At 31.8% G+C, this 72,089-nt stretch overlaps 8 protein-coding genes across 8 annotated transcripts in view; 2 read left to right on the top strand and 6 right to left on the bottom strand.

The window, feature by feature from the left end:
* Positions 1 to 31,102: 31,102 nt before the first annotated feature.
* TRIADDRAFT_61265 (uncharacterized protein) lies at positions 31,103 to 33,163 on the bottom strand (the record flags this gene model as incomplete). The annotated part of the gene is made up of 1 exon (XM_002117178.1): positions 31,103 to 33,163. The coding sequence occupies one exon, from the start codon at positions 33,161 to 33,163 to the stop codon at positions 31,103 to 31,105; it is 2,061 nt and encodes a 686-aa protein (XP_002117214.1).
* A 5,076-nt stretch (positions 33,164 to 38,239) lies between these two features.
* TRIADDRAFT_61264 (uncharacterized protein) lies at positions 38,240 to 40,414 on the bottom strand (the record flags this gene model as incomplete). The annotated part of the gene is made up of 1 exon (XM_002117177.1): positions 38,240 to 40,414. The coding sequence occupies one exon, from the start codon at positions 40,412 to 40,414 to the stop codon at positions 38,240 to 38,242; it is 2,175 nt and encodes a 724-aa protein (XP_002117213.1).
* Positions 40,415 to 44,781: 4,367 nt separating this feature from the next.
* On the bottom strand, positions 44,782 to 46,903 carry TRIADDRAFT_61263 (uncharacterized protein; the record flags this gene model as incomplete). Its single annotated transcript, XM_002117176.1, has 2 exons — positions 44,782 to 45,824; positions 45,937 to 46,903. 2 exons carry the CDS (start codon positions 46,901 to 46,903, stop codon positions 44,782 to 44,784), a joined length of 2,010 nt encoding a protein of 669 aa, XP_002117212.1.
* Positions 46,904 to 52,920: 6,017 nt separating this feature from the next.
* TRIADDRAFT_61262 (uncharacterized protein) lies at positions 52,921 to 55,047 on the bottom strand (the record flags this gene model as incomplete). The annotated part of the gene is made up of 1 exon (XM_002117175.1): positions 52,921 to 55,047. One exon carries the CDS (start codon positions 55,045 to 55,047, stop codon positions 52,921 to 52,923), a length of 2,127 nt encoding a protein of 708 aa, XP_002117211.1.
* A 2,289-nt stretch (positions 55,048 to 57,336) lies between these two features.
* TRIADDRAFT_61261 (uncharacterized protein) lies at positions 57,337 to 59,400 on the bottom strand (the record flags this gene model as incomplete). The annotated part of the gene is made up of 1 exon (XM_002117174.1): positions 57,337 to 59,400. One exon carries the CDS (start codon positions 59,398 to 59,400, stop codon positions 57,337 to 57,339), a length of 2,064 nt encoding a protein of 687 aa, XP_002117210.1.
* Positions 59,401 to 60,264: 864 nt separating this feature from the next.
* TRIADDRAFT_32160 (uncharacterized protein) lies at positions 60,265 to 61,424 on the top strand (the record flags this gene model as incomplete). The annotated part of the gene is made up of 2 exons (XM_002117227.1): positions 60,265 to 60,712; positions 61,180 to 61,424. The coding sequence occupies 2 exons, from the start codon at positions 60,265 to 60,267 to the stop codon at positions 61,422 to 61,424; spliced, it is 693 nt and encodes a 230-aa protein (XP_002117263.1).
* Positions 61,425 to 64,914: 3,490 nt separating this feature from the next.
* On the top strand, positions 64,915 to 69,488 carry TRIADDRAFT_32203 (uncharacterized protein; the record flags this gene model as incomplete). The annotated part of the gene is made up of 13 exons (XM_002117226.1): positions 64,915 to 65,092; positions 65,940 to 66,181; positions 66,319 to 66,502; positions 66,607 to 66,793; positions 67,235 to 67,440; positions 67,700 to 67,782; positions 67,876 to 67,939; positions 68,032 to 68,099; positions 68,174 to 68,256; positions 68,352 to 68,442; positions 68,541 to 68,796; positions 69,001 to 69,082; positions 69,221 to 69,488. Coding segments are annotated over 13 exons (1,992 nt in total), but the record flags the coding sequence as incomplete, so codon positions are not given.
* Positions 69,489 to 70,753: 1,265 nt separating this feature from the next.
* TRIADDRAFT_5203 (uncharacterized protein) overlaps positions 70,754 to 72,089 on the bottom strand; it is a gene marked incomplete at both ends in the record, with an annotated part of 1,369 nt that continues 33 nt past the window's right edge. The window contains 2 exons of the mRNA XM_002117173.1: positions 70,754 to 70,983; positions 71,735 to 72,089. The exon at positions 71,735 to 72,089 is cut by the window's right edge and continues 33 nt beyond it. Coding sequence (XP_002117209.1) covers positions 70,754 to 70,983; positions 71,735 to 72,089 — 585 coding nt within the window. The remainder of the gene's footprint in view (positions 70,984 to 71,734) is intronic.

Raw genomic sequence — 72,089 nt, 5'->3', positions numbered from 1 at the left:
TAGAGATTTTAGGATGATTCAGGAGCAAAGAAAAGAGAGTTATTGTCATCCATTTACTCTAATAAGTTAATAGCCATCCAGTGAATAATTCTAATTAAATTGTAATGTGTTAATGCAATACAAATGGAGCGTGTTAGTTAAAGAACCTTATGAAGGATAAAATGAATACGCTCAGAAATACTATATGGTATTAGAGAATCAAGATAACGCAGTAGCCCAGTCTTTAGAGTATGAATCATTTATGACTCTATAAATTAATTAATCAAGGATATGATTTATCCATTTCTCTATAAAATGAAGAAAAATATCAATGGAGACTATCACATAATTGTGAATATGACTGTATTGTGAGTAATAAGGCCAATGTAGGCTATATTAGAGTTCCGACTGAAAGGAAGAGCTAAAACGAACCCATCATTTTTTCACCGGGTAGGATATCATTTATGAATTTATGAATCGCTTGGAAATCCATTCGTGATTGAATGTATGCTCATAGCAATTGAGTTGCTATAGGTACGAAAGGAATAGTTTAGTGCAAGCATCAAAGAGTAAAAATAGGTCTAGTAATCCTATCTATAATCAGAAGAATGAGCTAGCAAAGTAGCTCTATCATAATATATCAATCATTTATGAGAATATAAGTTAATTAAGAATATTTTTTGGCCATTTTGGATAAAATAAAGAGAAAAGTAAAGGGTAACTATAATTTAGAAATATTCTTTGTAAGTATAAAAGCCAATTTGTGCTATACTAGAGATTCGGTGGACAAATGCGATGAAGTTGTTATTTTCTTCTCGGGTAAAACACCATTTATAAATTCATAAACCCCCTGCAAGTTGTTACGAGCTAGGAATAGCCCTAACTTGCAACAAGGATGGAGAGAGAGATTTCTAGCCTTTACTATTGTTATTTGGAATACCAAACAATTTGTATTCCAAGGCAGATAGGGTTTAACACAGGGAGACCTTCAAGACTTACTAGAAAATCGCAATCTAATTTATTGTCGGCGAACTCGCCGTTTATATAGGTTTCGGACCTAAAACCGGTTTAGCTAAACAAGTCACCACGTCTATTCGAAATTAATCAAATTAATACTCCAAAGAGATTCTATCTGTACAAATTCGATACAGTCTAATTCTATTAAATTTACTGTAACAGTATTAGAATAATTAATACTTATTAATAGTTTAACAGATATATATAAAGCTATCCTACTAAGATATTTCCTTTAAACTTAGGAATTGTACTTTAAACCTTAAAGGTGATAGATATAATCCAGTCTAGCTGGTTGGCAATTACTATTTTAGCCTATGTAATCCTAAATTAAGGATATCAACTGTTAACCACTAAAATTACATTTAAGGAGACCGTAAAATATTTTTGAGATATAAATATATATAGAACGTAACATAGAAATAAAGTATACGTAACGAAAATACTTTCGTGATACAAGTGCTTTCAGAAATTAAAATATACTAATGGTAGTAAAGATGAGATGGAGCTGTTGCTATCCTATCATGAAAATATAAATTTTACTACATGTCCGCCAGTCATTTCGGCGAGCATTGGGAATAATTTCAAATCTCTTCTAGAGGTTCTATTTACTCCTATCCAATCCTCGTCTTATTTTTATACCTGCGCATACTAAAAGCATTGAATTTGCTCCATAGTTGTCATGAATTAATTTTATGATTTTAAAGTCTCAATAAATAAAATACTTCCGACTACTTTAGCAGAGATTCAAGATTTAAATGACATTGGGTGAAGAATGATGGTATTTAGAGATAGAGAATTTTTTTATTCTTCTTTCCTACGGCTTACCAATGAGAGGTATTTTATAGGATACATCGATTAAATAATTGATAGTACTGTGTGCAGATATAGCGCTCGGCTACTCTTTCAATAGATTTCTCGAATCCATCTAAGTAGAACTAATTAGTCAATCAAAATGACACTAAAAAATTGAAGAGGGAAATAGAGTAAAAGATACATTGGCTTTCCAGACAATAAACACAAATAACCCTTTTAAGGCTCTAAATAGTCGTGATCAGTTGATACATTGAAAATAATAATCTTGACTAAATGCATTCTATCTCCTTTTTTTCTGTAACTGGATTTATCAAAGTCCGGAACGTTCACCACAGGACAGCTATTAATGTTGTCATCACAACAAAGTATTCAAAGCAACGATAAATATTGGTCTAACTTTAATGCTGCCATTTTTAGTCCATTCTCATTGCAGAATGCATCGGTTGTTTAATCAACATGGAAAACTTCACTAACGGCGTCGAAATAACGCAAATAAAATTGTAGATTCGTCTAATTATCAGAAATATTGACGAAATACCGTATCATAAAGTTAGCAAATAAGATTATAGGATCATCTAATTTGTTGTAATAGGGATGAAATAGCGTAAAAGTTTAGTTATAGATTGGAAATAAGGCTATAGAATCGTCTAATTTGCTATAAAATGGATTAAATAGTATAAAGTTTAGTCAGGGGTTGTAAATTTGATTACAGAATTGCCTAAGTTACAGAAATAGGGATGAAATAGTGTAAAAGTTGTAGTCATAGTTCGGAAATCAGGTAATAAAATTGTCTAATTTGCCACGAAGTGGATAAAGTAGTGTAAAACTTTAGTCAAAGTTTGAAAATAGGGTTTAAGAGTCATCAAATTTGCCTTAAAATAGATATAATAGGGTGAAGGTTTAGTCAAAGTTTGTAAATAAGATTATAGAATCACCTAATTTTCTCAAATATGGATAAAACAATGTTAAAGTTTGATCAAAGATTGTAAATAAGATTATTCTAGTTTGCTCCGAAATGGATAAAATAGCACAAAAATTGGGTCAAAGTTTGGAAATAAGATTATAGAACCGTCTAATTTGCTGAAATATGGATGAAATAGTGTAAAAGTTTGGTCAAAGTTTGTAAACATGATTATTCTAATTGGCTACAAAATGTATAAAATAGAGTAAAAACTGAGCCAAAAATTGTAAATAAGATTATAGAGCCGCCTAATTCGTTGGAATATGGATGAAATAGTGTAAAAGTTTAGTCTGAGTCAGTAAATAAGATTATAGAATCATCTAATTTGTTACGATATTGATGAAATAAAGTAAAGGTTTAGTCAAAGGCTACTTTGGCAAAGCTTTAGATTATACTATACAGCCTATTGCCCATTTTTTCCTATCATAATTATAATAAATTAAGTATATTGCAGCAGCTGTTTTACTTTGATAAACCTTTCGATTACTTGATGCGGTCTGTTGCCCATTTCGTATATCGTAGTAAACTCACAATAAATTCATTATACTATAGTTGTTATGGTTCGATAAAACTTAGACTACTCGATTCGGTCCTTTTACTTACTGTTGATGTTGAGCTTTGGTCTAGTTACGGTCTAGTCGCCATGTTTATCAAAGTAAATGAAATATTATACTGTCAATATTTCAATTTCTAGCATAATTAATGAGTGGCAGTAAAATAGCGAGTAGAAGAAGAACAAGAAAACAATTCGTGTTGTCGTAATATGCTCAATCGACCTTACCAGTGTTTATGATTTCATTGTGTCAGAAAAAGAAAAATCACAGGATAGAGGATAGAGATTTTTATGAGGTTGGATGCTCAAGTGCCATTTCGATTGTCAAGGAACACTGATCTAATAAGAATTCTCGGTTAAACTACAGAAATCAGATCAATAAGTTACTGCGGTATCGATTAACTTTAAGCCGAGAAAGATGCTGTTGTTGTTACAAACAGCAATGTAATGTCAATTTATTTGTTAAGCAAAGCAAAACAATGATCAATGTCGGAAACTTTCACAGACTTATGACAAAATGAGGTGTTAATTGTAAAAGCTAATAAGAAATGGCAGTAAATGATTGATTTCAAATAAGTCAAGTTACCGACTCACAGGATATGGTGGTTAAAATAAGAGAATCATCGTTAAGAATTTTATACCGGAATATCTTTATTGCAAAGAATTATCAAAAAATATTGTCACGTTTAAAGTTCAAATCTTCAATAAAGCGGATGCCTAAGCTAGGAAGTTATTCCTACATTATGTATTCTCTAGAAGTAATTCTTTACTATACTAATTATTATGGTTGATTTCCTTTACGTCAGAAAATAATGTTAAGGTTAAGTACCATATAAAATAAGCCAAGAAGGATTTAAATCCTATGGTGGTGGTAATAACGGATCGAAGGATTGATGTTTCCTCTTGTCTTTGTTTACATTTATAAGTGATTCCGCTGTAAACGATTTTGTTCTTGATTTCATTTGCAATCGGATATTAAGTGTAAGAATAGTATAGTTTGTAAGGTTGGTGACCTTTCAGTCTTAGGATGATGGGTTTTGATGATTCAGTACGTGAAAGAATTCATTTGAGCAATTCTTCACGCGCGAATTGGACCTCAGTTCATTTCCTTTCGGATTAGAAAGTAATATCAAGACTTGATTTGATGATTTATTAGATGAAGGAATTCATTTTAGCTATTCTTTGCCTGCAAATGCGATCATGATTCATTTCCTTTCAGATCAGAAAAGGATATTAGGAAAAGTTTTGATGGCTCATTTTTTGATCATGAATCAAATCATTCTTTCCTGCAGATCAGAAAGCAATGTCAGGAAAGACTTTAATGAATCATTTTTCATTCACGAATTGAATCGTCATTCGTTTCCTCTAAATCAGAAAGTAATGTTAGGAAAGATTTTGATGATCCATTCTTCAGTCACGAATTGGATCATCATTCGTTTCCTGTTCATCAAAAAGTAATATCAAGAAAGACTTTATTGAATTACTCTTACTCAATTGAATCATCATTTCTTTCCTGTAGATCAGAAAGTAATATCAAGATAGGCTTTGAGGAATCATGATATGAAGGAATTCATTTAGCAATTTTTCGAGCGCAAATAGAACCATCAATAATTTCCTTCAGATCAGAAAGCAATATCAAGAAAGAGAGCTACAACTGCAGAAGAACTTATTCTTTGAATTCTTTACATGCCGGTGCTGTAGTAAATATAGAATCATTAATGTCCTTCCATTAGAGAATCATATTAGGGAATAGGATGTCCGTTCGTCAAATTTAGACTAGGTTAATTCATGGCACAAAAGAACTTATTTTATGCCAGAAATTTACCAACAATTTCTTTTGCCATCAGACATACGGTAAAAACTTGAAGTAATTATTTCCTATTGATATTCAAATCTTTGTAGTTCAAACAGTTGCTGCATATAAAAGCGATTAACTGTGTGAACAATCAGCAGTATCTAATTTCTAGTATTTGCAAAAAATGCCACTAATCTAAGTAAGACATTGATGATTCGCCTTTACTCTTTGGTGTGAAATATCTTGCAGCAGATTTCAAAATCACCATGACTGTTTTCTATATAAGGGCACAAATGGCTGCCATAGAGTGAAAGAAGTTCCGTTTAAGTTGAATAAAGATTTTCGCTTACAATTAAAGGCGAAGAGTGATTATTATATATAGGTAATATTCTAAATCTGAGGCTGCTTTAACATTATTTCGAGTCATGATAATTGGTTATCTTTAAAATCAAACTTGGCCATTATCCACAACATGAAAGAAATTTTCCAGGTGTACCTACAGCAATATTGTCAACATCTTTTATAATCCAATGTAAGCCTAGGCTGGATTTTATTACTGATGATGATAATTAATCATTTTCAATAGTTCAATTTATTATTATATTGCGTGATTTGAATTCCTTCAGAATGTTATATTATAATGGGTATCCGTGATGGACAAAGTAAGTCCATCTGGAAATGCTTACATGAGGCTCTCCCCTACATCTCAGGATATCTTGCAAACTAAGATGGCTGCAGATATGCATAGCAGCTTTAATACTGTACTCTGTGTGGGAAGCGTTCTAACATTTGTAATTAAATTAATTTCAATCAAGAGTATTTAACACTCAGAACCGGTATAAGATTATTAATTAGAAAAATAGCGTGCCACCTGGCATTATTTCCTTGTATAGGTAGCTCTACATTAAAATTTATGATACAAAGTGATACTGATGAAGTCAATTAATTGAGTAATGTCAGATTATACTCTTAGAACAGATACCAATAAAAAAACTAATATTATTTCAAGGAAGACGAGGGTATTGCATGAATGGAATAGCCAGATTTGTTTTACACATAATACCGATGATGACCAAGTTATTGCTCGATCCCTTTCCTTCGAAAAAGCCGTAGTTTATGTTACTTTACATATTGTAGCAAGAAATTGAAAGCTTTAATCATGAAGGATATGTAGGAGGTGGACACTCCAAGAAATGTTAAAGTAGACCTTTACAAGTTGGTACAATGATTGTGTAATTTAGGCGTAAATCCGAAATTATCATTTTAAATAGCTTAGTAGAAATTGAGGTTATCCCAAGATTAGATCCTCCATTCTCAATATGGATAACAAGCAAATGAAGAGACAACTTTCAAACACAAGATGAATTGAACTTTTTTAATCCGATTTAATCTCTGCTCTTGATCTTATTTAGTAATAGAAGCAGAAGGACGATATTACAAAAGTGCGACCTATGCTCAATGTAAACTTTTCACCAGCCTTACTCTCCATGTCGGTAGGGTTAACTAGATGGTGACTAGAAATAAATTTCTACCATTAGATTACGATACCAGCGGACATTTTCTTTCATGGCCCTCCACTCGCTACGAATGTGCAAGCTCCGTTTAGAATAAGAATACCAGCCGACATTTCCACGCCATTAAACTCACTGCGAAAGTAGTAACTCTGTTGACGTGTAGAATAGGAATTCCTACCGATTTCTCTCTGGTATTCTCTTCTCACCATAAAAGTGATCACTAGGAGTTGTACTTTTTTCTATGATATTTTGTCACGTTACTAAGAAAATGCTCACTCATATTTAGAATAAGGATATCGCTACCTATCGACTTTTCTCATGTACTTTCTGCTCGTTATGAAAGTGACGATGACTACCTTTAAAAATAACTTTATTACAGTCGATTTCTCTATATCAGAAGGGTCAATCTGATGACGAATAGAAATATATCTCCATCTTGAAATAAAAATACCAGCCAACTATCCTTATGAAACTTTCTAGTCAGTATAAAATAAAGAGATATGACAAGTAAAAATAAGATTATTTATTCAACATCAGTTTACTAATGTACGCTGTTCATTTCTTAGATGACCGGATGAAACTACTTTTTTCAGAATTAAACAGGAATTAGCCGATATCATTAATGATAGCAATTTATTTATTTGAACTCTTTATCCTTGCCAAATGATGTACTTGTTGTTCTAAATCATCATGATTGTTTCTGAAAGGAATGGGCAGACCTTAATTGCTCATGTCCATCTCAATTATATACTTCTATTTTTATACGCAATTGAAAGTACATTGTATCAGAATCGATATCAATCATTTAAAAATAGAAATAGTAAGTTTTGACTCTTAATTCATTTCCATATCTTGGTCTTTGTCTAAGAGTAAACTACTGCTATTATAGAATAACATGAAAAACTCAATGGAGAAACAACCAGACATTAATTTTACCAATGCTTAGTTGTGTCGAATTATTATTCTCTATTGCCCCAACATTAATATTGTTCTTGGCTAACATGAAGCTAACGGATGAGAAAGATTTGAAATGAGCCAATTTCGCTTGATAATATAAATTGCTTTGTAGACATGGAGGAAATTTGAATAGGCAAGATTAATTTTTCATTAATGAAGGAAGTTGTTACCTGACTGAAAACTAATTCTAATGCATTTGTTCCCTTAATTAATAGATAGCTTGTAAATCATTCTTTTAACATTTATATATGAAATTAGACAAGTACTATGTAGCAAGAATAGGAGAGATTTTTACGGAGATTCTGTTCTTATTTTCTTCTAGATTAATATTACGATATGAGATCGGAAATATGGATTATGAAAGTTGATCTCCTTTTCTTGTTAGAGTTAGAGTAGTTCTATTCTATCGCGTGGAGAATAGCATAAAGCAGCGCAGAAATAAGCTTGAGAGATTTCCTTCTTAGAATCAAGCCATTATTTCAATCGTCTCGTATTGTAATGTGAGAAATTAGAAAGACTATCCATGGATGATCCACATGAAAAGAAATTGATTTTTTTAAGTGTATAGAAACAAATTTAAGTAGTGCTGTGTCAGAGTTGATTGTATCTTCCATGCAAAAACAATATCAGAATATGCTGTGGGCGTACAGGTTGCATTATAAATAGTAGGGATAAATCAAGCAAATCAAGTTAAACTGTGTATTAATAAATATCATGGCTTATTCGAGCGAATAATTTATAAGTAATGATAGTCATCGATTAAGAAAAAAAATTTATCTTCAACCTGATAATTGAATTAAGTAGACATAAATTAATAAAATTAATAGCAAGATCACACTGAGAATAAAGCGGGGTCATTAACTAATCTGTGGAATAGTCTCTTTTACTAAAATTACTGAGAATGTTCTCTTTATAATTTATTTTTATGAAATGATGTCAAATTGATTTTTTTAAATTATACAGTCAAGAGATAGACAATCTTGAATAAGGAAGAACCAATCTGATTATAGAATGAAGCATATTATGGCTAATAAGAGTATAATCTGTAGCAAGATAGTACTAGAAATAATGGACTCATCGATATACATGATTGTTTCGTTTATTGAAGTAATGGAGAATATTCCTTTCATAGTTCGTTTTTGAACAAATGCTTGTAAAATCAATTTCTTTGTTATGAAGTATAGAAAGTCACGAATGAAGAATTTGTCATCCATCTGGTAATAGAATTAAGCAGTCGTGACTAATATGATTTATAGCAAGATATGGCTCGGAAGAAATAAATTATTCGATATGCATGATTCCTTCGTTGACTAAAATAATTGAAAGTATTTCCATTTATAGTTTATTTTTAACAAATGGGTATAAAATTAATTTCTATGGAGTAAAGGGACAAATAATCATCGACTAAAATAAATGAGAATATTCCTTTAATAATTCATTTTTAAAGAATGGGTGTAAAATTAATTTCCTTGTTAAAAAGTGGAAAAGTAGATAGTCATGACTGAAAAAGAACTAGGACAAAAAATAGACTATAATGTGGTTGAGGTGAACGATTAGATATACGCGACTCTTTCGTTGCTAAAGTATTTGAGAATATTCCTTTTATAATTCGTTCTAATGAAATAAGGTAAAGTAGATCCTTGCTATTGAGTCAAGGAATAGATTAACAATTATTCAAAGACGATCCCTAAGTGGTAAAAAGGGATTTACAGTCCTAACGATTGTAATCTCAGGTATTCTAAAACGATGATCCTAGCGATCATTTTAGGCACATTTTATTTGACTGCACGAAAAGGAAGGCAGAGGGTCGGAAACGAGATTGGATTGTCTCGTGGCCATCATTAAAATAACAATCGCAATTTTCAAACATGTTGTCTCTATGATTCAAATGTTATAAAATGCCGTTCTATTCTATTTCACTGTTTAGATAATATGTTATAATCTAATTATGTTCTTGTTTCCTGACTGTAATTACTGATGTTAGTAGAGAAGATATTGCAAGTACTCTAGGCTAATGTAATGTAATCAAACTCATGTCTATCTACTAATTGGAAAGGACAATTTGAAATTAAAAATCTTGCGATAAAAATAGGACTGAATCTTGATCCAATTCTACCAGCAGCCACAATCAGATCGTAATCTTGTCGAAAGGATAACAAGGTTGCAAGGAGATCGAATCAATTTTGAATAATAGGACTCTTTTTATACTGTATTGAGGAGAGAAAGTTACTAATACTACTCAACGAATTTACCGTACTGCTTGAATGCAAAGGAAATTGAATCGAGAGGGAGAGTAGATTAATGTATTATTAATATGGAATGATCCTGTCTAAATGATGACTACATTAGGTGGCGTAGACTTTTATAATAAAAATTAATCATGCATTCATTGAGCCTAGAAAGTTACTGTGGTACATGATGAGCCCATCGTGAGATCCTATCTTTTTAGAATACAGCGATCGTGTTATTACCATGAAATCAAAAATATTGAACCATCTTGTAGCCCTGATTGCTTTTAAACTGTAGTCTATTCCATTAAAGACGGAAATAATTAACTAATAGAGCCTGATTAGTAATGAGATAGTATCTTCAAAAGACGAAATATTGAAAAGAATTCCGTCAAATTCTACTCTTTACTCCATTCTAGACCATAATCTTTTTACGCAATCAATCAAAGTGAGTAACAATCCTTCAACGTAGTTGATAACAGATGAGATTCGGTAAGTGATAACGGAAATGCCGAAAGAATCCATTTCTAATCTACCTCTATCTAGACCATCATCATTCTATCCGTATTTATATAACTCAAGCTTCTTCTGCCATCTCGAACACGATAGCAAAAAAACCCTGCAGTCCTGATGCAATCACAAATTGTATTTCATTATTTAAGCTATTTATGGTCGTTAAATAAATGGATAAGAAAAAGTTGCAAAGAATCAATAAATGGATCACTTCAACCACCTCAATGTATGTCTAATGGTGCTTGACAAGTTTGGAATGCATGATGGTTTGTTGCTGTGTTTTTTATTTAGTTTATACAAGATTGAAATCGTTGTAATATCTCATTATTGACCCTACAGTTATAGCATGATACGATGATCTCTCAGTGTCGTTACTATTTTTTCAATGATGGAATATAGAGAATTGCTACTTAAAAGTGAAAAGATTTATTTGGAGCATTTACCTTGTAGCTAGTTCTTCACCTTGATAAAATTTAAGATTAACGATGGTAGAAAGGATGATGTGGCAAAAATTTTTCCAATTGATTCACCTTGCCAACATCTAAAACTTGACAAAAAGAGTGAGATACTATCGAGTATAGCCAATAAAATAAGCTCCACTGGTTTAATGGCAAATAGGATTGCATAAATTTTCAGTACCAGGTATGATAACAAATATCCTAATGAAATAGGATCAAAAGATTCCTGGTTGGAGACGGAAGAATGGCTTAAATAGACTAGGATAACAAGAACTTTAGCCTCTTCAAATTGATTCACTCATTGTTTTAGAGAATTGAAAAGACATGAGAAAATAATTTAATGGTGTTGATTTTATTTGTTTGTTGATTGTTCTAGCTCTAATTTAGCTACAATAGAAATCGATTATTTCTTCTTTGTACAGAACATGACTACAATTTGGCGATTATCATGCAAGTATCACCTGCGCTAGTCAAAAATAGAAAAGTTAAAATAAAAATTGGATTACTTTGTCATGTTCCACAAGCCTCTTTGCAATATGCTTATCACAGCAATCATCACCAGGATGGTAAAATTCTCCTTACATAGCTATTAACTGCCCACAGCAGGACTATAAAGTATTACTCATTTTACATTGATTATTTATTTAATGTCAATGTTTTAGTGCTTCCATGTCATCGATTTAATCAAACAAATTTTTCGGTGGAATATTGACATAGCAACTGAGTGGAGGAGGAGCTCTACAACTTTGTCAATACTTAAAACATCGGACAATTGGCGGTTGAAATAGTATAAGCGAAAAGATTTCCTGTAAAATGTTGTTCGAATGTAAATTGGTGTAATTAGCGAGTATATTGAATTTCTATCCAATTCTTTGTTATGAACTGACGTAGGTAAAAGCATTAAGTTCTACCCAGAATGATTATTTACGTGTAAACGGTAGTAAATTGTATCCAAGCAATTGCAATATCAAGAAACTTTTTTCTATGCGAGCCAGAAAAGGAATCCTTTTCTAGTGATACTTCTCGGTAACGTGGGAGCAATTTATTAAGAGCTATTTACAATCCACAAATTCCATTTATTTATGTATATATACAAAGTTATTCATGAAATAATAAAAAAAAAAGAAACAAAGAAGGATGGACATGAATGCCTGCTTTCTTGCCTATCAAAATTTTCATGAAAAATTGAAATTTGAATTAAGGAAATAATGTCTACCATGATTTACAATCGCTGAAATTGTACATGTCAGCTATTAATGACTTTAAAGTTGAACCATAAAATTTCAATGATAATGAAAGGTCTTATATTACTGGTTAATTACCAATCCACCTATTTCTATGGAAATTTTTGATTGAATTCATTTTATAATTATCATACAGTATCCATTTTATATGCATATTCTAGACTACGGTAACTACGGTAATTTATTACTAGCATTTTAAAGTATAACTACGCAATTTTCCTATAAATCAATATCTTATCCATTGATAAATTGAATACAACATAGATTCTGTATAATCCATCCATGGCGATAGATCTGGGACGAATAGATTCATTGTCAATTATTGCATCCGCCTTATATGTATTCTGTATTACTGTAACGAATGTAGCAGAATAAAAAGGTTGACCAAGGATTTGATTATCATGATGGAAAAAAATGAACTTTGCATTCCTTCTTACCAGTTTGTTATTACAATTGTATTTGTTAATTTGTAAATATCTCTCAATAATAAGAAATGAACAGATGCAATGCAAATAAAATTGGTTACTATGCTGTATATAATATACTGATCATTATAACGTAAGTAACACTCGGAAAATAAATCGACATCATTTAATGACCTGCTGTATGATTGCATACTGATGAGCTTTAATGTTGCTAGGGGCTGGATTATTTTATACTTATCCTTTGTTATCTATTTAGTAACGATGATGCTTAATTTGATAGTCATTAAGCAAAGTCTAATCTCGACTTTAATTACAAGCTATGCAACCAAGAAAATGTGGACTTCTATATCGACTAGGATTGACAACTTTTATATGCTCGATGTTTAGGTTAACGTAATTAAATTTACGTAACTTCTTCATTCAGCTATAAAATTACCCTGCCTGACACGATATCCTTTAATAACTTATTGATGCATATTATCCACTAGTATAAACAGCTACAAAATTAGTGATATCTACTAGTAACTAGTAAACCTTCCACATAAGTTATTTCTGTTTTTAATTATGGACATCAAACAACAAACGTAAATTGATGACTTCAAACTTGAAAGTTTACTGCCTGTCAATTTATCCTCTATTTACGCTGTTCTTCTAAAGTCAGATATTATCAAGTATTATAAGATTGTAAGAATCTATTTACAGCTGTAAACCTTTATATTCGATAGTTCAAGCATAACAGTTGTCTACCTGACAGAAATGTCAAGATATTGCTACTATCTTTTATACTCATTCAGTATTTTCACATTATCATGGATACGATAGTTATTTACTAATCAAGTTGACTTGCAACTAATAAAGACTCTATAAAGTTACTTCTTTGATTTATTCCCAGCGTAGATCGAACGAATGCCAGTAAAGTTACATAAATTTATTAGTTTCGGCATAAATTTTCTATCTGTCAATTCATCATCTTGATATTTTATTATATCAAAATCAGATCTTTAGAGTATTGAAAAATGACAAAAATTAATTTACAATTATAATCTTTGCACTCGATCGCTCATGCATAACAATTTTCCTGCTAATAAAATGTCAATCAATTGTTAATATGTCCTGCGATCGCTTTGTAATATTACATGATGATCAATATGTATTAATGACTAGCCAGTCTAGCACACTTTCTGAGCTCTGAAAATAACAACGATTAGGTATTCCAAACATAGATTTAGTATCAATAAAATTCGCAAAATCTTATCTATTCTGGTGCGGTAGTTTTAGGACTGATAAATTATGACTTAAACACTTATTTATCTGAAATAATTAGACTTGTTATTGTAAATTACGCTCCGATTATGGAAAGTTATTAATATAATCAATATATCATTAACTGTAGAACTAATTCATACTGAAAACTTAGCTAGGTGAACAAAACGTCTATATAAAATACATACATTCGTTCTATTATACGACGACGTACTTTTGTAAAGTATTATGATATCATGGATATTTATTTAGCTTTAGCAAATCTTGTAATCTTGTTCATCCAGACATAGAAATTTTCTAGTTGCTAAGATATCAATTTATTGTTGCTTGTTTATAATTATTGTTAGGTCATTATTTCAAATATTTCAATAGGACATTAACGCATTTCCGCATTCTAACTAATGGTTCAGTACTACAAACTTGATTCTTATTTAAGCACTATTGTAAGTATCAAGATATGCAGATTCTTCAACTATACTATTAAAATATCATGTACTCAATAGAAATTATTATTTCACGGGTGGAGAGTTAGTAATGTATCTGTTACATATCTATTATTAATGCTTATATATCATATCAAAAAAATTGGTACTAGTCTGATTGCTATATGTTTGTAGTGAAACCAGTGCTGGAGCACGAACAATTAATCATGTAAAACTACGCGAACATTGCATTTTTCTATAGCACATGTTAGTAATTTCGGTACTAATTAAGAATTCAACTTCACTTCTAAGCTCAAGGTACTACCATCATACTGGGTATTTCGACTATTACTAAAATTCCTACCTTAAAATAAACTTTAATGAAAGTAAATGTAAAATATGAATATCAATATATTTCTTGACTATAAAAAACATTTTTACTGTGAATTGCTCATGGGCGGAAAGTTTCTATATCCATTTTTTTAATTGATCATTTGATATTATGAAACTGATTCAATTTCTATTGTATGTTTATTGACAATTACAGACTTTGATCTTGATTTAAGCCCTACGGTAAAATAGTATAACAATGTGTCTATATATAATAAAATCATGTACTCAATAGAAATTGTTACTTCATAAATGCAAGGTAGGTAATTGTCACACACCACTAGTGACAAAGTAGTCTACACACGCCAATCCTTGCGGAGAACGCCACTTACTAACTTAAAGAGGCGAGATTAGCTATATCACCAAATAATTCAGTTCCAACGACCGAATACTATGGTATAATTATAGCGTCACAGATGATGTAGACGAGATAGTCAGAGATTTACTATGATGTATTACTGAAGGAATCTTGGCACCCAAGATTATAGTCTTTACAATTAAATATCAATTGATAAAATAGTTGACTATCCAACCGACTAACTTACTAAAAAGGAATCTTCAGTGCATTATCATATTAATCAAAGATTAAACAAATTATATGAAGAAATGACAATTAATAAAACGTCAATCCACACAAACAATATTTAATATTACTCAATAATTAGGACGAGCTTACGCATCGTAACAGTAATGTATCTATTTTAATTTTAATATCGCTTCGATACTTTATAATCAAAAGTAAGATAGCGTTGCTAGATATGAGTGACTAGTGTGTCATGGGTTGCATTTAGGCGTTAAAACAGCCATGTGTTGTTAGTGAACAATTTTAGAGGCGATAGCTGTAACTTTAACTTACCATTGTAATGTAATGTTATTACCACCATATATACTAAATCTAACATTAACTTCTGTTTATATGGTTTGATTTCGAATTTTAATCAGGCCTTAATTTGAGACTCTTTGCCTGTTAATATTCATCAAAACTAATATTCTATCTTGCCATCTTAATGAAATATTACAACCAGCATCTATCCCACATCAAATATTAACTTCTGATTATAATGGCAAATTAATTAATTATAAATAAGCTGATTTTGTAAATGACCAGATTCTTCACTATTGGGAATTGCAAAAATAGACTATTTTGTGCAATTTTGATAGTTTCTCTAGTCCAGTAATATTGAGGTGATATCCTTGGTGCATAGTAATGCAGTATAGTATTTACAGCAAAAAAATTGAATTCGATTTATTAATGATAGTTAAATTTTTCCACAGTACAGTATCAAGTTCAAATATTCGATAGTTTATAATTTTATCACATTACTATTGAATTTGTTCAAGTCATTCGTTGAAAAAAATTCAAGCTTAAAAATACGTGATCAAGTTATTAGTGTAACAGTACAAAATAGTGTCAATGATTAACCAAGTAATCCATTTTTGTGCAGTATATCTGCCCTAATAATTACTAATTAACATCATAATTCAATAACCAACGCTTATTAACGTAATTTGGTCAGTATTAGAATTTATTCAAGAAATTTATGCACCAAAATTGAGATACATTCAAGCGTAACCCTAACAATACTAAATCAATAGAGGAATAAACTAAAAGACTGCAAATTATCGATCTAGTCATTCATGTTATATCTCACGCAAATTTCTTATAACCAAGCGAAACATGCAATAGAATGAATTCGATTCATTTATACTTTACTGCACTGTTTTGTAAATTCTCATTCCTATAGTTAATTACATTATGCACTTTCACCTTAGAAACAAAACATAAGAAGCTTTTAGCAATAGTCAAATAGGTCAGGAATGACGAGAAATTACCCTTCAAAGGTTGCCACGACGAAGCAAAATACCAAAGAGATCATGAGGTAGTTTTAATCTGATTCTCTTACCTTTCTAAAAGGTACCATTATATACAGCATTGACAGCAAGATAAAAAACTATCTATTCTCTTTAAAGAATCTAAATATCTATTGAATTAGCAAAATTAAAACTACTACGTCTCTTAGTTTATAGGTTATTGTCACCTTAACAGATGGTTTTGAATGTTATTGTATTAAAAAGAAAATCTTTCCAACTTGTTTAGCTAATCCTAAGGTAACATCTGCATCATTGCTTTCCATATTATTCTTGATAATGAGCTTTCAATCATAGAATGGATCGAAAGTATTTCCCACTTAATTTCCTTTTCAGTGTAGATGGATCAGTTTTAGTTATGTCTAAGCCAGTTATAACCACTTTTGTCCAATCGCTTTCAAATTTAGGAGAAGTATAAATCTTTAAATTGATCTTGGTAAACATAAAAGTCTTGATTAATTAAAGGTTAAATTACATTGAAAACAAAGGAAGAGCACCATGGAATAAATCCAAAACGAATGAAAAATATCTATCATGAATTAAAGGATACCCTAGTCCAACTCTAGTCGTTCGTTAGAATCGATATTCTAACTATAATAGTATAAAATTTTAAAATTTCTATGGATAATGAAGGATGAAAGAAAGATATTCTAAAGTAACAAAGGGATATTATGATCATAACATCGCCATCCTGCATTAGACATGACCTTAATTGCTCAAGATATGATATTTGATTAGAAGCAATAAGATGATATTATTTAATGTACTTTATCCCATAATTTAATACACAAATATTACCAACATGGTCAATTAAATTTCATCTTGAATATCTAACTAAATTATTCTATCGTTTCTTTCAAAAAAAATTGTCTAAGTTACAAGTACCCAATATTAACGAAGACTATTTATCACGATAAAAATGTCTGCATTATTTTTTGTTGCTGTGTTTTCAATTTCATTTTACAATATCGAGGTTTATTTCATTCCTTAGGCAATTTTTTTTATAGGTTTCGTGACAGTCTTTGACAGGTATTTGTTAACTAGCTTTTGTCTTCATTATGATTTAAGTGTACTTTTTCAGACTAATGACTACAGTAAGCACAAAATCAAGAAGAAAACTGTTAATATCTTTTTAGTATGATTGAATAATACTGAGACACTATTATCACCTGGGAAGAATTTTAACGAAATAGAGTAAATAACCTGGCTAATCCTGGATGATGATAAAGTACTTTTGTCAATAGTAGATTCTAAATTCGCCATTTTTTATTGATATCATGGCGAGAAAGTACTCTGTCGTTCTAATTTTGCAGTCCTGTTTGAGGACAGCATAATCGTAAAGTGCCCTAGTTATCCTTACTGTCGATTTTAATTACGAAGTACTCTTGAACGATAGCATGGCGATAAAGTAATTTTGTCTATCGCAACTTCTGATTTCACAGCTTCATTTTAATGATGTAATAATAAGACGATAAAGAACTACCACCGATTATAACTTCATTGGACGAATTGAACGGAAGCATGGCTATAAAGTACATTTTTCTATTATAATTTTTGATTTTGCTGCTTTATTTATTTAACAACAATAGTACGTCTATAAAATATTACCGCAGATTATAACTTTAAAGATAGATTTAATGGTAGCATGGAGATAATGTACTCTTGCCTATCACCGTAATCTGATTTTACAGCTTATTTAATAATAGTATGGCGATATAATGTAGTGCTATCGTAGATTATAACTTTGTAGACGGATTTAACGATAGAATAATGTGATAAAATGTCTTATTTAAAAATAGTAAAGGCATGACGCCATAACTTGTAAGTTGTACATAATAAGCATTCTTCATATCAGATAAATTTCGATGTTGACTGTAAATCCTTAGATTAGTTTCAACGTAATACAACATTATTTTTAAATGTGGCATTGCGTACTATATTAAAATATGACAGGAACTAAAGATATTTTTTAAAGTTGTAAGAGTGAAAGTATTATAAATTTTGCATAATTTAGATCTGATGACATTTTTGCTAGTTGAATCTCAATTACCATGGTTTGGTGCAGACTATAGAAATATCCATTCAATCAATTTAAGAGTTGCAATCTGGTAACATTGAGGTCTATTTCTGTTTTATTTGCTCATATAGGTGCATAGGCATGATACATAGTTTTCCGCATAATATTGAAACAACACAAAAGAATGATCATTTCTAAGCTTAGAAAAATTATTCGTGGATTGCTGCATATCTATAGCACTCATGAGATTGATTATTATCGATATCATCGTAAATCATTTTATACAGATAACTTATTTATCTCAGTCAATCAAAATATGCCGTTTAGTTTTGCAACGGATAACCGGCCCATTAGTTGTAATAATAATTTACTTAAGATCCACTACTACTGGGTTACTGTTTAGTGGTTGCAATCGTTGACGTTGATCGCAGCGGACATGATTGATAACTTGTCAATAAATATGAGCATTCTTGGAGCCATTACTTTTTTTCTTTCGGCAAAGAATGATAGATTGATACATTGGATTGCTTTATTCCCCTCAAGATCTTCAATTTGCCGGTCTGCACCTGCTTGCAATAATAATTTTACCCAAGATGGGTTCGCCAAACGAGCTACAGCGTGTAATAGAATTTCTTGACTAAATGGTTCAAACCCATGACAACTATTGATAGTATTATCGTCTCTAAGAAGGTCTATTAGATTTTGTAGCAGTGCATAAATTATTTCATCATGTCGTTTCTGTAAAAGCTAATTAGTAAAGGAAAAGTTTTCGTGTTCTGAAACCATAATCATCGTCATCATTGCAATGATAACTTTGCCGATAGTTACATTGGGGCTAGCAACATTGGTAGATCTGAACATGCTTTTGCAAGTTTATAAGGTTGTGACATTTTAACAATAATATCAGCATCGAACTCTTTTACTTAATTGTAATAGATGTTGATGAAACTCTTTATAAGTATCCCAGTTTTCAAAAATTCCGTATTAAATAAAGTAAGGCATCTAAACCGTATATTATTAAGAAAAGATGTGTCCTTTCGAAGATAATTAAACACTTTCTATAATCAATTGTCGAGTACAATCATAATTATATCCATATGATTGCATGCATCTAAAACTAGATCTGCGTTATGATTAGTAATGACTTGCTTTCTAGCAAGTGCAATTACCGGTAGGAAATGTTGGATACCGTAGATCGAAATTTATGCATGGTTTTAATAGTATTGGAAAATCTGATATCAACAGATCAATAGTATGACTGTTTGGAAACGAGATTGCAACCAGACAAGCTACATGAAATACGTCTTCTTCAATTAATTCAGTTGAAATCAATTTTAGTACGTCTTTCTTGCTTTTAGTGGTAAAGGTACTTCCACTTTTAAATACTTCAGATACAATAGCTTTATAGAATGAGTAATCCTGTTTTTGCATAACTTTTAATACCTTTAATGTAGTGTTACTTAATGCAGTTGCTAAGACATGAGCTAAACCAACCACATGAAGTCCTTTCCTTAATCCATACAGCGAGCAAGTACAGTAATATCTTCCCGACCTAATATTATGCAATAAATTAAGGATGTCATATCATAATCGTCCTTAGAATCCAAATCGGCACGAAAAATTTCTACCGCCTTTAACAAATCTAGTGGATTCATCTAAAGTTTTGGAGATCGCAGCCCGATGAATTTGATATAAAGTCAAGAAAGCTAAAAATGCGTGCAATAAGCGAAGATTAGAACGGATGTATGTTAGCACCTTACAAATGATAGGATTTCGGTTTGACCAAGGTTCGTCTTCTCTTTTAAAGATATCAGAGCTAAAATTTGGCTACCGATATATAATGTGGATTTGACCGTTGATAGGGAATTTATAATTGAATAAGGTTCTTAATCATGGTATGATTATTTTCATATGCAGGAAAACATAATGGAAAGACGAAATTATAGTGATTTGGACCGAAGCGAAGTCGAGGCACAGAGTATGGTTCGGGCATAACAACTAAGAAGTGGGTGCCTCCAACACTAGCTCCTTTCAGGCATAGTCTATTAGTCCAAATTTTATAAGCATGTTTGGCTATTAAACTTAAGCAACATCATAAGCGTTCTTGTCGTTAGGACGATATGCATCATCATATGATGAAAATTTTATTGTTTTATATCCTTTTTCTATCAAGTATTTGCAGTAGGCAAGTACGTATGCAGTATTGGGCATACAGTAATAATTAACGTTCCATTTTTATTTATTGCATTACTGTAAACGGGCATTACAAAATCAATGGTATAATTTTGCCTTAATTTTGTAAGTTACATCAGGTAAATGGCTTTAGGAAATGCCGGATAGGTACCACTGTATACAATTTAGATGTTTTTTGTATTACTATAGAATGGTTTTGTAAATTTGCAGTTACTGTACGATCTACATAGTAAATATCTTTGTCAAACTAACTGAATATGATCTTTTTTAAGCTATGACTACTTCATTTAAAATATAAATTGGTTCATTAGTCATATACGCTACTAGTAATCGAAATTTGACATATAAAAATACCGTACTACACCAGTCACGTGAAATTTGATTAGAAAGCAAAGTACCAAGTATAATTTGTGCGATAAAACTTCGATCATAAGCAAATTTCTGCTAGTAACAGTGATAACATGAATTTTAAAGAATAAAATTGAATTTGGATGATTTTTGAGACGTATTCCTCTTAAGTGACACTAGTATTAAAATTACTGTGTCATCAAGGTCGACACATGGTTTAAAATTTTAAGCTAATAGCAGAAATTAGCTGATAAAGAAAGACAACGTATTGATAAGTACCGCTTGGAAATGTTTTATTTTAATTTATTCGTAACACTTAATGTTTAGGCCTAAAATGCACGATCAGCTTTAAATTAATGACAAATGCAAGGTAGGTTTGATAGTATTGAAAAATTACCCTCTAATCGTGTTATACGAGTATATGAGTAGTTAGTTTATACCATCGTTTCCTAAATTAATTGAAGTGAATCGATATGAAAAAAGAAGCTTGCTTAAAATTTGAAAGATATCAGAAACCGTTTTCAGTATCCAATTATTCGCTAATTCATCGTTTAATGTCTAGATGTAAGTTAAATTTTAGCACTATAACTATCAACTAATAGCTTACTGTAACATATACTTTTACAATCTGCTCTTATCGACCACTTTTACAGTTTTTACTTTTGGCTTGAAGTCATTAGATTTGATGTTTTTTCCTATATAAAGCAACAATGATAATTAATGTTAGCAATATAAAGCCTTTTTAATGATTATAGCAGCCTAGTATTGTCTTAGTGTAGTAGCAGCGAGGCTATTAAACTACCATAGTGAAAACGAAATAGGAACATTCTTCAGCTATCAAAGTTATAGCGTCTAGCTAGGATGCTTTACATTTGTAGCGCAATGTGATACTATCTTTTATATACTGATATAATTGTTACAACTTAATGCTTCTATAGGCCGTAAATGCTATGTTAACTAAACTAAAACTACACTAAATTTGCTGGTATTTAGGTTTAGATTAGACTTAGATGGATAAAATGCCTATTTATTGAGCGTAAACGCTACGTTCATAGCAAATCTTTGCCCTACTGATCTATATATATGTAATTCACTCAAATACTGTACAAATGCAATCTAAATATAACGCTAATATAGACTTACGCTCTATTAAGTTCAATTTAGATTTTGTTAAAAAAGTCCAATCGATTGCATAGATGTGTGAGTTTAAGAAAATTACATATAGTTAGTGATACATAAACGCATAAGTACGATCTTCAAATGTCTGTAAACTATTATATAAGATTATATGAGGCGTTAAATAAGTGATTGACATGTATAAACGCAGTTGTTATATTTTCAGTAATTTATATAGAAATATACAAATATTGGCAAATAATTTATCAATTATTTGTTATTCAGTCAAATACTCTACAAACATAATCTAAATAATATGTTAATTTAAACTTACGGTCTATTGAGTTCGATTTAGATTTGTCAAAAAAATTCATATCCATTAACATATATGTGAGTTTAAGAAAATTATTTACAGTTAGTAATACGTAAACTCACAAGTACGATAAAAGCGCACAACGATGATAATACAGTAGTTAGAGTAAGAGCATTTTCAGATTATGTAGTTTGTATAAAATAATCATATACTATTTCGTAAGCTCAGTTATGTAATCGAGTTACATGTTCTAACGCGGTTGTTATTATTTTTAGTAAGCTGTGTAGATATAGGCATTGACAAGCAAGCTATCGACTGTTTGTAATTTAGTCAAATACTGCACGAACTTAATCTAAATAAAGCGTTAATGTAGACTTACACGCTATATATTTTGATTTAGATTTGCCAGTTCATATCGATTGCATAGATATATGAGTTTAAGAAAATTGTTACAGTTAGTAATACATAAATGCACAAGTGCGGTATAGGCACACAACAATGATAATATATGCAGTAGTTAGAGTATGAGTATATACAGATTCTGTATTATGTATAAAGTAACCACATATTATTTCGTATACTCAGTTATGTAACCGAGTGATATATACTACCGCAGCTATTACTATTTTCAGTAAGTTTGTGTAAAATACAGACATTGAAAAGCAAACTATCGATTATTTGTAATTTAGTCAAACACTGCACAAACATAATCTAAATAGAGCGATAACGTAGACTTACATGCTATATATTTCGATTTAGATTTACCAAAGAGTTCACATCGATTGCATAGATACATGAATTTAAGAAAATTTTTATAGTTAGTAATCCATAAACACATAAGTACACAACGATGATGACAATAAATACGCATAACGTAAATACCGTAGTTAGAGTACAAATATATACAGATTCTGTATCATGTATAAAATAACCACATACTATTTAGTATGCTCAGTTATGTAGCCGAGTAACATGTACTAACATAGTTGTTATTATTTTCAGTAGGTTTGTGTAGACATACAGACATTGAAAAACAAGCTATCGATTATTTGTAATTTAGTCACATACTGCATAAATGTAATCTAAATAGAACGTAATATAGACTTACGCGCTATATATTTCGGTTTAGATTTGCCAAAGAGTTCATATCGATTGCATAGATACATAAGTTTAAAAATTACTTGCACTTAGTGATATATAAACGCACAAGTATATAACGATGATGACAATAAATACACATAATACAAAATATAGTAGTTCGAGTACGAGTATATATAGATTCTGGATTACGTATAAAATAACCATATACTACTTCTTATGCTCAGTTACGCTACCGATTGAAGTGATAAACGGAGTTATTATTTTCAGTAAGTTATATAGAAACATAAACATTGACAAGAAAGCCATCGGTTATTTGTAATTCGATACAATACTGTACAAACATAATCTAAACAAAATCCTAATGTAAACTTACGGTCTATTGAGTTCGATTTAGATTTACCAAAAGAGTCCATATCAGTTACATAGATGTGTGAATTTAAGAAAATTATAGATAATTAATAATACATGAACGCACAAGTACGATACAAATGCACAACGATGATGATAATCTATCAATCAATTATTTGTAATTCAGTCAAATATTGTACAAATGTAATCTAAATAATACGTTAATATATACGTAGACTTACTTTCTAATTGTTTCAATTTAGATTTATCAAAGAGTCCGTATTGATTGTATAGATATGTGGGTTTAAGAAAGTTACTTATAGTTAGTACTAAGTAAACGTAAAAGTGAGGTACAAGGACACATCGACGATAATGATAAATGCACGAAATATATATGCAGTAGTTAGAGAATGAATATATATACACATTCTGTATTATCTTTAAAATGACTGTAAAATAATTTGTAAGTTTGCATATGGAGCTATATAAGCGATTGACATATGTATAGGTAGCTCTTATTATTTCTAGTAAGTTATACAGAAATATAAATACGTTAGCTAGCAAGTTATCAATTTTTTGTAATTTAGTCAAATGCTTTACAAATATAATCTAAAGAAGCGGTCATATAAACTTACCCTCTAGTTAATTCGATTTGGATTTGTCAAAGAGTTCATATCGATTGCATAGATATATGAATTTAAGAAAATTATTTAGTGACACACAAACGCACAAGCACGGCACAAATGCGCAACGATGGTAATTGGAAACACACGTAATATAAATACAGTAGTACAGACTTTGGTAAGCAAGCTATTGATTATACTTATCTCTTATTCAGCCAAATACTGTAAAAATGTAATCTAAATAGTCTTTAATAACAAAACTTACCTGCTAGTTAGATTGTAGTTTTCCAACAGTTTCCAAATCGACTGTATAGATATGTGAGTTTAAGAAAATTATTTAGTAATATCTAAACATGCAAGTACAATACAAGTATACAACGACGATGATAATAAATACACGGAATATAAATATAGTAGTTAGAGTACGAGTATATGCAGATTATGTGTTATCTTCATATGACTGTAAACTATTTTGTAAGACTACATTTGAAGTTATATAGGCAATCGAAATTTGTTAACGTACTTATTATTTTCAGTATGCTATGTAGAAATATACAGACATTGGCAAATAATTTATCAGTTATTTGCCATTCAGTCTAATATTGTACAAATGTAATCTAAAATAATACGTTAATATAGACTTACGATCTAGTCCAATTTAGATTTGTCGGAAGCGTTTATATCCATTGATATATATGTGAGTTTAAGAAAATTATTTACAGTTAGTAATATATATAAACATACAAGTATGGCACAAGTACACGATGATAATAATAATAAATACACTTAATATACGAACATACGGTAGTTAGAGTACGAGTACATATAGATTTTGTGTTATTTTGAAATGACTGTAAAGTATTTTGCCAGTTCGTATTTGGAGTTATATAAGCGATTGACATATATAAACGCAATTGTTATTATTTTCAGCAAGTTATGTATAGGTTATATATAATTAACTTACTGAAAATTATACTAGTATCACTCGGCATATATTTGTAGATAATATAATTAAAGTCAGCTGATTAATATAATTTCTAAATTAGTAGTCATGCTGAATTTCGAATGTGTACGCACAGTTAATGGACATAGGGTGCTATAAACAGGCTATTGTCAGTACGCAGGTGTACACAAGCATCGATTGCTGTAATTTAAGTACTGTTAGGAATGTTATGAAATTTGACTTTTACTGTTAAAGTTTACAGCTACAAGGAGTGATACAACATAACACGTCCAAGGGGTAGATTAATCGCTTATTGCAAAGTAACTCGAAGTTTTCACTATAAGTATGGACACTTACGTCGGGTAGATCGGAATCAGCCTCGTTTTCATCATTCTCCTCATCAGCGGCATTCTTTTCATTTTCAGCAAACTCTAATACCTTCATTGCTTCTTCAATATCTTCATCTGAAATTTCATGAATGTTGCGTGCTGCCACAATGACAGCGAGGAACAAAAGGGCAATCAAAGAGATGTATGCTTTCATGGCTGGATCGTCACAAAAAGATAAAATTTTAAGATTTTCAGTTAATTTAAAGACAGTAATTTTGAACATTTTTTTTCAGTAATATCATTTTAATTCATGGTTATTATGTAACTAAATGGATGCCTTAGATTTAAAAATGATTTTTAATTTTCAAATATCGACATTTTATCGAATCACTAAAAACATTATCGTAACTTGTTTCAATAATTAAAGTAGCTTACGATGCTATAAAACTAAAATTTTTTATTAGCATATACCATTAATTTTCAAAGATAATAACATACATTCATCTTATTCATGAAGAACAAGAAGGCAACAGATAATTTATTCATCAACTACAATGATAGATTTAATTAGTTTACGATAACAATGCAGATTGACATTCACCTTTTGAGATGATTATAGTCAACTCATTCTGTACTCAGAAATCACATGATATTCATTTATAAATACAATCCTTAATTTGTAATTTATTCCTTCGATGAATAGAATTATAAACATGTAACTGTCTTTACCGAATAGTCAATACTGTCAATAAATTCAGAAGTCCATTAACATGATATATTGTCTAAAATTTTTTTAGTTACTTAAGGGAAGTGCAAGATAGTTTATTATGATTTTGGGGCGTTTTTAATTTATGTACAAGCCATACTAGACCTCGTTAATATAACTATAGAATTACATCATTGAAAAAAGTGGCCAAATACCGTATGATAAATTTTTTCACGTCGGATAGAATGAGTAGTGACTAAGTTACTTTTCGTTAGCGAGCAATATTAAAAATTTTGATAAGCCGTCTTGTATTAATAATTCACGTTTACTTTATTGGCATCAGGAAAGCTTGGTAAAATCGAATAAAGAGCTCAATTTATTGAGTAAAATTCCTGTATGTTTTATTGGACACTAAAGCTTGGCGCTACTGTAAATTAAAAGCACGTTACTTTTCGATAATGCCGTTTCTTACAGAATTCACGACAGAGTAAGCGTTCAAGTACTCTTCAGACTAGTGAGTTAAGGAACGCCTAGAGATAGAATTACTGAACAGGTAGTAAATTAAAGAACTCCAACGTAATGACACCTTGCTTGTAAAAACAGATTTAACACCACGCCTAATTTTCAATTAATTGAAGTAGTTTATATGCTTCACTTTCTGCTAATTTGGGGTGGTATTACTTCGGTGGTCTTATTACAGTAACAAGATTGATTAACTATTTGAGGAGAAGCGTTTCATTTTACGACTTAGGCCAGAATATAGCCCACTTTGTGGCTGTAATAGATTGCAACAAATATATTTAAGAACTAAAGATAGGAGCTTGGACTTCAGTTCACTTTGAGACAGGATAGCTTGCACAAGATTCTTGTTGCTATTAATACTCTACTATTCCAAAAATCTAGGAAAGTCTTCTCAAATTCTATCTCGAGACTATAAACTAAGAGGATTTTAATTTTTTAGACTGGATAGAATAGTTTGGGGGCATTTATTACTGTATAATTTTATAGATATTCATTTTAGTAAAGTTATAAATAATCTACTAAGTCATAATCGCATTACATAACGCTGTTATACATAAAAATTTAATGTAGCCGTAAATAGTTTTTATTTTACCTTCGAATTTTTTTTTGCAAGGATAAGGACACTTCAAACGTTACGATATGTTCGAATTTTAAGATATATTCGTGGAGGTCTATTCTCTTATATAGCATCTTAGAATATATAATACGTCAGCGAAAACTGCGCGACAATTCCCTAAAGATTTAATAATTTGTTATTCTCAATAATATGCTTCAAGGAAACTGCGGGAGCTTTGCTCCTATTTATCATCTTTGTGTTGTCATTATTTGGAAGGGATGTAAAGACCCTTAGGGATTTCAGTAAATAACAAAATGAACACTACAATTCATGTTAGAACTCCATATGCAAGGTCGATTTGAAAGATTTGTTACCACTGAAAGAAGTACTAAGCTTAAAATATTATAGGATTTGTATACAGTGTTATTGAGATTTGAACTTCTGTATAACTGAAGATATTAAACGGTACTTATAAATACTCTGCTTCGATCTTTTAAGGGATGAGTAAAGGTAATATCCTTACGAAAGGTCACACATCTTGAATTACATAGAAAGATTAGAAGAAAGGGAGTCTTTTACTTTGTATTTTAGAGTTCTACTATCATAAATCTTAGTTACTATTACACTAATACAGACAACATTAAGAACGTAAACTATCGTCTATATTCTAGCCTATGTTACCTTCTTCTGTGTGACAAATATAGCCTTAGGCAATTCCCTTACCTTAATCTCATATCGTCTTTTTATAACATTCTACTATAGATTCACTATCTGATTCTAATAAATGATGAATATGTATCTCATACAAGAGAATTAGATAGAACAGAATATTACTTTTGCTGCTATAAATTTATTTTGCAAGGATAAGAGCTTTTCAAACGTAGCGATATGTTCAAATTTTAAGATTTATTCGAGGAGGTCTACTCTGCAGTATAATATCTCAGAATATATAATACGCCAGTAAATACTGCGCAACAATTCTCTAAGGATTTAATAATTTGTGACCCCTAATTAAATGCCTTAATGGAACTATAAGAGCTGTGCTACTATTTAGGCAGCCATTCACTAAGGATTCAATAGTTTGTTATTTCCATTTGAACGCTTAAATGGAACTACAAGAGTTCTACTCCTACTTACGCAACAATTCCCTAAGGATACAATAATCCATTAGTCCCAATTATATGCCTGAATGGAATTGCGGGAGCTTTGCTCCTATTTATCATCTTTGCGTCGCCATTATTTGGAAGGAATGTAAGAATACTTAGGGATTTTAGTAAATAACAAGTGAATTCTATGACTCATATATAAAGTTTGCATGCAAAGTCGATTTGAAAGATTTGTTACCACTGAAAGAAGTACTAAGCTTAAAATATTATAGGATTTGTATACAGTGTTATACAAATTTGAACTACTGTATAATTGAAGATATTAAACGGTACTTATAAATACTCTGCCTCGATCTTTTAAGGGATGAGTAAAGGTAATATCCTTACGAAAGGTCACACATCTTGAATTACATAGAAAGATTAGAAGAAAGGGAGAGTCTTTTACTTAGTAGTTGAGAGTTCTACTATCATAAATCTTAGTTACTATTACACTAATACAGATAACATTAAGAACGTAAACTATCGTCTATATTCTAGCCTATGTTACCTTCTTCTGTGTGACAAATATAGCCTTAGGCAATTCCCTTACCTTAATCTCATATCGTCTTTTTATAACATTCTACTATAGATTCACTATCTGATTCTAAAAAATGATGAATATGTATCTCATACAAGAGAATTAGATAGAGCGGAATACTACTGTTACTATTAGTATCTAATAAAAATGAACTGCCGTTACTTTCTACTAAGTAAATAATAAATTAGTTAATGCCGTTGAAACCCTATTAAAATGCGATCTTATTACTCAGCTAATCGCCGATTGCGCTAGTTGCCTTTATTCCGAGCCAATTATTCCTTGGTTACTAGAATCTCATCATACCATCTTCGCTGACGGCATGTTTCTAAACCTAGACTATTAGTTTCATTCAACGTCAAGCCATCCAATAGTTTTATCCTGTATTATTTATGCTTAATTTTAACATCCTTAGCTGTATCTAGTTTATCTCAGTCTATTAATAGGCGTAATTTCCTACGGAACCTAGCATTAAGTTATGAAGATTATAATGAATATATAAATTACTAATGTGTTTGATATTTATTGTGATGGAATTAAAATCTTGTATAATGATAATTGTCTACATTATATCACAGATGATTTGCTTTAAATAAATGGTTCCTTTAATAAAGGCTGCTGTATCAAACTTATATTACTATAAGGCATGACGTTATTAGTTATTGTCACAACCGAGATTGTAACACAAGAATTAAACGGGATTCTTTCCTCTAAAGTAGACTTAACTATCTAAGCAACTAACTCTAAGCACTCTTTAATCAACCAAACTTAGATTCGAGTCTTAGACGATAGATTACTCACGTTAAGGCACTTTGTTTCAAACGCTTAGTGGGTAATTGATTTCGTCTAGACCTTGCTGTAGTAGATCATGTACATGCATTGAGTTATACCAAATCACTATTCTCAGCTTGCCGCTTAATGTTATGAATTTACTGATGTCAACTTTTATTATCCTATTAAAAGAGCACTATTCTGACGTACCTTCCAACGTGAAGTACGCTTATAACGAGTACTTATTATAGGCATAATTTTAAGCTGCAGTTTTTGTTTCAAAGACAAGGGAATCTATTACAGTCTTTGCGAAGAAATTACAAATGAATTATTGCTAATTTTGCAAGTGAATCGGCTTTGAACCTAAATTAAATTGCGATTAGGATATTAATTAAGCCATTTGAAGATCAGAGATAAGTTTCTATACCTAACGATACGTACATTCAATATGCCTGGTGGTAAACAGCAATTTTAACCGACATAAACAAAAATAATTGGGCCTTGATTATGTATTTAGTACAAGATCGATGGTGATATGATGATCATTATAGCGATTCCAATTGCTCAACCTGAGATAGAAACATGATACCTAAGATTATTAATTCCGCACTCATATATTCTATAATAGTAAACAATATACTTTTCAAGGTAAATGAAATAATTATTATAAATAATCAGTTACTACAGAATTTTAATTTACAATTGTAGCATATGCTATTTTTGGTTAGTCGATGCAACTTGGAATTAAATATTAACCATTTTATCTGCATCTTCATCAATGTTAATATCGATATCTTATTCTTTATATTATCTTGGTAACATGAATTAAGGTTCACTTAGATAATAATTAATAGATTTGCTTACATTTATATAAAATTGAGATTTTATGACTGAAGATAATATTTAATAGTAATGCAGAGTCAGTACTAGCGGTTTCCCGTTGACAATAAGAAATTATCAAAATTTAGAGTCCAAGTTATTACAGTCGAGAAATTAAAGAGATCAAATTCAGTTACACGTTCGTTATTTTTAATCTCTGTAAGTTTCAATCTATAACATTAGTAAAATACATTATTTCAATATTGGCCGTAAATGTAACATCGTAAATTAGAGACTTTTATATAGCAGAGGATAATTAATACGGCTTTGATGGTAATGGACATGAATTGTAATTTTTTATCAAATGCATACACTCTTTAGATGGTTTTCCAATGCAATGAATTAGTTTTTCCTGGCAATAATTCTTAATTTGCCTATCAGCACCTGCTTGAAGAAAAAGTTGTATCCAAGCTACATTTCCAGATCTAGCTGCAATGAATAATGCTGTGTCTCCAGGATGAATATTGCATCTATGACGAGCATTTACATCATAATTTTGACTAAGAAACATCAAATTTTCAAGCAGTGTATAGCTGATTTTATCGAGTCGTGTCTGTAATTGGCTATCCATCAAGATGGCTTTTCTCCAATCGCAATGCATAATGCGCAATATTATTTGGGGTAAAATTTTATTAAGAGCTTGTTTTGTGGTCTGACAAATAGGTAGATCTGCAATTTCTTTTGCAAAAGTATAAAATTGTAACGTTTCAATTATTGCATTAACGTCAAAATTTGCATTACTTAATTGCCATAGAAACTGATGTAGTAGTTTGTACTTGCTATTACTTGCAATAACAAAGTAGTTTGGTATTTCGATGAAAGAACCCAAATATTGACATGAATATTCTGTTACCTCATCTATAACCTCCAATAATGGAGCGCCATTGGTAATTAATACTCGAATGCAATGACCTTGCCTGAATGCTGCTGCATGTAATATTAACTCTTTCCCATAATTAGCAATCACATTCTTTCTTGTGGAGACAATTTGTCGTAATAATTCTTGCTCATCATTGACTGAATTCATACGTAATTGTAATAATTTTGGCAAGTCTGATAATAATAGTAAGGCTATGCGACTATTTTGAGAAGTGATTGCACTCTGACAGGCTTCGTAAAATATGTTCTCATCATTTAAATCTGATAAAATGATTTGCAATACATCTTTGTGACTACTAGCAGTAAAATATTTCTCATCTGCAAATATATTAAATACAACAGCTTTATAACAATCGAAATCGTGTTCTCGTATAATTTCCAACACTTTGAATTCAATATCTGCTAATGCAACTCCGACAAAATCAGCTATACAATTACCAATTAAAACGTTCTTTTTCAATTTGTAAATGTAGCGAGCAACATCTTCGCGACCTATTAATATGGAAAATGATAAAGCTGTCATATAATAATCATCGAATGTATCAAGATCGACCTGACTATCCCTTGTTAGTCTATTCAATTCATGGAGATCACCTTGAAAAACAGCTTGATAGTAAGAAGGTAAACTTAAAGACTTTAAAAACACCTTTAACAGGTAAGCTTCATCACGTATGCTTACCAATACTTTGCAAATAATACCTCGCAAAGCAACTAAAGCAGCTATCTGGACTGGTGAATCAATACTAAGATTATTATCAATTTGTAATACATATTGTGGATCTGGTGATTGATAACGAATTCCTAATTTAATGAGTGTTTTAACCATTTCAACATTATTTTCATACGTAGCGAAGCCTAATGGGCAAAATGACCAATCGTATATTACCCAATCTTTGATACTGATATTGCTTTCTGTTAATTTAGCTCCTTGCTGGCACAATTTGGTAGCCCAAACTTCGTAGCCATGTTTAGATGCAGCACATAAATAACAGTACAAACGAAGTGATCGATCAGGATCATCCATTATCGAGGTATTGTGCAGTAGTGCATATTCATTTAGATAATGACCATACGAGTAATTTTTTTCAATAAAATATGAGTTTCTTACATGATGATCGGCATTTTTAGCTCTGTTGTTGAATTCTTTGACTAATGGCGGTATTACCAAAGCAGTTACATATCGGTATAATCCTAAATATGCTCGTTTGTAAAAGTCTTTATGGGTTTCATGGATTAACATAAGTGGACTAGTCGTTAATTCAGCATGGATTGTCTGCTTCCATGTAACTTCGTCATGAGCTATAAAATGATTTAACCAACGACAAACCATGCATAATCTGGCTAAATCGACTCCATGAAGAAAGCGAAATAAGTAAACGATCAATTCGTTGGGTAAGGTAAATATTGAAAAGTAAGATAGGGTATGTTCATCTGCCATTTTAGTTCAATTACAAAGAAGTTACTCTATTAATTAATATGTATTTATAAATTGAAGATTTATTAGGATTGCAAATAAGTTTAGCGCCAAAAGTTTGATAAAGGTTGATCATACGAAACAGAGTAAAGCCTGTATACTACCATTTTATGTAGAACACTATTGCCAGAACTTTAAAACATAATAGGTTCTATTTTGCATTAAGCCTGAGAAAGCTCTGTGATGGCTTTCTATCGAGGAGAGGAGCCTCGTTAGTTTGATACCTATGTTATTCTTAGATAGTATTACATATTAAAATACATCTTAATAGAGCTACATAACATCTTGATCCATATGGATAGGCCGCATTATTTAATTATCATATTTTTATGTACGAATATAAATAATATGCACATTAATTACCTGTACACTGGCTGTAAGGATATATTCCTTGACTTTTCTATTCTATATAGTATATACTGTACAGCATAAAGGGTTTGAGGTAAAAAAATAAAACTTTCTAGTGCCAATGAATTTTGCAGATATTCTTTCTATTAAAATATTCACGTACGCTTATCTCAAATTTGCAGTTTTTCCTTAAGTTTCTATATGAGATTTTATAGTTGTAGTGCTTTGATCCGATGTTGTCTGTTCTAAAGTTAAAAATTTAGACTTTTACACAAATATACTTTGATTCTAAATTGTCTGTTTTCAAATTGCTATAATCTGATATTTTCTTTCTTGGGCGATAGTGAGAGTTTCTAATTCGTACTATAGATAAGTCTGAATTTAATAAGTAAGTTATGTGACTCTTTCGAGAAAAGATTACAGCCCAATAAACACAATATATAAAGAATACCTTGATTCACTCAGCTAAAACGGATGTTAGCTGTTATCATACCTATTAGCAGCATAAAAATTGCATCAGTAAATGCTCCATGTTTACAACTTTGCAACATTCATAATCATGTTCTGGTAAAAATTTTAAAATGCAGCGACATTCTATTGACTTTTATTAGATGAAATTCTCAAGGATTAAACTAAACGTTGAACAGCAAATGCTAATATTTAATATAGATGTAGTGAATAATTTATCGTAATGCCAAATATTATAGGCATCATATCATAACTATCCACGGCATTGAATATCTACACACTGCAAGTCTGGTAAATTAGTCAATATCGTTACGGGCTACAGCTTGATAGATTAAAGATCAACTACAGTAATTTATAAATGTCTGTATTTTTAAGTAAAGATCACAATAGATGCATGTGTTACTTTGCTAATATCTTTTTGCAGTTGAGTGAAGAGATATTACTGTAAAGCTAGCGTTGTAAGCATTTATTGCCGTTGTGTCTTTTAATTTTGAGGCTGATAGCGAAATACTATTTCGAATAGGCACGGTATGAAATGAGTTTTTAATTTTTAAGGCTATCTCCTGACTTAGAATGTCATTGAATGATTCATATGTATTATCATTCTAAGAAAGGTATAATCACTTTATATTTGTGACACTAAATTGATATACATAAATTTTATCATATGCAACAGGTCCAAGAAGAAAAAAACGAAGATTACTTGCGGACATTGATCAATCATCCAAAGTCGAATCATCAGGCGGGGACACCACACCCCTATGCCATCTACCGACTGTTTCCTAAACATATAACAGTTATGATATATCCAGGATCTAAACTTCAAATTGATCTTATAATAAAGTAATGGAATTAACGACTTACCTGACTCAGTTAGATTCTTACACAGAATACAAAAAGAAAACCACAACCTTCTTACAATTTAAAAACTCTATTAAAGAAGTCCAATATCGGAATGGGAACTGTGCCGTTCCTCAACTTAATCAATTCCCGAATGAACTAAAATTTTTATCTACTTACATGTACTCAAGGTGCTATCCAGGACCTAAGTACAATGCTTTACAGAATAATATACTAATTCAACAGAATTATTATGGTATATAGTGGTTGTTATTTATTTCATTAATATTATTAATGCACCATTTAATAATGATGCAATACATTAGATTGCACCGTAGTAGTGCTAAACAACCTAGTTGCTATTAAATCTATGCCCTGTATAATTGTAGCTTAATATAAATAAATAAATTAAATTAAATTATAATTGTAAGAATATGCTATATCGTATGAAACTGGTTGTATCACCTATCCCTGGCCAGATATAGCCGCGAGTTTATCTTTTTAGATCATTAGACAATTTATTACGATCCTTACGATTTACTCTAGGCAATTCTAATAATTGCCAAATAGAGTTTAACAACAGGCAATGGAATACAATGTAATATTACTTAATTTAGAAAAAAATCAGTCAATTCAGAATCGGCTGTCGACACATTAAAGTACTTTCATAATAAAGTGATTCGGATGCAATTTATAGGCGATATTAGGCTAAATGTCTGTCCACCCAAACGACAAGCTCAGCTGTTATTCTATTTCGTACACTTTATTAATTAATATTTTGACAGATTAAAGTGGATTAAAAACTGTCATCAAATTGCTTATTAAAGAGCAAGTAATGTACAAGATAGCTAGATAGAGAAACAGTTCTAACAGATCAGCATTCATATTATGTTGAACTAAAGCTTCAATAATTGAGTAGCATCAGCTGATATATTAATTAATTGGAACAACTACAATAAAATAAGAAGACAGTGGTATAGATATCTTTAATTGAACGCAGGGAGAGAGTATATTTGTAGGATTAAATACAGCATAGATGAAAATAGTTTGGAGTAATAGCAAAAGAAGGATCAGATACAGCATGATCTTCAAAACGATTAATACTATCCGCTATTAGCTGATTCGACATACTTGTAGATATTAATTATCCGAAGTAACTTGTCTCGTAATAATTTGGATAAAATAGATTTTTCCTTAGTCGATCAAACGAGACCCTTTACCAATTGTTCAATATTTATAACTGCTGAGTTTTACTGCTATTAGTACAGCTTTAGTGGCAAATCAGGATAGATCATTTTGTTAGTAAACCTATTCTTCATATTTCTATAAATCTGGTCGAAAACAATAATGAATAATTATATCGTAGAAAGAATGATTAGACGAAACGGAAATGTTACTCTTGCCACCAGAGCCCAATTTAAAATGAACCCATCCGGACACTCTCTGCTCGGCCAAGAGACAAAAACAATCAAAGCTAGCTTACTGAACAGCATGACGAAATAGATTGCCGAAACTTTATAAAACTCCACAATTAATGCTTTATAGCTAAACTATGTTCAGTTTGACTAGACCGAACGTTTATATCCGTCTAGACTGTGAACGATAATTGTGACTCTGAATATTATTACGCACATGTTAATCTAATGTTTAACTCTCAAGTATAGGATAATGCTATATCGATTACGATTCGATATATTTTATTCTAATTTGGAGTATAAATTTAGATATAGAATATGTCAATATAACTTATTTAAACATTTTCTTACCCAAATATAGATTAATATCGGTATTTAACATCAATATTGAATAGCTTTCCATATTAACATTTAAATCATATTAACACATAAATCAAATAGGCAAAGTCACTTGCATAGTCACAGCACAGCCACCAAATATAAGTCGAAAATAATATAGTTAAGTAAACTAATTAAATATTCATTTAATTAAGCTATCTTTGAGATAAGTATACCTTAAACAGCAGATTCGATCATTATAGGGTAAACATATGAATAACAACAATAAATAAATATCCAAGACATTGCATACTTCCAGTATCGGTAGCAAAGGTAATATACATTATGTCTACATTCAAATGATTCAATTACTAGCCTGATTTTTCAGATACATGGTCCTTAATTTACTTATTTTGACCTGTTTGTAGTACAAAGTATTATATGGAACTTTAGCTAGATTTTCAAATCTGGTTCCAAATCTCTAACAAACACTGTATCGTCTTGCAGCTATTAGAATAGCTATGAAGAACATTGATAATCATTTTAATCTAAGTGAAAATAGTAATACATACTGTCAATAGCAGTAAAAAGAATTTTCATAGACAAATATATCATATATACGACTTCAGTGCATTCGTAATCACGTACTAGTGACATTTTTAGCAAGCTATACTTCATACCGCTTACTAAAGCCCTGATGGAACCAGATAATGATGATCAGAAAAACGTTAACGCTCAAATTGTAGATGTAACAGATATTTCATCTCAATTTAGTATTATGCTATTTGGTAAAATATTTACTACAGTAACATATTGGTATTAACGTGGGTATATCTATATCGTATTATGAATCTAGTGAATAAATCAATGTCTTTATTTGTTGCAACTTAATAGATTACAGATAATCTCTTGAATTTTATATATGTCTACAATAAATGCTGATCACGAATTATTGCATATGTTATTATTTTGCTGATAATATCTTTTATAATAGAATATAGAGAGTAAGTTGTAAGACCAATACGATAAGTAATCGTAGAGCTATATTCGTATATCGTAGTTTTTTAAATTATTAAGGAATTCCCATTTCGATTAGATTTTTATTGCAACATCATTTTCAATTAGTGCAAAAGGCAATCGACGATTAGATTAATTAAGGAGACTTCTTCGTTAATGGTACTATGTTTAGTTATAGGAATGCCAATACTAAAGATTTCTATAATTGATTCAGCTTTTGTTGGAGTAGATCATCGGCCCAAATTTCAAAGCCATAGTTAGCTGTAGAATGTAAAATACCGTACCTTAAATCGATTTATAGATTGTAATAAGGTATCATTTAGGTAGATCTTTACTTTATTTGTTCCTTCAGGGAATGGCTGCATTAGGGATTTTTCTTAATTGTATAGAAGCAACGAAAGTAAAGAGGATAATTTTCTTCAAAGCTTTGAAAATCATTAGTTTATGATTGCTTACACAGTTTAATTTAAGATCCGCGTTTTCCTAAATAATCTTCGTAGTAAAATTTTAAATTGCTTGATTATCTTCCAGTCAATCTAGCAAAGCTCTATTAATTCAGGATGGATAACCGATCAAGTTATAAATACCGTTTGCTTAATGACTGCTTCTACAAAAATCATTTATTTAATAGTTTCTACTTTGATGGTAGTGAACATGATTGATAATTTTCTAACAAGGATGCACACTCCCACGTCCATTTGACAACGTGATAAACTGGTATATCCGCTAAGAGATTTTTAATTTGCCCTTCTGTTTTCAATAGCTGCCGCCCTCGACTAAATTTTTTAGTGTAGTAGACTGGCTTCCTTAACGCAAGGTCCTCTATTTGTCTGTCTGCACCTGCTTGCAATAACAATTGTACCCAAGCCGGATTTCCAAGTCGAGCTGCAGCATGTAGTAAAGTTCCTTGCTTGAAACTAGACATTCTAGTACGTGCGTTGATTTCATTATGGTTTTTATTAAGAGCCAGAAGCTTCTCTAACAGTGCACAGCTAATTTCGGTCAGTCTATTTTGTAGTTTATGATCATTAAAAATTGGACGTTTCCAGTCACTATACATTGTGTGTAGCATTATTTCCGTTATAAAGTTACCGACAGTAATATTTGGGGTCAGAAACTTGGGCAGATCTGCAATTGCTTTCGCCAATTTATAAGGCAGTAGTGTTTCAGCGATAGCATTAGGATCAAAATCTTGGTTACACAACTGGACTTGAAATTGATGGAACTCCCTATATTCGATATTACTTGCAAATATCGAAGGCCTTGGTAAGGCTATAAACGCAGATAAAATATTCTCCAGTGCATACCACAAATTATCACCGATCACAGATAACTCAACACCTTCTTGAATCAATTGCCGAATACAGCTATCTTTTCCATATCTTATTGCTTTATGAAGCAACTCTATACCATGACTGGCAATAACTTCATTTCTTGTACATGTAATTTGTGTCAATAAATGTTGGCTACAGGCGATAGAACTCATATGGAATTGCACCAATATAGGTAAATCCGATGTTAATAAATAAATTGCACGACTATTACGAGAGCAGATTGCACCCCGACAAGCGGCATGAAACACATCTTTATCAATTAAATCAGCTAAAATCAATGGTAATGCATCATTTTGGCTATTGATGGTAAATATTTCTTCATCCTTAAATATTTCAGAAACAATAAAATGATAACATTCACGATCCTGTTCTCTTATAACTTTTACGGCCTTATATTCAACACTATTTAATACATTTCTGATGGGATCTGCCAAACGATGACCAACGATGATACTTGACTTAAAGCTGTAGATATAGTCGATAATATCTTCTCGGCTTAGTAATATACAATACATTAAAGGTGTCATGTAGTAATTATCTGAGATATTGAGATTGATATGTCCACCACTTTCGACATATCTTTTAAATTCATCAATATTTTTATAGATTGCTGCTTGGTGAATAGGAGGTAAAGCCAAAGAATTCAAAAATACTTTTAATAAGTGAGGATCATGACGTAAGCATGTTACTACTTTGCAAATAATATGAGTAGTAATGATTTGCCCTCCTGAATCGTGTAATAGTCTACAAGAATATTCTCCTAAAGTGCCATCGTCTGATTGTTTTATATACCGTGGATTTGGGGAATGATAACGAATTCCTAATTCGATGAGTTCCTTAATCATCGAATCATTATTTTCAAGTATAGCTAGAAAGAGTGGACAGATAAAGTAATATTCACAATTTTGAGTTGCTACTGAATGAGTAGAGTGAATACCACTTGCTTTAACTGCTTGTTGGCATAGCTTTTTAGCCCAAATTTCGAAGCCATGTTTGGCTGCCAAGCCTAAGTAAGAGCATAAACGATGTCGTCGATCATAATCGTTCATGTCTGCGATCGATGCATCTTGCCGTATTTCTTCTTCTTCCTTTAAGTACTGGCCATAGGAGTAATTTTTCTCGATGTAATGTGAAACTGTTGCATAACCATCATACTGACTAGTAAAGCCCCAAGTTTGTTGATCATGTTTTGTAAGACAATCAGTGACGTGCCGATATATTCCTAGATAGGCTCTCTTATAAAAGTCTTGATAATGTTCATGGCTCAACAACTCTGGATTGGTAGTTAATTCAGAATAGATTGTCTTTTTCCACGCCAGTTGATCTTGGCCTAGTATAAAATCATTGAACTGATAGGAAACTAAGCGAAGTTTGGCTAGTTCAACACCATAGAGGAAGCTAACGATTTTATAAATCAATTCGCTAGGCAAAGTAAAGAATAGAAAAGAAGAATCTGAATTGAATTGATCAGCCATGTTATCTGTTAAGGAACCTAATGATAATTGTTCACCATTACGAGGAACTTTCTTTGAAAATTATTTCGTAAAAAAATAACATGACAAAAGATCATGAAAGTCGACCTAGTTTATCTTAAAACGACTAAGTGCAGTCTCAATGTTATGCTGATAATTAGACGATAATTTGAATGGTTATTTTATATGTTTTCTTACAATTTTAATAAGTAATATTCATGCCGAATAAAATAGGATGGAAACGACCGAAAAATATCCAAGTGGATCCAGTTTAGCCAAGAGGGAGTAAGTTACCTTCACTGTTCAATTCGATCGTAACCAGTAAACAACGATCGCTGTAAACATTTCATTTATTTATACGAGTCTTTCTTCCTATAACGATGCCTTGCCTTCTCATTCATACATGGATAATTTTACATTAACTCTGTCTAATTCCTTTTGTAGAATAGCACTATATATCTTATGTTATTTAGATTGAAGACGTTATATTACAAATAGAATCATCGTTCAATGCAATACGTCACCTTCTTTGGCAATAAAGGAATCATTGTTCGATCAAACTGGGGCCTGTTGTTTTTTTCTTGATCAAGCTAATCTCTTCGGTTCTACTAGTAGAGTGTTACAAGCATATGCCACCTAATTTGGCAATAAAGGAATCATTGTTCGATCAAACTGGGGCCTGTTGTTTTTTTCTTGATCAAGCTAGTCCCTTCGGTTCTACTAGTAGGGTGTTACAAGCAGTGATTCTTGAAACTTTAGTATCCCAAATCGATCATATACTGTATATCAAACGTTTTATAGGAGCGTATTGATCCAAGGGTTCGTGTTTGAAGATATAGTTCTCTAAAATACAGTTATATATATTATATATATATATGTATATATATATATATATAATATAAATATATATATATATATATAACGGACACTATGTATGAAACACAGTACTAAGATTAATATACAGTTCCATTCAATATCGAAGTTATTGATGTTCTGTTTGTCAGGCCCTTCACAAAAACATTCAGATAGCAAAAGATTTAAAGCACTATAGAATTATCTATTGACTATGAAAAGACAATTATTGTTCAGGATAAATATTTATAAAAATTGGCAGTATGAGCTGGCAAGGCTATAAATGACATGGGTAGTATAACTATTTATGAAAATTGGAAGTACTGTATATGCTAGCAAGGTGATAATTGATATAGACAGTGTAAATGCTTGTAAAAATTGGTAGTATATGCTAGCAAGGCTATAATTGATATAGGCAATATAAATGCTTATGAAAATTGATAGTATATACAAGTAAGGCTATAATTAATATAAGCAATATAAATGCTTATGAAAATTGATAGTATATACTAGCAAGGCTATAATTGATATGAGCAGCATAAATACTTATGAAAATTGGCCGTATATACTAGAAAGGTTATAATTGATATAGGCAGTATAAATGTTTATAAAAATTTGCAGCATACGCATATACTAGCAAGGCTATAATTGACATAGAAATTATAAGTATTTTTGAAAATTGGCAGTAAATACTACCAAGGCTATAATTGATAGGAGCGGTATAAGTGTCAATCAAAAATTGGTAATATTTGCTAGCAAGGCTATAAATTGATATAAGTACTATAGTATAAATGTTTATGAAAAATGAGGTAATTTGCCTGTAAAGACATTAGTAGTCTGCTAGTTACTTTATATTGATCGTCGGCAGTTTCCAAAATAGCAAATAGTACTATATCGTGTTGATGAAAATTAACAGTAATGCAGTTGTTGTAATATGGATATAGGCAGCATAATTGTTGATTCAAAAATTTGGATAAAGGACCTCTATAGCAATCGGCAGTCAGCCAGTTACGTTATAGTGATTGTTATACTTTCCGAAGTGGCAAATGTCGTTGTATATTTTTTTGTATAGTTGACGTGACTAGAGATGAAAATCGAATAAAGGGCCAGTACAGGATCAGTTTTATTGATTAGTTACCGTATATAACTTTGTACCTATCTAGAAAGCATGTATAGTAAGATAGCTGCAAATTTTCTTTTAATGGATTGCTTTGTATAGAATATGTTCCCGTTCATTTGAACGGGTGATTTACTAGTATTACAATTCAGAACGGATTACATATGTCCATACACGCTAATATGGAGCCAAAATGAAATGATTAAAACTGCAAAGAAGCCATACAAAATCTGGCTAAGTCAGTTCCGTGAATAAACTTAAATGTGTGATAAATTAGTGCGTTGGGTAAGCTAAAGAATGATAAGTATGACAAATCCAATTTATCACCCATCTTGATTGTAAAAAATGTAATTCTATCAGTTAAAATAATTAATAACAAGATTTATTTCGCAATCTCGATATTATAATGACAACTAGGAATGGACCCTAACATCAATTTTTTTTAATTTCGTCAATTTTTATTCTCTGTTATCTATTAGTGAATTAGTTAATGGTATTCTTTTAGAATTGAATAGGACGAGTGAAGATTACTAAAGTTGATCCATATTAGACAAGAAGACGTAGATACAGATCTTATTATTATCTAAACAAATACACTGGGGATTTTCTCCTTCCGAGTGTATTTTACTTTTAATAATATTTTGACTATACATTTTACTGAAAAATTTCGTATTTATAATAGATCATTATTTTGATCCAAGATTGATTTAGAAAGTATTAATCTACGACAACTGCTACTAAATAATATCACGTTAAGCGAACTTTAGAATGGAAATTAATCCCTTAGTTCTGTTTACTGTTTATTTAATATCTGAATTACTTTTTCAGTAGTTCGCCTATGACGGTAGTGGGCATAATTGATACGCTTTCAGTAAGTGTCTATATTTCCAGTTAGGAGCCCATTCGCCAGCGTGATCAATTTTTCTGCCTATATTCGCTTAAAATAGCGTTAGATTACTTTGCCATCCATCAGCGTAGTCCTCTGATTTACTCTGGTTACTATCCTCAATTTCTCTATCTGCGCCAGCTTACAATAATAGTCTGATCCGAGCCGAGTTTTGATATCAAGTTGCAAGATGTAATAAAATTTCGTAATGGTGACCATTCTTGTCTATTTGATAAGTATACAAGTATGTGCTAATATGAGCATTGATATAATGACAGCATCTAGTCAGAGTCATTAAATTCTCTAGCAGCGTTCAAATGATTTTATTCAATCTTTCCTGTAGTTGTTGGTCAGTAAAGAGTGGACAACGTAAGCAATTGTTACTCATGACATCTGACATTATTTCAATTATACAATTATCGATGGTTAGATCTGGAGGTAGAGTAATGGGTGAATCAGAAATTTGCGCAACGTAAATTTGAAGGTTGATAAGGAATCCCCAGTTAGAGTTGTTCTTTTAACTATCGTAGTATTCTTTTCAATTGTAACAAAATGTAGAAGGTGGATTGATTAAGATAATCAATGCTATTTACTGGAATTGTGAGGGAACCCGTATAAGGATTTTTTAACGATTTACTCATTAATTGCATAATTTAAACCAAATCTTATAACCATCAGTAGTAGCAAGATGTAAATAATTATATCAAATTGACTAGATGATTGGAAACTGTCAAGTTTCGAAAGATCGAGAGTCTGCTATGGTACCAAGAAATTGCCAAAAAATTAATCGAAGAAAATCGTAATATTTATTCAGTCCGTGTTTAAAGAAACTGTTAGGTTACCCTGTAGATAAATGATCTGATCTAATCGGATAGCTATAATAAATTATGATAGGTAAGCAAATATGCCCACTGAATAGCTATCAGAACTAATTAATAAGTTAGATAATTTAGAATTGCTTTGATAAAGTAGAAAATATAGTAAGAGAGAATTGTTTAAAAATCTAACGGAGTGATTAGAATAGCTTACTTGTATGTGACAGTATGATATAATCAAACTAGAGCACGTATAAATGGAACTCCGCAAAATAAGCTATTAAACGTAGATCATGAAATTATGAAATTTTATAACATTTTGGTAGTAGTTGACTCGTAATAATAATTAAAATAAACTGCAGTGTTCTGTATAGGGCAATGTATACGGTAGAAACAGCTACTATAGTGGCATAATTTCCACTCGTTTGTTTATAATGGTATGTCATTTTATCAATTTTTCTTAGCAGCATAGCTAAGTAATGCAGTTGAAAGCAAATTGGCATCTTTAAAACTGTAAAAATGATTCGTTCTTAATTGTGTGTTCATTGCGATTATAATCGAATAAATCCGTAATACCACATTTCTCTAATAAATATCCTTGTCACATTGTCTTTTCGTTAATCAAGCTTTAGGACGGAATCGATTCATTAGTTAAATTTTTAATTTTCAATATTTCTTTGTTAATCTTTCAGTAGTTCGCCTATGATGGCAGTGGGCATGATTGAAGGTTTCTCAATAAGTGCCTACATTCCCAGTTACGAGCCCATTCACCAGCGTGATGAATTTGCCTGTCTGTATGCACTCGCATTGGTATTTGATGTCTATCCCATTTGTCAGCATGATGCACTGGTTTTATCAGGCCGCTATCCTTAATTTCTCTATCTGCACCAGCTTGCAATAGCAATCTTATCCAAGCCGGGTTTTGATATCGAGCTGCACGATGTAATAGAGTTTCTTGATAAAACACATTCTTACCTATGTTAACACAAATGTTAATATTATGGTAGTCTTTAATAAGATGTATTAGCTTATCCAACAGCACGTAAATGATTTCATCCAATCTTTTCTGTAGTTGATGGTCCTGAAAGAGGGGACAACTCAAGTCTGCATTTTTCATAACTTCAAACATTATTTCAACTATACAATTATCCAACGACACATCTAGAGGCAGAGTAATGGGTAAATCAGAAATTGCTTTGGCTAATTTATAAAGCTGTAATGTTTCAACAGTACTATTAGCATCGAAATCTTCGTTACTCAACCGTAATATAAATTGATGAAAGCGTCTATAGTCGATATTGTTTATAACGGCCGAAATGGGTGATAATTTATATATAACAGTCGAAGGAGTAAGCAAATAATGATCGTACAAAAAAATTTTTATAGATTGCCATAACAAATCGTAATTGTCCACAGATAACCGAATCCCTTCTATAGCCAACTGTAGAATATAAGCATCTTGTCCATATTCTATCGCTCGAAAAAGTAATTCTCTACCATAGTGAGCAATAACTTTTTGTTTTGTGCGTGTAATTCGCTTCAATAAACGTTGAATATCTGTGGCTGACAGCATGCATAACTGTAGTAATTTCGGTAAATCTGACATTAATGAATGAATTGCATGATGGCTTCGAGAAGTGATTGCCCCATAGCAAGCTGTATAAAATACCTCTTTACGAGTTAAGTCAGTTAAAACCAGTTGTTGTATGTCTTTAATACTATTAGAAGTAAAAAAATTTTCATCTTTAAATAATTCAGATATAACAGCTTTGTATAATTTATGTCCGATCATTCACCCGTATAACTTTAAACACTTTAAATTCAATTCTACTTAAAATAGCCTTGCAACACTTACTTAAAATGCTGCTATGAAGGTATTTTTTTTTTAAGCCGTAGATGAAACTCACGATATCATCTCGACCTAAGATTATACAATACATTAAAGGTGTCATTCCGTAAGCATCCGAGTGCTTGAGATTAGCATAACTGTATTTACCATCTTCGAAATATTTCCGAAACTCATCAATACTTTTGAAGATTGCGGCCTGATGAATTGAAGGTAAATCAATAATATTTAAAAATGGCTGTAATAAATGAGAATCATGACGTATGCATGTTAATACTTTGCAAACTTCCATAACATGAAATACACACTCATAAGAATTCGAACGCGCTAAGCACTGTGGATCTAACAAATGATAACGGATTCCTAATTCGATTAGGTTCTTAATCATAGTATCATTATTTTCACGAATAGACATAATTAATGGGCTGATTGTTTGTTTGTGGCAATGCACATTCGCTCCTTGTTGGCATAGTTTATTAGCCCAAATTTCGTAGCCATGTTTAGTTGCTAAAATTAAGTAACAATCTAAGCGATACTGTCTACAACCATGATACAAACGGTACATGGTCGATAAACCTTGTTGCATTTCTTCTTCCTGCGTTGTTTCTTTCTCCTTTAGATATTGACAATAAGAGTATTCTTTCTCAAGAAAAAATGAAGCCTCGTAATCCAAACTTGTAATACGATCTTCTGCAAGCTTAGTAACAACACACCGATATAATCCTAAATAGGCTCTCTTATAAAAGTTGTAATAACTTTCATCGCTCAATAGCGGCTGAGGATTTGTAGTTAATTCGGAATAGATTGCATTTCTCCATGCAAGCTGATCGTCAGATAGTAGAAGATCATTGAACTGGAACGAAACCATGCGAAGTCTAGCAAGGTCGATTCCGTAGAGCAAGCTGAAGATTTTATAAATTAGTTCGTCTGGTAATCTAAAGAATGGAAAGCAATCTTGATCCAAATTATAATCCATCTTATCGGTAAAGAAGCTTAATTGTGTTAGTTAGATATAATAAAGAAGATCCAGGCAGGATTCTTTTAGGGTTGAAGAAACATTAAAAGAATCAAGTCAAACTAGTTCAGCTTTGAAGAACTAATCCAGCTTTGACATGATGTTGATCACTACTAGTACCTTCGGATTAAACACTATTAAACATGACCAGTACAAATAAGAAAATTTGCAAGCATTTGAATTGATCTAGTTTAAACATGAAGAAGTAAGTGTATCCTCTGGGTTGACTTATGTAGATAATTATAGTCAATATGTTAATACTATACTTTTATTTTCTATGTGTATTTTCTTATAACTTATAACTTACGTATGCTATTGTTACGATGCGTAAGCTCGTTCTAATGAAGACCAGTTTTTAATTAGTTAGTCGGTTAGTTAGTCAACTAGTTTGTCTATCGCTATTATATAGTCAAGACTATAATCTTGCTTGTCAAGATTTCTTCAGTAATAAATAGTAGTCAATCTCGGACTACCTCATCTACATTATACTATAGTATTTGGTCGTTGGAACTGAATTATTTGGTGATATAGCTAATCTCGCTTCTTTAAGTCAATAAGAGGCGTTCTTCATAAGCATTGGCGTATGTAGACTACTTTGCCACTCGTGGTGTGTGACAGCTATATCATGAACCACTAAGACTTTAGTAGTTCATGGCTATATGCAGTAGTATATGCCATATCCTGGGATAGAAGTAGGATTTAATATAATAAAATATACTTCCATATTCCTTAGTAGAATACTGTCGTCATATACTATAATAGCTGGCATCTTTATGCTATGACCACTCAATCTTTCAATCAGTGTCCATACTGTAACCTATTATTTCCTTCTAAAGCAAACCTTAACGTATAATTTTCATTACATTCTATTAACTTATTCTTTATTCTTGCATTTAAGCTAAAAAAAAAAGCACGCTATATTGTACTGTACGCATGCTTCTTTGGCTTTAATATTGAAATAAATTATGTGCGAAGACTTGAATAGAATGCTAATGACGATGAGCATGATTACCAATTAATTATAGTAAGGCTGTCTACTGATTCAAACTGTAGGGTATTTGATTGTTTCATATGTATTGTCATGTTAAGGAAGGTATAATTACCTTGTATTTCGAACAGTAAATAGATTCTTGTGAAGTAGCATATCGATTGAGTAAATTGCATTAAGGATCTGATAAAATATATATCAATATCTATTAATGCTATCATCGTATGCAACAGGTTCAAGAAGAACCAAACCAAAACTATCGGTGAATATTGATGTGCCGTTTAGAGTTAAAGTCTCCAGTTATACACTAAACTGTATTCTGATAGATGAGAAAATAAAATAACAATTAGTAAAATGTACAAGTAAGGTATACGATTATAACACGAGTGATGGGAGTCCTAGATATCTTCAGCTGGCGTATTTATTTATCTTCGTCCGGGTACATCTGTTAAAGAAAAAGATTTGAAGTCTGTGTGCATGCTACAGTCCTGTAGTGATGCACTGCATATCTGATTGTAAGGATAGATTTATTGGATATAGTTAGGTTACTAAGAATAGATATTATCGTGACGCTAATATTAGATGACTGTTAACTACTACATCAGAACTTGTTGATGACTAATATTAGCCACTAGACTATTATGCAACAAAATTGATGTGACTGGAGATACTGTAACTATGAAGGTGCCCAACACCGAAATGTGCTGGACATTAATTGTAGAGTAGTGATATCTTAAGTAGAATGATTCGGATTGAAGAAGAGAATGATATTCTATTTGGGGGAAAGTATCCTGTTCGATAACTTAAGTCTAATTGCAGTTAATTATGTTGTCATAAATGAATTTAACGAAATGTGTTTAAACTGACGAGATAAGTTCAAGGAAAAGACTTCGCTTTACTTCGAGCTCGGAATACTTTAGATTTTAGACCAGATTCTTGTAGTAATTAATTCTTGCTCTACTATTTCTAAAACCATGCCATAAAAGCCTTTTAGAAAATACCACATGACTAAGTTAGTTATTTGTGAAACACTTTTATTACAAGTGCATATAGAAATAAAGATACGCGTCTAACATGCTTAATTAAATCAGGCTCGCTAGGTATAAAAATCACAAAATGAAAATCATTAATAGCATTTTAACTAAATGGAAGAACAAACTCTTATCATGCAAAAAAGTTTTCATAGGTTGCCATAACAAATCGTACTTGTCTACAGATAACTGAATGCCTTCTATAGTCAATCGTAGAATATGATCGTACTGCTTATATTTAATCGCTCGATAAACTCTCTGCCATGATCGGTAATACATGCTTCTTTTGTACGTGTAATTCGCTTTAAAAAACGGTAGACATCAGTGGCTAAAATTATGTATAACGTAGTAATTTTGGTAAATCTGTATTAATAAATGAATTACATGATGGCTTTGAGAAGAGATTGTAACCAGACAAGCTGAATAAAACACATCTTCACGAGTTTAATCAATTAAAATCAACTGTAGCCTGTTTTTATTACTGTTAGAATTGAAGATATTTTCATCTTTAAATATTTTAGATACGCTAGCTTTAGAAAATGCTCGATCATACACCCGTGTAACTTTCATCACGTGAAGTTTAATCCTGCTTAAAACTAACTAGCAATATGAATTACATCCAGTTTATTCCTAACATGATTCTTAATTACTAAAATTTATAAAACTAGAATAAATTAATCTTTAAATATCAAGATTGAGTCCTTAAATAACAATTAAATTTATTTTTAGACTACACAACCGCTACTAATCGCAATATTACAAGAATTAAACCTTCCCTAAACTAAGATTTACTAATGTAAGTTTTATGCCTAGTCGTTGCTTGTGTAGCAAGTAAGACCATTCATCGATTCAAAAATATGTTCAAATTTCAGTTTACTTCAACAAAGAGTGACTCTGTAATACATCAAAAAATGATGGATTACCACAACAAAAAACTTAATATGTAATAAATTAACTCATCGGGTAATTCAAATAATCGAAAATAAGATGGATCCAAGTTATCAGTCATTTTAATCGTATAGAATCTAAGTTCCACTTACAAAAATAACAATCAGGGCAACTAATTTAGAATACAAGATGACAAGAAAGCCGCAAATTGGATCTAGTTCAGTCGCAAGGAGCAAAATACAGCTTCAGGGTTATTCCAATAGCACCAAATGCGGGGCATTTACTAGAGAATGGACGAGGTTTGTGAGTACTGTAACAAATTTTCACTTAGTACTATCGCAATTTTAGACTTTTTACGTGAAATTAGAACAAATCTATAGAAATGAAAGCCAGATTTGCATCCCTGAGTTACTGGGCTACATCTACATATAAGATGTAGCCTACTTTGGGCTTGATTTAGCTTGCACAGTTTATTTTCCTTAGTGCAGTGCCACTGTCACAAGCTGGTTTAGAATGTAGCACGAGATCGTACCCTAGAGCGCTAGCAAAAGTATTGACTAGTCTAATATATGTCACACACCACTAGTGACAAAGTAGTCTACACACGCCAATCCTTGCGTAGAACGCCACTTACTAACTTAAAGAGGCGAGCTTAGCTATATCACCAAATAATTCAGTTCCAACGACCGAATACTATGGTATAATTATAGCGTCACAGATGATGTAGACGAGATAGTCAGAGATTTACTATCATTTATTACTGAAGGAATCTTGGCACCCAAGATTATAGTCTTTACAATTAAATATCAATTGAAAAACTAGTTGACTATCTAACCGACTAACGAACTAACAAGGAATCTTCAGGCACCAGCCTTTTATAGTCTCGTCAGAAACTCCTGGTATTAGCTCTCTTATAAAAACTTTGATAGTTTTTATCGTTTAGTATAATCGGGCTAGTCCTTAATTCAGAAAAGATTGCTTCTTTCCATGCTAGCTGATATCGAGCTTGGATGAAAGAATTAAACTACTAAGAAATTATACAAAGCCTGGCTAAATCAGTTCCAGGACAAGAAGTGAAAATGTGATAAATGAACTCTTCGGGCAAATCAAATAATGGAAAGTAGGATGAATACAAGTCATTAGACATTTTTTTCTTGTTGGGTAAATCAAATGATGAAGAGTTTGATTAATGCAGGTCATCAACCAATTACTGTTTTGCCTCATCAGGTAAATCAAGTAATGGAAAGTGTAATAAATCCAAGTCATCAGTCATTTTAGTCGTATGGAGACTCAATTCCAGTTATAAAATGAACTATAAGAGCAACTAATTCAAAATGGGAGGTGATAAGATATCCATGAATTCGATTCTGTAAAGTCGTAAAAGACCAAATACATAGCTTCTATATACGTATTAAGTTAATTGTTTACTTTTAAACTTCTGATTTGTTGAGCCAAGCAGCATTCATCTAAAGTTGAATAAGACTGTCGAAATGTTCTTGTCCTTACGTACGAATTTGAAAAGACGTGAATGTAGTGTCTCCATCAGCGAAGCAACAAGGCATTAAGCTAATATTTTATCAAAGTTGATCTAGGTTAATCAAAAAGAATGAAGGATAGCTTGTATATTCTGAGTATAGATAGACATCGACATACGTTAAGCCTTGAACTTACTAAAGTCTATTTCTCACATTTATCAGAGCTTTACCTTTTGCCATGATAGCTCAACATTCATAAACATCAGTATGTACTGTACTAGTGTTCATATGCAATAAGTACACTTGTACAAAATTATAAGTATAAGCTACTGATGGAATAGTAATTTCATCAAATTATGTTCTTAATCTCATAATTATATAATTATTTTAAATCACTAAGCAGAGTTACTATATGCTATAAAAGCATTTTTGCTAACTTCAGGAGTCCTTGTAATTGATATAATTGTGATGCTTTGATATCCACTACCTTAAAATTTGCTACTATGCTTTTTCTTAATGATGCACATTATAACGTTAATCGTTAAAATCTTGCTATTAATCAATTCATCAAGCAGCGCTCATTTTTCTTAAATTAATCAAATTGTCTCTTATTACTTGATTATTGCCCCGCCTTAAGTTATCCATTAACATATTTTGCCGTATATGGATTGCATAAAGGGTTTCCCGTTTGAGGTGCTCAGAAATGAATTTACTATATAACCAATGCTAAATTACAACGAGTACTGTATTAATAATTAAAATTGTACAGGGATACAAACATTCGAAGACTAACTTAGCTATACACTCATTCATATTTCTATCTAAATGACTATAGATGGTATATCCTACAACTAACAACTGATGCCATCAAACTTACAGGATAGAATACTTTTGACGTGATTTTGTTTACAATGGATCAATTATTGAGATATCCTGTCTACACTCGAATAGTCGCCCATAATCATCAATATTATAGCAAATTGTAGCTTGAGGAATCGAAGTTAACCCAGGGAATTTATAAATGTCTCCTGTAAGTGACAATTATCACGTATATATATTAGCAGGTACAGTATTTGTTTTAATTTGAGGTCGGGATACGCAACACTCCGACCCACAACATATCTAACTAAATTGAGTTTAATAGTATGGATAATTTCGCGTATGAAACGTTTAAAAACCAGTTACCTATAGCTACTGTAATTATCCATATTAGTAGCCAAAAAAATTTTTGATCATTTAATGGAAATAATGAACATTATCAAATTAAACCTATGGTGCCATACATAGTCGATACAGTTTTTACGCAATAAATTAATTTACAGTTTAGCTCAGATTCAATCATGACTATAATTTTAATCGAATTATTATTTTTATTCTAGTCAAGCCATCATCATCATATTTGTACTCTATTAATTACCAATCAAGAAGCTTAATTTCATGTTCGCTATGATACATTACTAAGATACCTATATATTGCTGACTCGATTCTTTAGAAGTAAATTAGTTTTAAGCCTAGCTTGTACAATGACAATATTAATACTAATTCACTCAATAACATTCTTAACCAAAAGTACTTACGAGAAAACATCTCGACTCTTAAGGTCTTGGACATGATTGGTAATTTTCTAGTAAGTATCTACACTTATTATCACTTTCTTTAACATATTGGATTGGTTTCTTTGATAGACTATCTTCAATTAGCCTATTCGCTCCTGCTTGTAATAATAAATTTACCCACATTGGATTGTCGAACTGTGTTGCAATATGTAACAAAGTTGCTCGACCACCAAAACTACTATCAAGAGTGTTAATGTTAAAATATTTTATCTGCAGGGACAATAAATTCTCTAATAGCGTGTAACTGATTTTTTCCAGTCTTTTCTGTAGTTGATGATCCGCAAAGATTGAACGTTTCCAATCATACAACATAATGTATAACATTATTCCAATTATAAAGGTATTACAGGCAGCCCATGCATCGATAGTTCGCGATTGCTCCAGGAATATATATATAGGTAAATCTACAATTGCTTTTACAAATTTATAAGGTAGCAATGTTTTAGCAATTGCATTAGTATCCAAATCTGGGTTTCTTAGCTGTAATAGAAATTGATGAAACTGTTCGTATCTGATATTACTTGTAACAGTCATATTGCTAGGTAAAATTGCCAACACATTTGATGAAAACCACCATAAAGAATGAAGCCCCGAATATCCTTCAGCAAGCTTAGATAACGAAACGCGCTTCAGAATTAATAGTCGAAAACAATCATGATGTCCACTGCGTAGAGCCTTCCAAAGCAATGTTTCACCATGATTGACAATAACTTTCTTTCTTATACTTGTAATTTGTTGAAATAAACGTTGTACATCAGTGATTGAAGTTATATATAACCGTAGAAAAGTAAATAAGTCTAAAATTAATAAATTAATTAGTTGATTGCTTCCAGAGGAAATAGCTCCGTCAAAAGCAGCGTAAAATACATCTTCATCAACGAGATCAATTAAGATCAATCTAAGTACATCTTTAAATCTGTCGGAAGTAAAAACTTTCTCATCAGCAAATATTCCAAATACCACAGCTTTATAGCATTTATTGTCATGTTCTCGTATAATTTTTAACATATCATATGGAATACTACTTGATACTGTTTTAATAGATTCGGCTAAGCGACGACCAACAATGATGTCTGTCCTTGAGTTGTAAATGTACCGAACAATATCTTTTCGATTTAGCAATATGCAATACACTATAGGCGTCATATTATAATGATCCATGTCATTAAGATCAGAATTTCTACTATAGTCGAAAAATCTACTGAATTCATCGATATTTTGATAGATTGCAGCTTGATGAATTGATGGTAAATCCAAGGAATTTAAAAATGCCTCCAATAAGGCAGCATTATCATTTATGCATATTAATACTTTACAAATCATTTCTTGTAGATCTGAAAAATGTAGTGAAAAAGTCACATAATCACCCGATGCATTTTCTTCTGCGAAACTAGCATCATTCGATGGCAATATATAGTATGGATTTGGCGATTGATAACGAATTCCTAATTCTATAATTTTTTGAATCATTCTTTCATTATTTTCAAGTGTAGCAAAGTATAATGGACACAAGAAATAATCTTCATAGTTATCAAAATGAATACGACCAAGAGTAAAATAGAGGCCACAAATATTAGCCCCTTGATGGCATAATGTAGCTGCCCAAACTTCGTAACCATGTTTTGCTGCAGTACACAAATAGCGGCGTAAACGATCTTGTCGATCTAGATTAGCACGTATGCATGATGAGTTTTGTTGTGTTTTCTCTTGCTTTAAGTAATGGCCATATGAATATTCTTTCTCAACTAGAAAAGAGCTTCTCCAAACACATTTGGGCGTATCTTCACTACTCCGTTTCTGTTCCATACCCAACTTTTTACGTTCTGAAACTTTATCGATTATACACCGATATAATCCTAAATAGGCTCTCTTATAAAAATCTCGATAACTTTCTTGGCTTATCAAGACTGGATTTGTACTTAATTCAGAATAGATCGCATCTTTCCACGCAAGTTGATTTCGAGCAAATATCCAATGATTGAACTGAGAGGATACCAAGCAAAGCTTAGCTAGGTCAGTTCCGTATAAGAAATTAAAGATATCATAGATTATTTTATCCGGTAAGCTAAAAAATGGAAAATAACAAGGATCATATACATTCACCATTTTTATTGATTTTTATGAACGGCCTTCAAATCGATTTAAAAATGGGAAATGATAGAGCATTCAAATGGATCCAGTTTAGATTTATAAACCCGCGCGCAATCTTTATGCTTACTGTATTTAGACCACAGTATAACGTTAGAATTTGAGGACTTTGTTGTGTATTTTCGTGGTGAATAGGTTCGAACTCAAAGAAATACACATGCTTCTTCTCCTAAGTTACAAGCTAACTTTATTTCGCATTACTTCTATAGTTACCGTAAAAATTCCGCAGTCTTCATTCTAATACAGCTATAGAACCGGGCTAGTCAAACAGTACTACCTTACTAGATAATTACTATACTAACATTAAGCAAGTCTAAGATTCAGATATATGACAGATTTCACTGTCTAATATGGAGAAACAAATTCTGCTACAGATTACTAAAAAAGGAAGTCAATTAATTTACCAGTGACAATTCTATTTACAGTATCACAGCAGGATAGATTCTATCATATTAGTGGTCGCTGACTACAGTGTATATGTTACGTATATACTTTTTAAAGCTTCTTACGAACAACGTTAGAAGATTGGAAAAAAGGCTAATTTTCGCAATAATAATAATTCAAGATTTGATTCTAGAGAGGACTCGTATCTGTACCTTGCTGTCGTTTTTAGCAGCTCTTATGCTGTTATAGTAGATGCAACATAAACTTATCGAAATTTATATTGAATATGAAAAACAGTGTGATATATGCATAGTATCTGCCGATACCAACTGTAATACTAGACTGTCTCCGCTTAATGTAGCACTTATTAACTCTATAATTAAGTCGATGCAATCATTTTGATGACTATACTGTAACACCTATAACTGCTAATTATGATGTAAAATTATGCCTGCAAGTAAGTTAGTTCATTCTACATTTCATTAGGATATCTTCCCGAGATAAATAACTTTTCGATCAAATAAGGGGTGATAATGATAAGAAACGATATAATAATTAAGTAAGACATGTATTAAATTTCTACATCATTATAAGTAGTAATAAAAACTATAACTTCGATCATGTACCTAGGAGAAAAAAATTTGTTTTGATTGTACCGTACTCGGTACTCCTTTAGCTCAGTGGCGATTAAGCCTCCACGATGATGTACCACTAAAAGTTTGATACTAAAAGTTTGATGCTATTAAACTAAGATTGCTGCTTAACTATAAGTTATAATTATATACGAGTATACAGCATATAATTATCGACGCAATAACTCATCTATAGTTAATCTTAAGCTTCGATCGAATCTTGACTATGCTCGTGATCAAACTATTATTATTTCTATTCTTATAAAATCATGACAATTATCTCTATCTGTTGTTGGTCAGTAGTGGAAATTTATATTAGCTTTGAGCTCATTGCTAAGATAGCCGTATTCATCATTGCTATTCCTTCGGTAATACCTTAGTTTCAAGACTAGGTCAGATCCAGATTATAAACTATGTTAATTTGATTCGTACTTATTCTCCAATAAGTTTTTAAGTGAAATTTCAATAACAGCAGTGATCAGTTATAGCCTTAAATAATTCCGATTTATTAGTATTTCGGTACTGTAAGACAAAGACATAATCGATAGCTTTTAAGCAAGTATCGGTACTCTTTGACCCTTCATTAACATTATGGACCAGTTCCTGTAAAAGGCAATCGTCAATTTGTCTATTTGAACCTTCTTGTGATAATAACAGTAAAGTAGCTGGATTTCCACGCTGAACTGCACTATTTTAATACAGTTTGTCTGTTACTATCAAAGTATTGATGCTAAATGTGCCAACAAGTATGCATCAATTAGGCTATGACTAGATTATTTTGTGCCTTACGAGTGCTTTTTATTCTCGTATCAACAGCAATAAATATAAGCTATTCAACATATTTTCACGATCTCTATATGGTAATTATTATAAAGTACAGGAACAAAATATTTAAAGACTTCTCGAAATTTGAAATGAATATACAAAAGAGTGCGATTTACGTGTATTAACGATATTGTCTGTAAGTATTGAACAGCTTCTACAGTGCTATTACTCACTTTATATTCAATCAGACGCAATCATTTTTATAACGAATACCGCAATGTAGCTCCTGAATATGATATTGATTTACAAGTGTAGTAAGTTAATTAATCCTACATTTCAATATAGTATTTATCTGAGATAAATAATAATTTTTGATCCAGCAAGGTTGGTACCTTAACAGTAATTAATATTGAATACATCATGTTTTAGCATCAGCAGGAATAGTAAGAACGATTAAGTTACAAATTTAATCATACACAGGTGGGGAATATTTTGGTTTCGATGGTAATGAGCACGAATGATAATTTTGTAGTAAGTATTTACATTCTTTAGCAGATTTACGGACGCAATTGATTGGCTTTTCTAGGAAGCGATCTTCAATTTGCCTATCTGCACCAGCCTGTAAGAATAATTGTACCCAAGCAGGATTTCCAAGTCTAGATGCAACATGCAAAGCAGTTTCTTTACGCAGACCATAACTTCTATCACGAGCATTGATATCATATTTCTTATTGAGAGACATTAAATTCTGTAATAGTGTGCAACTAATTTCGTCCACCCTTTTCTGTAGCCGATTATCAATGAACATTGGCTGGTACCAATCACTGTGCATAGTGCGACACATTATTTCGGTTATTATGCGATTGATAGTTTCTTTCATGGTCTGATACGTAGGTAGATCTGCAATTGCTTTTGCAAACGTATAAAATTGTAATGTTTTAACAACAGCATTTGTGTCGAAATCTTGGCCACTTAATTGTAGTAGAAACTGATGAAACTGTTTGTATTTAGTATTACTAGCAATAGCAAAATGGCTGGGTAACTCAATACCTATACCTAGATATAACATTTCTCGTACGCAATGCATATTTGGTTGAACACCCTGTACAACTAATTCTCGAATGCAATTGCCTTGTCCAAATTGTGCGGCATCTAAGACTAACTCTTTACCATGCTCAGTAATGACCTTCTTTCTTGCAAATGTAATTTGTTGTAATAAGCCTTGAACATCATCGCTTGAATTCGCGTATAACTGTAATAGTGTTGGCAAATCTGATATTAATTGATGAATAAGACGACCATTTCGAGAGGAAATTGCACTCTGACAAGCTGCATAAAACGTCTCTTGATTAGTTAAATCAGCTAAAATGAATTGCAATACTTCTCTATTACTAGAGTTAGTAAAAAATCTTTCATCTCCAAATGCTTCAAATATAACAGCTTCATAACACTCATAGTCATGTTGTCGTATAATTTGTAGCACTTTATATTCAATACCTCCTAATGCGGCGCTGATAGAATCGGCTAAAGGGTAACCAATTAAGATATCCATTTGCGACCTGTAAATGTAGCGCACAATATGTTCGCGACTAATTAGTATGGAGTACATTAAAGGAGTCATATTGTAATTGTCCATCATGTCAAGATCGGCATGTTCCTCCTTTATAAGTCGATTTAATTCGTCGATATTACCATAGATTGCAGCCTGATGAATTGGAGGTAATTTCAAGGAATTTAAAAACGGCTGTAATAAGTGAGGATCATGACGAATACATATCAATACTTTGCAAATGATTGCTTGTATGGTTGAGTAAATGGATGATACTTTGGAGCTAGTGGCATCATCAACATGCAATATATATTGCGGATTTTGAGGTTGATAAACAATTCCTAATTCAATAATTTTTTTAACCATGGCAACATTATTTTCACGTGTAGCAAAATACAATGGACAAATAAATAAGTCTTCAAGTAGATCTAAAGCTTCAGGCATAAAAGTGATTCCACATAATTTAGCTCCTTGTTGGCATAATTTATCGGCCCAAACTTCATAACTATGTTTAGCCGCAGTACATAAATAAAAGCATAAATGAGCTTGTTGATTGGAATCTTCCGCTTTCGATCTGTTATTTCGTTGTGTACCTTGTTCCTTTAGGTAATGTCCATATGAATATTTCTTTTCAATAATATATCTGGCACAGCAATCGGCATCCGTTTCAGCTTCACGATCCAATTTTTGCATTAATCGTTGCTTGACCATGTCGGCTACACTTCGATATAATCCTAAATAAGCTCTCTTATAGAAATCTTTATAGTTTTCATGGCTTAGCAAGAGCGGTTTTCCACTCAACTCAGAATTGATTGCTTCTTTCCATACTAGCTGATCTTGTGCAATAAAATGATTTAATCTCGAGCAAACCCTGCAAAGTCTGGCTAAATCACATCCATGGACAAAGCCAAATATACAATAGATTAATTCGTCAGGTAAGTTAAATAATGGAAAATAAGATGAATTCAAATGAAACGCCATCTTCTTCAGCAAGAACTGATTCCTACATTAATAACTTCTTCTCGAATTCAAAATTGGAGCTAATTACTGACTAGTATATAACCACCAACGATGATCTACCTCAGCCATTAACTTTATCCTCAAAATGGATAGGATAGCCTCGGTTGATATAACAACAGCGGGATAGATTGGGTCTAGGATTGGCCTTCTATAGGCAATCGAGCGTTGTGCTTTGATTTCAGTGTAATACATAGTGGTAGAAGTAGCGTACGGGGGATACCTTCCAATCAAGTCACACCAAAGACTAACAACGCAATGAGTCCACTACAGTACATGCTACTGTACACTTAAGTACTGTACACTGTACACTTAAGTACTGTACACTGTACACTTAAGTACTGTACACTGTACACTGTACATTGTCTAGTGTACAATGGAGATACAACGGTGTGCAAAATAAGGTGTCATCTAAAATCCTCTTTTTGATTCTTTCTGAGAAATCTTCCATATCACAGTAAGTTATATGATCACTTTTTCAACCAGACTTCCTCGAAAGGGTGACAACTCGATTTGCACATGCCAATTTGAAAGACAATCCACGTTTGGTAATCAAATACAGCGTTGTGTATGGGAAGCGACATGAAAACGATACACTCGACTGAATTGTAGCAACCTGCTCCAATGCAGAATTGACCTGGAAGAGAAAGGAGCAATGGATTCCACCAAGGATGCAGCGATTCAATCTAAATAGTGGCTCAATACTTTATTACTAGCCAATTGAATTATTGACTAAGCCATAGCTATATATATAATTGATCACAGTGTGAGTCGATGGGCGATAAAGGCGAGAAGAGAATCAAATTGAACGAAAATGTTCAACAGGAAATGTCCATCCAAGCTGGACACGATGATGCAAAAAACAACAACGACATCGCCACGCAATTCGTAAAATATCAAATGGAATTAGATCGTAAAAATGATAAACATGAACGTTTAGTTAAAAGTAGCCGCGATATTACTATTGCTAGTAAAAGATGTATATTCTTATTACATCGAGCTCTTAACGACTCTAGTAAACAGGAAGAGGTATTACTAGAGGCTAAAAACAAACTAGATGAAATACAGATCAAGCAATGGAGTAAAATTGTCGCCAAGGTCGATAACGATGATCGATACTTGTATGCTAGGGCTTACTGGCCTGGTTTAGAAGAATTTGTCGAAGCAATGACGTATTACTATTATTTAAAAGAAAGTAAACTGATTTCATTGAGCCAATTTATTGATCTTGCTCCATTACCTGGTAAACTATTAACAGCATACGATTTTGCAGCAGGTACAGTAGTTCAGCTGAAAAGTTATCATTTTATTGAATAGTTTAGCGCTTAGTGTCTCTTCTACGGTACTTGACTAGAATGTATTACTACTTACACTTGTACAAGTGCAACTACTATTGTGCTACGATGTTAGAATACTGATTGGATTCCTGTTATTGTAGACTGTGATCTAGTGAATATATACGTATATGTTATACAGTATACAGTACAATCGAATAGGATATGCAAAAGATGTAAATTCCAATAATGATAAAGACTATCGAGGAGATACTACCGCATACTACAAATGCCAGTAGTTTATTTTTATGCTGTAATCAGGATAGTAGAGCATAATATGCTGACTATAACTGAACCAGTAATAATATAAAGCATGCGAAAATTCTGTTTACTTCTGTCATTGCTACCATCGTACGTGTATGAATCAGAACTTGCTAACCTGGTATTTTACTCCTGCTATCCATACTAGGTATCGCTGATTTATCTGGTGAATTGATGAGATTATGCATCAATGCCAGTGGAAGTGGTGGAGAAAGTCGATGCTATCGAATTTGTGTCTTTATTCGCGTCATATACAAAAGATTTGTTGGGCTCTCCAAGAAAATAAAGGGATTGACTAAGAAATGCCATCAAGTACAACAAAACTTGGCTAAAATTGAAAATACTTGCTATGAGTTAAAATTAAGAAAAGCAGAAGTACTCCCTTCTGCGTAAAAGATGGGATGTGGCACGCTTATAATAACTAACCAACTAATTATATTGCTGTATCAAATTTTTTGTCAACTTACTCGATAGCCCTATACAGCTTTGTATCATATTTTCAAGTTGAAGTAATCCAGATTAACATGTAAAATAGTTTACTTGGCCTTTGATAAATATTTTAAAATATCAATACATCATCTACCTACGTGATACACTCAGGTCCGTATAACAAAAATGTTTTACAGCTTTCAATGAAAACCAGACATCTTTGCAATTGTTTGATAATTGCTATATCACAGTATATTGGCAATAAACTATTATAAATTACATTCTGTAAACCACGATAGAATTCTTTAAACGTGAGTATGTAACAAATTACTTTAACAATTACTAACATTTGCGCTATCTACAATCGATAACGCTAAGTAGCGGATATTGGGTATACCTTCATAGAATGTCACTGTATCTTGTTTCAATAATAAACGTTATAAGATCTCACAGTTACAGTAAATTACAGCTAATATCGATTTCACATACACAAAGTACCGCATTAATTTTAATCATAACAACTAATTGGCGATATTGCTTCAATAGCATCCGTAGCAGGACCTTAGACAATACCAACAAATCTATGATAGTTTAGGGCTCTCAAAATACTGAACAAAAATACACAAAATGAAATATTGTAAATTGCTAACTGCTATCATCCATCGATCGATGAGTATTTTTAAGATAGCCGCAGGATAAAATAGTTATTATCGTGGAGATTATCGGATAGAGATATTGAGCTTTCTTCTTGCTTACTATTAGTGGTTACGTGCATTAAACTTCTTCCTCATATGTAGATGTAATATAATATAAATAAAGTAAAGTTAAGGCAGATTATTAACCACTTTAACTACCAATCACATTGCAGTGCCTATAATAAAAATTAATTACCATGAAATGTCTAAGTGAGTTATCCTTAAAAATATTATATCTTGATGTAAACATTTATAATAAATCTATTTTCTAGGCTATTGCTGAAGCTTTCAATGAGCTATTGATCAATGTTGCTATGAATTAGATTATCTGATGGCGTAGTAAATAACCGAAGAATGATCGTTTAATTCCATCGTACTTGCTAGCCATTATAATAGCATCAGCTTGTAATTAAATATGAAACTATAAGTTTCGAGAACTCCAATATACTATCTCTATGTTAAAAATTGACTTTAATTTTGTACGAGATAAACTATAATACATTTAATAATGATAGAAAGAAATTTGTAGCATAAGACAAATAGCAGAAGTTTTCGTTTGTTTTGAGGGTACTTCAAGATACTCGTAGACACTAATTTATTGACACTGAAATTTGTTGACGTACTGACATACGGTATATTGCCGGGCTCCACCCGTGTTTATGTTGCAGAAACTGCGTTAGTAGACGTCAATTTAAGTTATTTTTTTAGTTGAGGTCAAAGTACATTATAAGTTGAGTCCTTGCAAATCTATACAGTAGAACTAATAAGCGTTCTCCTGACCGATATAAATTAACTTGGTTATACGAAGTAAGAATAACAAGTTAAACTTCGCAAGTGCTATATCTAATTAAAACTTTCCTAACTTATAAAAGGTATTGCTATACTTTCATCGCATCTCATCTATTAGCTCAAAAGCTGCATCAAATTTAATCATGGCTGATAAAAATACTGCAGTAGAAGTAAAAGAGGGCGGTAAGCACTTTAGCTATGTTCTAACCACCACACGCTTAATTTTATTGCTGATTATCGTTGTGGCTGCCATTATTGGTGCTGGTATTGTTGGCAGCGTTATTGGTAGGCAGGCTCATCCTCCAAATCCTACCACTGTTCCTAGTACAACTTCAACAACAACATCATCTTCGGATCATTATCATGTTATCCTTAATCGATTACGAGCGATTCATCAGAATATGGCGGATTCTGTGGATGCAAATCAAATTCGTGACCAATTAAAGTAAGATATTAGAAATGTAATTAGCGTTGACTGTAGAGCCGTTATGATATAATCCAAATATTCTATCACTGTATTGATTAATTATATAATTATTAGCGAAAATTATACGATATAATTGAGGCGATATAGCTTTTCTCGCTCAATTGAAAGTATTCAAAGCTTAGTATGGAAGTAAGATCTAAGATCTCATAGTTTCTTGTAAAACTGTGCCTAAGCGCCTGTATATGGAACAAAAATATGAATCATACCGGTAGCTTCTATTTTCTGGCAATACTATTTGGTGTAACCAAAAATAATATTTTCGAGGTAGGCTCTCTTTGCAGTCATTTCGCTTAGTTGAAAGCTTTCATACCTTAATATAATTAAATTAATAACCGGGACCTTTAAAGTAAAAAGTAATCTAACATTAGGATTAGAGATAGTTTTTTCAAGCATTTATGGCACGACCTTCTGTTATTCGTACTATATTGAACAATGGTTTATTATACAATATACTTGTATATTAGCTTCCGTTTTCATCAGTATTTCTTAAATATTTGTGAATAGTATTATCTAGACCATATGATTTTCTTGTTCATTCATTTTACTCTATTGAAAGTATTCCTATTGTTCTTCTTAATATTGCACTAAGAATTGCCATTATTATTCTTCGTATTATAGGAAATTTTATTGTAGAGCAAACAAAAATATCAATTTTAATATTCTACTAACTTCTTTTAATAAATAAAAAACCATTTAGAAAATATAGTTTTCGCTCTTACTTTACTCAATTAAATGAGTTTAGAGCCAGATACAATTGCAGGACTTAAGACATCTCTTTCCAATATTGTAATTGAACTGTATGTGTTGTGCAAGCTCTCAGCGTCAAGATTTCTTGTAACACATTGTACCGGTAATAGCTTTTTCTATTAGTATCTTACGTTAGTGGATGCCATAAAATCTAGACAATTTGCATGTATTCCATTCTGTGAAGAATATTCTTGGCTTTTAGATGTCTGTAAAACATGAGAGTTTCTTTCCGTTTACTGCAATAAATTGCTTTGATTACTCTACATTATATGCAAGTAGGTTTTAGTTTAATTTTGAGCTAATATTTGTATAAAAAAGCTAATTGGCATAATACAGTAGAGTTTTAACGTTCTAGAATGATTTCTTCTAGTGTTGTAGAATATTTATCTATGATATAGTGGTATATCGGTAGCGTATATACTATCCTACATAGAGGCCACGGAAACTTAATTAAAATGAGTTATCAATAAGAATTTAACATTAAAATAACTTTAATCAGTCATTTTCTTTTTATTCTTTTTACAGTAATCGTTAAGATAGTTTATTTCAACATGATGTGACAACTTTCAAGTATAAGTGCACAAATTTTATATTGCTTAATGGCATTGAAGGATTAAATGCTTGGTGCTAATAATACTCAGTCTAGATATTGATTATTTTATAAAAATGATAGCATATTCACGCATTTTTATGCTACATGAGCTAATCTCCTTTGCAATCTGCCAAATCTTACGCATATATTAGGTATTTATCGAAGAAAGTTCATCATGCTGGATCTGCCGAAAATCTTAAATTGGCGGATTACGTTAAGAGTCAATGGGAATCTGCCAGCTTTGATGATGTACGATTTCAAAAATACCGAGCCTTACTATCTTATCCAGATTCTAAGAACCCAAATGTTGTTGGTATGAAAGGTACAAAGCAAAATATATTGATTTTATTAAGCAATGTTTTATTAAGCAATGTCTTATTTCAAGGATAATGTAATAAAATTTCAGAGCAATTTGAAATCATCACTGTTAGGAATAATTTATCCTATTCATGGACTACTAAAAGTATTTCTTTAGTAGTCCATGTCATACTCTACTAATTACCTAGTTAAAACGATTGCTACTTCAAAAAGCACCGCAAAGCTTTCCTTGCTCTACACTTTCTAATTAAAATTTCAAGTAAATTCTTCAAAGATATTCTAGATATAAATAATATAATATAGAATATTCAATTTGTTATACTTTACAATTTAGCTTTAAATCATTTTTACAACAGATATAGAAAAATTCATAATGGTATCGCTTAAAAATAATGTAATTAGCATTGTAAAATTTTCATATTTTAATCAAAAATACTGTAATCAATATTCTAAAACAGTATTTCAATTTCAGCTGTAGAGAACGCCGTTATAATTTATGATCTTTTTTATTATTTTTTATCTGTAAATTTGTAATGTAAACAGTTCTTGGCAGAATGATGAATGTTTTTTCATCATATCTTTATAAATGTTGTAATAATCAAGAAAATCAGAAATTGCAACTTTCCCCAGCTGACTTATGAGAAATGAATATCTTTATAATAAAGTCATAAACTTAGAGCTTCGCATTAATATCTATTCAATTGATACACTAAAATCTGTTGCATAAAGACATCTATATAGGGTTTTGAATTACTTTCTTATACAATATATTTCATGATAGATAGTTTACTTGGCTTCTTTTCTAGGAAGCAAAATAAAGTTTTAATGAACTGTCTCATCTCTTTAACTAGATCAAAGTGGAACATTTAGATATCGCGCTTCAATGAAGGAGGAAAAGTTGCACCCTGATGAAAATGATCCTGAACTTCTGGCTCCGTATAATGCTTACGCTGCAAAAGGCCTCGTAGAGGGCCAACTAATCTATGTCAATTACGGCCGTTATAGCGATTTCGTAGCACTGCAAAAATTAAATATTAGCTGTCGCGGTAAAATTGCTATTGTAAGATATGGTAGAATGTTTCGTGGTGACAAGGTAAGTCAAAAGCAAATAGAATTATCAAATCGACGTATAAATGAATTCAGATACTGTCTACGTATATAATCCACTGCTTACGTACTGGTATTTAATATCTGTACACCTGCGGTTTTATTGCTCTCTACTTATGATAGCCAAAAATTGGGCAAATGTTTGGCTGCATTGGTATGATCATTTACAATGATCCTGCGGATAGCGCTCCTGAAGGCTACGAAAAATCATATCCAAACGATTGGTACTTGCCTTATAGTGGAGTACAGCGCGGTTCAGTATCAACTCTGTTAGGAGATCCCGAAACGCCTGGTCGGCCATCTTTAGGTTAGTTTGCCCTAGATGTTAGCAAGCTGAAATATAAATAGATATTTATTCCTTGCCAAAGCATCATTTCCATCAGTTCTCACACCGGTAATAAATCATTTCAGATTCTGCATATAGGAATTCCAATTTAAGCGGTATTGTTTCTAGCATTCCAGTGCAACCTTTGAGTGCTAAAGATGCTATCTATTTATTGGAATCTCTTGATGGCCTTGATGCACCGGCAGAATGGCGAGGGAAGCTGCCCATAAAATATAAAATTGGCGGTTCCTTTATATCTAATATGTCTAATTGGTAAGCGAAAGCTGGTTTACTTTATTATCTAAGTATTGCAACAATAATTTATATTTATCTACAACAAATTAGCAGCTAGAGTTAATCCGAGCTATCTCAATACGATGAAATTTTAATTACACATCAGTAGTAGCTAGCTTAGCCGCATAATTACAACATTTATGAGATGAGTTATTCTATTATGCAGTAGATATTTACAGATCGATCGTTACATCGACTACATCTTGAGTTAACGGACAGTATTGCTATATGGGTATTTGCCTTTACTACTTAATTTGCATAAATAATCTTCTTAGCTAGTGATATTTTGTACTGTACCTATCTATCTATATCACGGGCCAATACGCGTATTGGCCGAATATCAGGTTTTGGCCGAATCACATTTGAATGGGTAATTTACTGGTATAATTAATCATCGTAATGGCTAATATTTTGTTACAGGGTTGTCCATTTGGCTGTTAATAACGAATTGGTCCATAAAGATATTTACAATGTTATTGGTACAATAAAGGGTCAGATTGAACCAGATCGTTATGTTATTGTTGGTAATCATCGAGATGCATGGAATTTTGGTGCAATTGATCCTTCTAGTGCTACCGCTGTAATGCTAGAAGTATCAAGAATTATGGGAATTCACCTAAAGCAAGGTTAGTTTAGATCAAGTTTTTGTATTTAATCTTTTGACAATTGATGTTAAAATCTTAAGGCATATGTGATATAGCGTACAAATGATTTAACAATCATATTAAGCTAATTGATAAAGCTACTTTGATGTGAGTAGATGTAACAAAACTAACAAATTGTGTGTATTATTCATTAACATCTATTAATGGACGCAAATAATAAATACAGTACTTGTCCATTCTTACTATATTTCTTGAAACGCTATTCTTAACAATATTGAAGGCTGGAGACCACGAAGAACGATAAAATTTTGTAGCTGGGATGCAGAAGAGTTCGCTTTAATTGGATCTACAGAATGGGTAGAAGTACGTCTAAATTTTCTAAGGCATAACAGTTTGCTTTAGTGTTGATGCTATCGTAATCCATTTCGTAGTGCTAACTCGTCCATTAATGCCTAGGAAAATGCAAAAGAATTAGCACAGAGGGCCGTAACTTATATTAATGTTGACCTTGCTGTTATAGGTATATTTAGCAAGAAAATGAGTTTAAATTTAGCGAAATTACTTATGACAACTGTTGAGCAGATCTGTTCTTTCCTGTCTCATCATTTTTAGGCAATTACTCATTTGCAGCGCAAGCTAGCCCAATTTTTACTAAAGCCGTACATGAAGCAGCAAAGCGAGTAAGGCGAGAAATACTGTATGATTTCTGATATGCATGAGTTTTCAAGAAAATGAAGTATTATGTTTAAAATAGGTAAAAGACCCCAACGACTTAACGAAATCGGTTTATGATATTTGGTCTACAAGATTTCCACTTCCAGGCACTCAAAAGCCATTGTAAGAATATCTGATAGATTTACAATTTATTGAGGCGGTATTAAAAAGTGTAGGCTGAAACAGAGTTCTATTTGTACAACGGATTTCCATCTTAGCATGGGTCTCTTAGCTTCTGGAAGTGATTACAAAAGTTTTATTCAATACGTGGGAATTTCATCAATCAACTTTGCATACGTCTTCAACTTTGTAAGAAAACTTTGTCTTGTGTCATTTCCTTTCTGCTCGTGTGCTTATTCATTCAGCCATTATCTTTACTTTATACTGAAATTTGTTAATAATTCTAGGTAACCTCGCCATTATCCAATTATCCTACCTATCATACGCGCTATGATACCTTCGACTATATCCAACGTACTTTAGATCCCCATTTTTCCTTTCATGCCTCTATCGGGCGTATGATGATGCTGCTTACTGTAGAATTTTCAGACTATCCACTTTTACATATCAACACTATCGATTATGCACAAACGATCGGTATGTATTTTGCGCAGATTTCGGCAGCCTATAAACCTCTACTACAAAGTCATGGAGTCACTTTAGGTAATATGATTATGCCGCAATGATGAGGATTATGATTTTGAATGAAATTCTATACACTATTTTGATTGCATTTCATCATTGGTATGGAAGAGGCGTCGATGAGTATAGATATGAACCAATTACTATACGATTTACTTTGATTCATTGCAAATCCTACAACTTGTCCATGTCTACCTATGTTATTAATGCTGATTCTAATTGTAGATTACTTACAATGGGCTATTGGAAACTTTACGGTCGCTTGCAGTCGATTTGATCAAAGCATTCAGAATATTGACGTGAATGAGTAAGTATTGGTTTAAACTAACGATTCTACTGGTTTAGATGATAGAAGGAATTCAACAGTAAAATTGCATTGCCTGTCGTTATTGCGATATTCCTTACTGCTGGGTGCTAATAGAGTATCTTTACCAACTTTCTTTAGTGCTTTAAAGTTAAGAAGGATTAATGATCAATTAATGTACCTGGAGAGGGCATTTATTATTCCTGAAGGATTACCGGGTAGATCTTACGACAAACATGTCATTATGGCATCCAGTCAAATCGATCAATATAACGTTGCCCCCTTCCCAGGCATTGTTGATGCTCTATTTATTGGCCAAACTCAGAATAAATGGGAAGAAGCTAAAATACAAGTTGCCAATGCTGCATATTTGATTCATGCAGCAACTAAGACTTTGACTGTTATATAGATACGCTCTGATGGATTGTACTATATTAAATATTAAGATATTAGTAACCTTGATTGAACTGAATGAGTGGTAAAATTCTCTAGTACTAACTTTGCATTTATCCATCTATGCGCTAATAGATCCAGAAATGCATTTCTTGATAAGTCTAGATATAGTCTACAGTCCTTTTATAAGCTATCAAACTTGTTAGCATAAGTATAGGTTCGAGTGAAATAGCGCTAATGCGCGGTTAATATTAAAGCTAGTCTGCCAGCAATGATCGCCTTTATAGCATTTCGGTTTTATTTTTTCCTTAACACGATTATCACTTTTGTCTTGAAGTATTTGCTAGCGTTTAAAATTAAGCGCCAAATAATAAGCTATACACTATAAATCCTAATTGATTTATTATCCAATTCTGTAGCTCAAAAAATGAAGCTTTACACATTCGTTAATCAAAGCGTTTTCCTAACTCTCATTCTCTGTAATTGATAGATGAACTAAGCCTGATCATAATGATGTAAACGATGCCGATCGATACAGCCCAATGCTAGATTATAACTGTAATTCTATCATTATTATGCACGTATAATATTTTCCATACGAAAAAGAAATTGCCAATATTAACTGTAACTTGTGTGCCGTCTATCATGCATCTGTATACCTCGAATCAAATGTGATTGATACAATTTTAGATCACATAGCTAAAATTTTATTACTAAGGCATTTATACTAACCAGAAGAGGATTGCTACGATATACGTCTATGTAGTATATCGACATTGATGAGTCTCGAATAAAAGTGATTGAATTTTAAATTACTTAGTTATGACTGTATTAAATGGCGATTTTACGTGTATACAGTATTCACACTTCTGTAACTTACCCTTTATTTGAATACCATATGATGAAGCAATAACTATGAGAGTCAAAAAAATTAGAACGCTACTGACATTACTATTTTAGATATTCTTATTACTGTATTCGATAGAATCTTTCTGATATGCATTCAGTACATTGCCAATTCATAGAGGCAGTTATCTTGGCTAGTGAACTATTTTAATTACTTAAATTAAGAGCTAATGGCGTTATTCACCTTATCCAGCCTCTATCGTAAACGTTCTAAAACAAGTTCTAATTTGCACGGAATATTGTGATCGGCTGATTAATCAACTTGCCAATCAATATTGTAGAAATGGATGATATGCGATATCAAGGAAAAGTTGACCAATACTATACAATTGGAAAATGTAACATCAATAATCCATTTGGTTAACAGGACTCTACGACTTCAGTATTTCGCAGCTTTACTTCGTAGCAGGCTTTTTCAATCTTTGCCAAGTTTTGTTCAATTTGTTTGCATTTGATGAGCAATTCTCGATTGTTGCGGGTTAATGCAATAAATTGGACAAACAAGGTATGGACAAAGAGACAAATTTGATAGGGTAAATTTCCAGTAGCGGTGGCGCTGACATTAATGCACATCCTCATGAGTTCACCGGATAAATCAGCAATCCCTAATGCATGGAATGGAATGAATATTATTTTATTTTATGGCTACTCTCGATTTAGCATTCTAAATGATTACGTCAAGCTGCAAGAAAATAAATTTAAATCTTTTCCAATAATCAGTTTTCTGCTGCACCATGGAGTAAAATAGAAGATCGCTATCGATGGTAATTAGCAATCAGAGATGCAGACAGAGATCATCAAGTCAAATAAGGGATTGATAAAATTAAATGATATCTAATGAAAAGGTTGCCAAGTGTTTTACTGCGAGACTTTTAGATAGAATGGTATCGTCTATTATCAAACCTACAGTAGTCTCTATACTGTAGATGCTGTGTAAAAGAAATAGTCGAAGGTCGAGGAAGATTTTATATAACAAGAGCGTGTCTGTACTCGGGGATTTCGAATTACATCGATGAAAAGATCGAACATCGAGAGATTTTAAACTAAAAATTCGTCCATTAACAGACTTGGATTATAATTATCGAATCCACTAGAGCATAAAATAGATTGCGCAAAAGAGATGAATGATTAAATATTTAAAAACTTTGATCCACTAGCAAAATTTCAAATATTGAGCACACCGCAGTACGCTTAGTAAAGGAAACAACTTCATACCAGCAGATTTCGAGTCCACTATGCTGTACGATAGGTACTCGACTAGATCAAGTTATTTTAATCTACAGGAACAACTACAAGCAAAATGGATTTATCTGTCAAAATTGTAAAAATAGTGACTTGATCGATTAGTGTCGTTACCTCCTGCGTAACTGTATGGCGTGATTAATTTTCCAGCTAAAGGAGCAATATGATGAAGATCATTCAATGAAATCAGCCTGCTCTCTTGCAAGAAGTAATAAAATGTGATTGCTTCGACATATTCTTCTAAGCCAGGATAGTAAGCTTTCGCGTAAATATGGGTATCCATCTTAATGTACTCTGCAATTTTACCAAGAAGACCATCATGGATGTTGTCTAATTCGGCCTTCGCTTGCTTGAGGGTAAGTTTCCTTTTCCTCGGCCAATCAGCCGCTCGATGGAGTAGAAAGATACATCTTTTGCTAGCCACAGTGACATCTCTGCTGATCTTGATCAATTGTTCATGAGTATCATG

Source organism: Trichoplax adhaerens, genomic scaffold, assembly GCF_000150275.1.
Source record: "Trichoplax adhaerens TRIADscaffold_22 genomic scaffold, whole genome shotgun sequence".
Taxonomy (NCBI): domain Eukaryota; kingdom Metazoa; phylum Placozoa; class Uniplacotomia; order Trichoplacea; family Trichoplacidae; genus Trichoplax; species Trichoplax adhaerens.
The sequence above is the reverse complement of the archived record's forward strand: the minus strand, read 5'-3'. Positions and strand labels throughout refer to the sequence as shown.